Source organism: Beta vulgaris, chromosome 6 (genome assembly GCF_026745355.1).
Source record: "Beta vulgaris subsp. vulgaris cultivar EL10 chromosome 6, EL10.2, whole genome shotgun sequence".
Lineage (NCBI taxonomy): Eukaryota > Viridiplantae > Streptophyta > Magnoliopsida > Caryophyllales > Amaranthaceae > Beta > Beta vulgaris.
Genome location: NC_079207.1, coordinates 44,438,854 through 44,510,942, shown reverse-complemented (window position 1 = coordinate 44,510,942; position 72,089 = coordinate 44,438,854). Strand labels below are relative to the sequence as shown.

The following is a 72,089-nucleotide window of genomic DNA, read 5'->3' as shown; positions in this document are numbered from 1 at the left end:
TTTGTTCCTGAAGTAAGTTCATTTGACATTAAGTCAGTTCCCTTGCAAAGTTTCAAATCTGAAATAAACGAATTGAAAAATCATGTTTCATTTTTGGAAATTGAAAATAAGAACTTTAGAGGGAACTGCACCAAATGAGAAATGAAAAGAAAATGCTACCTATTCCAAACTGGATTAAGAACCCTCAAACAAAACGAACTGAAGGTCTTGGTTTTAATCACAAAAAGAAATTTGAAAAACCTAAAAAGAGAGTTGATTTACCAAGTGATAAAGTTTGTATGTTTTGTGGGAACACTGGTCATTTTAGGAACTCTTGTCCTAAAAGACTTGGTCGCATAATGAGAACTTGGAAACAAGTAAGTAATTTGGAAAAAGAAATCTATTGTTCCTGAAGGAAAGGAACCCAAGAAAGATTGGGTTCCTAACTCTAACAATTAGTTTTCTTGCAGGTTGGAGTGAGGGGGAACAACACATGGTACCTAGACAGTGGTTGTTCTAAGCATATGACTGGAGATAAATCAAGATTTCTCTCACTCTCAGCCTATAATGGTGGAAGTGTGACTTTTGGTGACAACAAGAAAGGTAACATAGTTGCCATGGGCAAAGTTGGTAAGTCATCGTCACATTCCATAGAAAATGTGTTTCTAGTTGATGGATTAAAGCATAACTTGTTAAGTATTTCCCAATTCTGTGATAGAGGGAACTGTGTGAAGTTTAATAGTGAAAAATGTTTAATGTCAACAATAGCACAAAGGATATCATTTTGGAAGGAACAAGGAAAGGGAACACATATGTTGTGGATCTCAACCTTGTTCCCAAAAACAAATTCACATGCCTTAGTGTTATTGATGATGATTCATTTTAATGGCACAAGCGTCTAGGTCATGCTAGCTTTTCCTTGCTTGACAAACTGCGTTCTAAAGAACTAGTTTTAGGTTTACCCTCTACTAAGTTTCATTTAGATCATGTGGTGATGCATGCGCAAAAGGAAGCATGTTAGGTCCTCTTTCAAGTCCAAGAATGTGGTAAGTACCACAAGACCTTTAGAGTTAATCATATGGATTTATGTGGACCTATGAGGATACAAAGTAGGAGTGGAAAGAAATATGTGTGTAATTGTAGATGACTTCTCTAGATTTACTTGGGTTATTTTTCTTTCTAGCAAGGACGAGACTTATGATGAGTTCCTTGTCTTTGCAAAGAAAGTACAAAATTTGAGTGGTCATAAGTTACTTCACCTTAGATCCGACCATGGTAAAGAGTTTGAAAATTTAAGTTCGATGACTTTAGCAGAGACAAGGATTAGATCACAATTTCTCAGCCCCTAGAACACCTCAACAAAATGGTGTTGTTGAAAGGAAGAATAGAACACTAGAAGAGATGGCTAGGACTATGTTGATAGCTAGTGGTCTTCCTAAAAACTTTTGGGCAGAAGCTGTGAATACTGCTTGTCATATTATAAATCGAGCCATGGTAAGACCTTTATTAAATAAAACGCCCTATGAGCTGTATTTTGGTAAAAAGCCCAATATTACATATTTCAGAACATTTGGATGTAAATGTTTTGTTCATAATAATGGGAAACAAAATATTGGAAAATTTGATGCTAGAAGTGAAGAAGCTGTATTCTTAGGATATTCTTCTAGTAGCAAGGCTTATAGAGTGTATAATAAAAGGTCTATGTGTGTAGAAGAAAGTGTGCATGTTATTTTTGATGAAACAGATAAATTTGATGCAAGCACACAGGTTGAAGATGACTTCGAAATAGGATTGACAAAAGATCTAAGTCTTATTGATGAGACTTTGGAAGACGAAGTCATGGGAACAAAGCCAAGGGAACAACATCCTGTTCCTGTTCCCAATGAGGAAGAAGAAGAACTAAGTGATGATGCACTAGTGAATGAATCCACTATTGTTGAACCTGGTTCCCAAGTACAGGAAATGAAGATGATCAAGGAAACCAAGTTTCCATCCAGGATTTCCAACCAAAACCTTGGAAAACTCATCGTTCCCATCCTGTGGAACTAATAATCAGTGACATAAATAAGGGAACTCAAACGAGATCTCAATTGAAAAATTTTGTGCTTTTCATGCTTTTCTTTCTATGTTGGAACCTAGGAATCATGAAGAAGCTCTCACTGATGCTGATTGGATCGTAGCAATGCAGGATGAACTTCATCAATTTGAAAGAAACAAAGTTTGGCACCTTGAACCTAAGCCTAAACATAACAAGGTTATTGGTTTAAAGTGGGTGTTTCGAAACAAATTAGATGAGCATAAGAAACAAGGCCAGGTTAGTTGTGAAAGGATACAATCAACAGGAAGGCATTGATTATGAAGAAACTTTTGCTCCAGTTGCAAGATTGGAAGCAATTAGAATCTTCATAGCTTTTGCTGCCTTCATGGGTTTAAATTGTATCAAATGGATGTAAAATGTGCTTTTCTAAATGGTTATCTTAATGAGGAGGTATTTGTAGAACAACCTCCAGGTTTTGAAAATAAAGAATTTCCTAATCATGTCTTTAAGCTTGACAAAGCTCTTTATGGGTTAAAGCAAGCTCCAAGAGCATGGTATGAAAGACTTTCTAAGTTCCTTCTTGAAAATGAGTTTAAAAGAGGAAAATTGGATCGAACCTTGTTTTTAAAATCAAAAGGAAAACATTTATTAGTTGTTCAAATATATGTTGATGATATTATATTTGGTGCACTAATGAATCTTTGTGCAAGGACTTTGCTAATCTCATGAGTAAAGAATTTGAAATGAGTATGATGGGTGAGCTCAACTTCTTCTTGGGGTTGCAAATCAAGCAAACAGAAGAAGGAATCTACATCCATCAACAAAAGTACATAAAGGAACTATTGAAAAAGTATGGTTTGGAAGCATCCAAAGTAATCATACACCTATGGGAATCTCAACCAGATTGGATGAAGATTCTATAGGAACAAGTGTGGATCAAACCAATATCGAGGTATGATTGGCTCATTACTATATCTAACTGCAAGTCGTCCTGATATTGCTTTCAGTGTAAGGTTATGTGCAAGGTTTCAAGCCAATCCAAAGGAATCTCATCTCACAGCTGTGAAGAGAATCCTAAGATACCTCAAGGGAACAGATGATTTAAGCCTATTCTATTCGAGAAGTGATACCTTTGAATTGAAAGGATTTGCGGATGCTGACTATGCAGGAGATCTGGTCAATAGAAAGAGTACATCAGGTATGGTTCAGTTCCTTAGTCATAGTTTAGTTTCTTGGAGCACCAAGAAGCAAAACACAGTTGCTTTATCTACAGCTGAGTGAATATGTTGCGCAGCGCATGTTGTTCCCAAATGCTATGGATAAAACAACAACTACGTGACTATGGAATCTACTTTGAATGTGTTCCCATCTATTGTGATAATACTAGTGCTATTAGTATTTCTAAAGATCCCGTCATCATTCAAGAGTCAAACACATCCATATTAGGCATCACTTTCTGAAAGATAATGTTGAAAAGGGTCTTATTAAAATGGAATTCTGTGAGACTGAACGTCAAATTGCAGACATTTGACAAACCCTTAAATAGAGATAGGTTTGAGAAATTGAGACTTGAACTTGGCTTAATCAAATTGAAATGATTGCTACATATATTCCCCTTTGTGTTAATTCTTTGGCATTATGTCTGGTGTGCATTTTGATGTTTTTATTTGCTTAAATACATCACAATCTTATATGATTATTTCATATGTATAAGTAAAAATGTCTGAAAACTGCTCACCAATGTCCAATAATATTCCCCTTATTGTTCATAGACAATTCTATGCCTTAAGTGATACAAAGGATTAAAAGAATTAATGGAGTTCCAAAGTAGCAAAATTTCTTGTTCCATTCATTGTTCCCAAACTGTTGTTCCCAGCGTATTGATTAGATTTTTTTCTTTTCAAAATTCGAAAAACCAAAAATATTTTCAGATTTTATTTCCTAAAAATCTGATTTTTCCTTATATCTCTCAAGTTAGTTGAAGATATTTTTTTAGATAGATTTTTTTCTAAAACGTGTTAATACGGTTTTATATTTATTTTCTTCCTTAAACAAAACAAATTTTTTCCTTCCTTCTCATAAAACCGAAAATACTCCACAAAATATGATACCAAAAACACTTCTCACTCTCTCTCCTCCACAAAGCCGAAAAACCCTCTCCTTCTCTCTAAAATTGAATCACCACACCCATGGATATTTCTCCAATTCTTCATCAAGAATTCTAAGGAAAAGGAAGAAAAGAAGAATCGGTTGAAATGGAGGTTGAAGAAGCATGCAACAAGTGAGGGGGAATCAGATGTTCCCGAGAGAGGAACAACTCGGTTGTTCGAAAAAATTCCACGGAACTAGGTATGTGCATGGACTTTTTATTGATGTTTCTTGGTGCAAAAGAGTAAATTTCGTCAATTAATATGATTAAGTTTCAAGGTTGGGAAAATCTTTTGTGAAATGTTATGGAAATAGTTTATTCCTAAATTGATGCAATTTTGTGAAAACTTTTCCATGGATGAAGAAGGAAATTGTTCCACTTGGTGAAAGGAACTCAAATTGATTTTAATGCTAAAATTTGGGTAAATGCTTGGTGTTCCCGTGAGAGGAACGATGTTTATTTCAAGAAACAACGTGGTCTATCCATTTTCGGACATTTCTTTGATCAATTGATTGTTAAGTATGGTGGTCAAAAGGGAAAAACATTTCTTGATCATAATCTTCTTTCCCCTTATCACAAAATTTTTTCACATCCTCAAGAAAGCTTTATTGCCTCGTCTTTCCAAACGTGCTCAAGTTAGCATGTTGGATTTAATTTACATTCATTGTTTACTCTCACAAACACATAAACTTTCCTCTTTAATGATTCAACATTTGAGTCATTGCATTGAAAATGGATTTGTTGTTGGTATGGAGCTTAGTAACCGAAATTCTACTTAAGTTTAAAGTGAAAATTTCGGGAACTCAGTCCATTGGTTCCACGGGAAATATGTTGAATGTGCGTGCCTTGAATAACTTAAATGTTTGTGTTATGAATGGAGAAGTAATCAAGGGAAGGGCTAACCTTGATGATGAAGTGGAAGAAGAAGAAGAAAGAAGTGAAGAGAAAGAAAATGAAAAGGCGAAAAAGAAAAAAAAATAAAAAGAAAAGAAAATTGAAAAAGAAAAGAAGAACTAAGAAGAAAGGGAAGAAGGTGGTTGATGAGGTGGTGAAACCGGTTAAAAGCACTAGAGCTAGTCAAAGGTTCAAAATAAAGTGCTTAATTTTCCTTTCTTGATGCCGAAGAAAGTTTGAGGAAGATGAAGTAAAGGTGATTGATAGGGAAGATTATGAATCTAACCTACCTCCTTCTAGGGAACCGACTCCTGTTCCCATGGAAACCAATCCTCCTTTTCCTCCATCTCCACAAAAATCTGCCTCACCTCTACCCTAGCACCACAAATGATCCTATCCCTCCCTCTACCTCAAAACCCTCCTGTTCTGTTCCTAAAGCTAAGGAAACAGGTTGTTCCCATTCTAGAGGAACAACCTGCTGTTCCCAAACCTAAGGAACAAACGCAACCCCAACCTTCTCAAGCTCCCTCGTCTTCTCAAAATCCTACCATTGGTTCTACATATACTCTAGCTCATGCTAGAAGGTTGGATTCTTTGTTTTCCTTGGTTATGGGTCATTCGGAAGCAATGATGGAGTTTGCTACGGAAGCTAAGGATTTAAATGGGTTGGTAAAAGGGGTTATGAGCAAAGTTGACAAAGCCTTGGAGGACAACAAGAAATTATGGCTCGGCTTGGTGAACTTTCTTCCTCCTTCAAGCTATGAACTCAGATTGTTGAAGTTGGAAGACATTGTGCTCAAGGGAAATGATACATTGGCCGAAAATCATCAAGAAGTGATGGCAAAGCTTCATGATGTGGTGGAAGAAGTAGAACAACCTCCCTCTCCTAAATCATAAACTTTTCTTTTAGTTTTTTATTTATTTGTGTGGGAACATGAACTTTGTTTAATATTTGTCTTTTCTATCCTTCTCCTTTAATCATGCTACAATGGAACTTTTTTTTGCTTAATTCTAAGTTTGATCTTTTTGCATGTGTGCGTCTAAATGAATGGCTAATATTCTTGGATTGCGGTTTTTGAGAGTTGAATGCTTTATTTGCTTATACTAACCAACTTATTTCTTACAAGTTTGGTGGTGTGATGTGTTTAGTGAATAATATTCATCTTTTTGAAATCGTGGACTATGTTTTTGAAGATGCCAAAGGGGGAAAGATAAGGCAAATCAGAGTAAATTTTTTTGTCATGAATTATGTTCTCATATTTCAATTTACAAAATAAAATAACGAGTCTATAACTTAATTTAACTTGGTTACATACTTTGTTAAAATTATTTTATATGACTTATGTATATTATTTTTAGTATATGCCTTTTGTTGCATCTTCAAAAAGGGGGAAATTGTTGACCCTTGAGTTTTGAAGATGACCTAACCACAAAAGACATAGTATATTTTATTTATGTTGTTGCAAGGTAATTCATGCTCGAGCTAAGAGAATACTTGATTGAAGATTAAAGCGGAGAATTAATCAAGATCGAAGTAAAGATGTTCGAGAAAGAAGAATCAAGCATGGAATGAAGATTAGAATACATTAGGGTATTTATTAATCTTCTTGTTAAGGTTGAGTAAAGCTTTATTAAGTTCGTGGTGAATTCTCAAAGGAACTTGGTTCTGTTCCCATGAAAGGAACAGACCTGGCACTATAGGAACAAGGCTTAGGAACAAGACTTAAAATTAGGGAACAAGACTTTAAAACTAATTTAGGAACTCTAAGTGACTAATATTGTGCGCCTAAGTAATTGTGTCCCAATATAGTTGTTAGAGTTTTTAGGGATATTTGACTAAGATCCATAATTTTAGGAAGTTAGTTTAAGTTTGTTAGGAAAAGATTTTAAAAGATTTTCTGATTTTAAATTAACTGATTTTCAAATTTATCTTTTTAAAATATATTTTTATCTTTTATATTTTATTTAAAAGATTTAGTTTTCGAAAATATATATATTTCCGGTTTTTAAATGTTTCGGATTTTTAAATAAAAAACTGTTTTCCGGTTTTTATAAAAGATTTTGAAAAAGATATTTTTCCTAAAAACTAGCTAAAGATTTTATTTATTTATTTCCTAAATTCTAGACACGCCTAAATCTAGCTCAGTTTATGAGTTAGTGGATTTAGTGGCTAAGTTAATTATCCTCCAAGTATTTAATTAAATTAAATAAGTTAATTATTCTCCAAGTTTGCAAAACCACGTATTTGTTACTGCTTCTATGAAGTGAAAGTGGTTAGTGGATGTCTACATGACTAGAATAATAATTTAATTTAATTAATTAAAATCATGGAGAACATGTGATAATGGTCTAATTAGTGGAAACATGTCTTGTCTTAATGTCTATAAATAGGCGCCTAATTCATTTGAGAAAATTGTGTCTGACTTAGTTAATTTGTCTTAAGTTATCTAAAGTGTCAGTGCCTTTCCTTAAGAGAATTCATACTTACATTAATCGAGTTTATTACTCTTCCATTGTTTTATAAAGTGTATTTTTGAGAAAAAGGGTTTGAGTGAACTCTTGTAAGTGTGAGAAAGCTTTGAGTGAAGCAAGAGAAAGAGAAAGAGAAAGAGAAAGGAACTTCGAGTGAAGTTTGAGAGAAAACGTCAGTTGTTGGGAACTGTCGTTGGGAACTTGAGTTGAGTGACTTAAGTTGAGAATCGAGAGAAAAGTAATAGGTTGTAATCAGAGTTGTTTTGGCCTATTATAGTAAAGTTGTTTAAAATCCCTTGTGGTCGAGGTTGTTTCTTCCTACTAGGCCTAGGAAGTTTTTCCTCGTAAAATCTCTCGTGTTCCCATTGTTTGTTCCCAAGTTTACTTTTAATTCCGCAAAAAGTATAGCTTATTCTCTCACTATAATTCACCCCCCCTCTTATAGTGCTCATATTATACAACAATTTGTTGATGCTTGGACGAAAGGACGGGGGCCTGACGAGGGTCTCTCGCCACATCGTTGACCACCTCGAGGGGCGTTGTGCCTCCCTTATGTGATGAGCTCGGTGGTCTTCGACTTCTTCGAGTTCTCCGAGTGTTGGCCATGACATTTTGTTCAATCTTCCCCATAGACGGTGCCAGCCTATTTCGGGTAAAATCTTGTAAGATGGGGGATGGATCGAGATTAACAGTTGATGGTTAATGATGGTGACCGATCACTCAGGAATGAAGTGAGACCTGGAAAAACGAGAGTTAGACTACCCCAAGGGTGTATCCGGGATCGCCCCTCCGACGATTAAGTCATTTGATTGCTTTAATCGGTAAGTGTGAAGTAGTTTGTCTAGAATTCATTACCTCAATAAATGGGGATCTAATCCCTATTTATAGCCGTTGAAATATGTGAAATAATACCCTGTCAGGCTGGCGCAAGATCCGAGAAGGTTGGGACCCACTGGGGGTTTGCCACGTTGGCGTAGGGTCTGAGAATAAGTGGGGCCCACTAAGAGCTTATTAGGCCCAAACATTTTTCGTACTATGTTGTTCCTCTATCTCGATGGGAAATGGCTTTTCCTTTGTTCTTCACGGCATTCATCAGTTTGTTATGCTTTTGGATCCTTTTTCGGCAAATTATCATTGGCTTATGGTTTCATCCTATTAAAGTTTGCAGGCAATTTGTGTTGTTGCCTTACTGGAAGAATGAGGGGCTGAAATACTATTACTCGTCTTCGATATGTTCTTATTGTTATGATTTACTTATGGTTGCTCGGATTGTTAATTTTTATTATCTTATGTATCTAATGAATGGGTTGTTTCAGCCCCCTTCGAATCGAATATCCATCATCCGCTGTGAATACTGGGTGGTGCCCTGTGCACACCTCTTCTTGGCAAAATTAGTTATCATATAAAGACAATTAATTGGAATATACAAGGCGGCAAGAAACCTGAAGCCCTTGCCAAACTTGTGTTTTTACGAAATAAAATAAAACATGATAGTATGTTCATTCTTGAAATGATTACTTCACACCAAAATAGCCTCAAAATTATAAAAGCACTTCATTTCATAACAAAACAATCATTGACCCCATTAACCATTGTAGTGGTATTTGGGTCATTTGGAATAATAGTAACATTCGTATTTCAAGCCACTCCACTATTAATCGCTTTGCGCATTTGAATGTTAATTTCCAACCAACTAATCATAACTTCATTATTACTGGCCTATATGGTCCCACTCAAGAAGAAGATAAGCATGCATTTTGTAATATTTGGAATCTTGTACACTACCACGGCTTACCCTTGGATATTTTAACGAAATGCTTTCCTATAACGATAAAATTGGTGGAAGACCTCTGTCTCCCTTCCAATTAATACCACAACTGCTATCGGCTTCCAATGCACAAGATATCCCTTCTATCCAAGCCTCTTTTTCTTGGAAAAAAGTCATCCACAATTATTCTAATTATGAACGCCTAGAGCGAGCTATAGTCGGGATGACCTTAATTCCTGAATACTTTTCCGCACTATCAATCAACTTATGGGGCGTTTACAGTATCAGATAAGGCCCCACTTATTTTTTGGCTCCAAATACAATGTGGTGGCAAAAGCACCACCTTTTCCTATCCAAAATGCTTGGACACTAGATCAGCAATCGCATCAGATTGTTAAAACAAATTAGAAACACTCCATACGAGGCTCACAATTTTTTAAAAACCAAACAGAAATTCTCCCACATTAAGAGTAAGCTAAAGGATTGGGCCAAACAAATCTTTTCGAAAATTGTGAAAATATCGTCTTGCTAGAAAAAAAGACTATGGGTTGAGCCTTTAACCCTTTCTTAGTACAGCGTATAAACTGTCTAATTTCGCAAGGAGAAAAGTTGCTCCTCTTTGGCCAATCCACTTGGGGTAAATTTAGTCGTAAATAGTCACGCAAGGAGATCATAACACAAGGTTATTCCATAGCAAAATGAAAAAAAGAACTGTTAACACCTCCATTTTCGCCTGAAGAATGATCTTAATCAATGGGTCGTTTCTTCTTATTAATTCTTTTACAGAACGCTTCTCATCTGACACCTCTCCATCTCAAGTTATCGACTTGTCTTTTATCCACCCAATTGTTAATGACTCGGATTCTACAACCTTAATCATACTTTTCTCAGATGGTGATATCAAATTAGTCTTCTTTGACATGAACCCTCACAAAGCGCTGGATTCAAATGGTTTCGGACCCAAAATTTTCAAGCTTACTGGCCAATTGTGGACCCCGAAATATGGCTAGCTATTCATGGGTTTTTTCACCATGGCCACCTCCCCCCCCCCCCTTAAATCATACCATCATCATATTGATCCTGAAAATATCAACTCCAGATATGCTCAATCATTTGAGGTCAATTAGCTCAATCAATTATATTTATAAAGCCATGTCCAAATTACTTGTCCAAAGACTATGCTCCAGCCTTAAGCAACATATTAGCCCGCTGAAAAATTATTTCACCCAAATAGATCCATCCATGATAATATTCTGATTGTCCAGGAGATACTTAACTTCTTTCAAAAATCCTCGAGTAAAATCAACAGGCAAGCTTTAAAATTTAACGTGGAGAAGGCTTATACCGAATCGTATGGGACTTCTTATGGAAAAGTATTACAAAAATGGGTTTCCCAAAAAAATGGATTGATTAGTTAAAGCAGTGTGTTATCATTGTTTCTTACTCCCTTAAAGTTGATGAAAATACTATTGAATGGTTTAGACCATCAAGAGACCTTCACTAAGAGGACCATGTATCCCTGTACTTCTTCTTCACTTGCATGGATGTTCTTATTCAAAAAGTTACAATTGAAAATGCCTATCCTAATTCGGGATCAGGATTCAAAAATTGCCCAAAAGGATCAATCATTCATTGTTTAATATTTGCCGATGACACTCTTTTATTTTTTTATTTTTTTGTAAAGCTACATCCTCGGCTTGCACTAACCTAAAAAGTATCCTTGCTAATTTTGTGATATGTCTGGCCGGCTTCTTCATTTTCATAAGTCACCCATGTCCTTTCAAAGAGAATTCCTAATTCTATCAAATCTTCCCTAGCTAGCCACTTCAATATGACTCCCAAGGCATGTCTTGGTAGTTGGTAGGTACTTAGGAGTCTTTTTCAACCTTTAATATCCTAGTAAAAAATACATTATCACATTTTGGCTAAAACCATGGATCTTATCCAACACTAGGAATCTGGTTCAAACTCTAAAGTCGATCGTCATACGCTCATTGAATCAAAGGTGGAAGCTCTTTTAGCTTACACCTCCTCCTCAACCCTCATCCCCACCTATATCTGTAAGTCTATAGATACATTGCATCGCCAATTTTTTTTAGGCAAGCTAAAAACAAAAAACCACTCCTCTTATATCTTGGCATACCATGTGTGCCCCTATATCTCAAGAGAGTTTGGGTCTTAGACAAACTTTGTCGCTAAACCACGCTTTCCTCGATAAACTCAATTGGAATATGATTTCCAAACAGCCAAATTTTTGGTCTACTCTAATTAAAGAAAAATATCTTACTAATAAAAAAAAATTTGATTATACACCAAAGTCTAATGACTTCTTTATTTTGAAAAAAAAAAAAATTGGCTCAAAGCAATCTTTTTCATGAAGGTATTCGCTGGAAAATAGGTAATGGCCAGTTAATCCTATTTTAGCTAGATACTTGATTGTGTCAAGACAATTTATGTACATTTCATTACTCAAGATCGTACTTGGGATCTTCATAAGCTAAAACAATTCCTTCCACCTCACCTGCTTATTAAAGTGCAGGGCATTCCCCTCCCTACTTGTGACTTGCTTGATAGTCCGATTCGGGCGCCCAAAGCGAGTGGTACTTTTGTTGTTAAATCAGCAACTTGTCTAGCTCACAACTTGCCTGACAAGCCCCTAGGCCTTTTAAGTGGATCTGGAACTGGATATTCCTCCTAAACTGCAAATTTTCCTTTGGCAAATTGTCATAATAGTATGGATCTCCGAGATACGATGTTGAAACGAAAAATCATTCCATCTAATATTGTCCTCGTTGTAATAATACTCCTAAAACTATAGACCATTTGTTTATTAACTATACGCAATCTCTTAGCCTTTGGCAGCTTGCAGAAATAAATGGGTGGTGTTGTACATAGGGTAAAAGTTATTCGGATAAGATCCAAAATCCAAACTGATCCAATCCGAATTACAAATTCGGATAGAACTGAACTGTGTTTGGATTGGATTCGGATTGAGATTTTTTTTGAAAAAATGAATTTTCGAATCAGATTGGATTGAGGGTAATTTTGGATCCAAAAATCCAATACAAGTGATAGTAATATGCATTGTATTATGTATCTTAATTGGGTTTAAGTGCTTAAATGATTTTTTTAATATTAAAAAAGCCTAGTACATAACCTAGTAGGCGTAGCTTTTCAAACCTTCCCCTAAAACCCTAACAACAGTTAATTCCTCATTCCTAAATCTACTAGGCCGCTATTGTGATTAATTTATTTCATCGAAAAACTAGAGTTTTACAAAATCGAATTTTAGGATCGGATCCAATTTAGAGTATGAAAATTCGGATCAGATTGGATTGGATTCGAACTCTAATTTGTTTGGATCCTGATTGGAAAACTGAAATCCAAATTTCGTTCGGATCGAATTAGATTAGGTCCTAATCCAAACCATACACTAAACTTTTACCCCTGGTTGTACACATGCACGTTGCCCCACCATATTGCATTTTTTTAAAAGGCATCAAGAGGAAATGTTTGTTTGACGGAATGCGTCATTCTCTCCTAGAGCATCTGGACGGAGAGAAATGTGATTATCTTCAATAATAAAGATTGGTGTCCGAATCATATCGTTCATTAGGCCCGTTATGCAATTCGACTATGGGAGTCCATAGTGCAAATTGATAAGTGTCATGATATCCGAAATCATGAAGGTAATCTTCTCCATGCAAAAGCTTTCAATCTCAGCCTCACTCTAGTCCTTATTATTGAGGCCACAACTCTTCAACGTGTGCTAAAGCTTGCTTTACACATGGGTATCAAAGATATTATAAATTTATAATAGAAGAGCACAACCTCCTAATATTCAACTCAATCAACATCTCTGGTCAGTTCCGTGAAAAGTAGCAAACATCCTTGCAAATTCTAAGCTTGTGCTCAACCGCTTTGCCTCTTTTCAAGTCAGACAATTTTTTAAGGAAGCTAGTTGAACTACTGATTGTATTGCCAATTCTTTGCTTCCTTCTATCCTTGTATCAGATGCATTAGGTATTCTCCTCAAGAAGATGATTGCCTAATGTTTTTATCTTATCTTATAGAAAAAATTAAAGTTTAAAATAACAATTTTTGAATCAAAATTGTTAAATGGTTGTTTTGTCTTATAAGTAGACATTTTATTTGTTATAAAATTCTATTTAAGCATGAATATACCTAGGCTATGTTTTCATCGGCTGAACTGAACTAAAATGAAATTGTAAGAAAATACTAGTTCAACTAAACCAAACTAACTTCAATTATGGCTTAAAGAGCAAGGCCAATTTAAGGTAATTTGTAGTTGAAGATCATAAATCAAATGACTTAAATATATAAGGTGTTGTAACAAATGATACACAAGTCGCATATTACACAAGCTCGTATTCTATTTTTTTGTGTCCCGAAATAGAATGCATATTTGAAAACATTCTATTTTGATAATTTACTTTATTGTAATCCTACTGTTTGTTTTTGTTATTAAAGATCATTTTATTGGTTTAAACATTAGACACAATTTACCTCAAGTTTCTATTAATGATGTTTGGTATATATGTTAAAAAGAAAAAGGGTGAAACAATCAACTACCCAATACAAGTTCAACATTAAATGCAAATTACAAAAATGTCCCCCTTCTTTTATTTTCACAAAAACTTAAAAACAAACACTATATTATGAAATGGAACAAATCCATATAGCCAAAACCTAAAACACAACCCACTCCATTGAGAAATCTAGTGCATACACATACTTTTTTAACCTACACTGACTTCCGTACATCTCACCACACTGTCTTGGTAATAGTCTTCAAATTGCAAAACAAGGGCATCAGATGAATAAAATATTGTACCCACCCTAGCTATTGAGTTATTACAGTTGACTATTTTCTCTAGGAAAATTGAACATATATCACTTGGCGATCATGAAAAGATTTAACTCTGTTACACTAAAGGTTCAAGGAACTATGTTGCAACTTCATCAGCCATCAGCCATCAGCAAATTCAGATGTAAAATGGCAGATGCATCGTTCACAAAAAAAAATCACAGAACATACAACGGATAAAAAAAATTAATTCATCAAATGCTCATTCCACAACTTGGAGCCAGCAGATAAGACATTTGTGACTCACAAAATGGGAGTCGTTGCATAACTTTGAATACATAAGACATTTGTGACTCACAAAATGGGAGTCGTTGCATAACTTTGAATACATAAGATCAGGAATGCTACAATCTCAAATCCTGCCATAGGCGGCGTATATACACAAATCAGACGCCTGCTTATTTAAATGCAAAAGATGAACGACCAGTGCCCCTCAGTCGCACATGGTTTTCAATAAAACAACAGGAACCACGTACGCTAAGGAACCATTTTTAAACCCCACAACCCCTCCCCCGTCCCAGCTTGACAAATAATAAAAATAAAAAATAAAAAAAATAAACACAAGACAAAGAGACCAAGAATTGAGCTTTTGAATGACCCCAGATTCTCTCAATGTAAACTACCCACCACAAAACCTCCCCTAATCAAAATAACAAAAACCTAAAAGAAATCTACAATTTTACAAATAATATCAGACCCCATCACGACTGCAGTGAATGAGATCCAAGTAGAGAGAGTGAGCAGCCCACGCGAAAAACAAATGAGATTTACCTAATTACAATTGCAACTGCCCTCAACTTTTTCTTAACGATTTTGCAGGCTGGTTCGTATCTGACATGGACGATTGCTCCCTGTTTTCTTCAGGTCTCTGAACGTCCTGCGTATATCAATTATCAAGAGCAATAAAACAGAACATTAGAGTATGTGGGACTTTCTCACATCAGTTTTATAAGGTGCTGCATGTTAGTTATCAGGTGATTTTAGTCCCAAGAATGGAAACAATGCAACAATGACTACCAGCAAGTTCAAGAAGATAGATCATGAAAACTAGGAAAAAACCAACATACAAATTCAAGATGTGCACATCGAATATCAGATCAGATGTTACACACCTACTACTGGCAGCTAACTATAAGCTCCAATTAGAATGTGCATGTCTTGTCAAGAACAACACATATCAGAAGCAGCAAAAGCACGTTCAGTCCGAGACACAATAAATAAGCGTGGATCCACACAGCATTAAGCATGCACACCTTTCACACGATTGCTGCACGTTCATGATACCACCCCAAACGGAAAAATAAAAGAAAGCAATTGAACAAAACATATATAAAGACTCGAGATAATGGAACAAACGAAATAACAAATAAGCAGGCGTCTGATTTGTGTATATATATATATTTTTTCTATAATTATTCATCATACATAACTAGATATTAATGGTCAAAAGTGAACATTAGAGATTTGCATAAAGACAGTTGGTAAATGGTAGAAGTGGAAAAACAAAATATTTATAATAAATGATAATGTGAAAGATATCTACATATTTGCACAGACCCTTGGCACAATATTCCCAATTCACCCGTAATTACATAAAAATAAACATATAAAACTTGAGATATCTACATGGTAACGTTCAATGAATCTCTCATCACCGAAGAATCTGCACAACATATCATCCCTATTACTCTATTGATTAACAATATAAACACAACATATATATATATTATATATATATATATATTATATATATATATATATATACACGCACACACTATGTGTATATATACACACTATGTATATATATATATATCAATTCAAGAACAGTTTGTTTGCTACCTTCGTCAAAGTGACTGAAGTTATCCTCAACTGCGCTTGGGATTTAGCATTGGCACGATGTACCTGCTGCATTTTCTGAAACTGCTGCAATCTCGAAGCAAAATTAATACCATTGCACATTTTTTCTACATTCTGTGTGACAAGACCATCTTGAGTAGAGTGTGATCCACTATCCGCGTGATTTAGGCCACTTGAGTTTGAGGTTTCTGGAGATGTATTCCTATGCTCCTCACCAGTGAAGGAGTATGAGGGTACAGTCTTTAATCGTGTACGCAATATCTTGAATGCTGCGCTTTGCTGCATAAAAAGATTGTTGAATATGAATAAAAGAAATGAAGAAATCCCTAACAAGACTCGTTAAGCCATTTAAGTCTCACACTTATGTAGAACTGAACACTAACAGGACAGTGATCTAGTCAAGGACCAAATTAGTTCTGTGGCTGTAGTGATGATAACTGGTTGGACCACAACACAGTATGATTTAAAAGTCTGATATGTTAAACGAAGCTATTTATTCCAAGAAAAGCTGTCAGGAAACATGAATTTACTCAACACCCATCATAAGACATAAGACAATACCTTACATTGTTAACCATTAAACCATCCTTAAAACTGTTACGACATGTACATTATTAAAGAGCTCTAAGAGCTTCTAGACTCTCTCTGTGTTCTACTGACGATCCCTCAAAACCCCACCAAAAAATTTTTAAAGCTATGTACTTTGCTCTCCAAATGACTCCCCGTAGTGTTTTTCACCTTATGTGCTTCCGCTGGAGAAATAATGTAGACATCTGTCAGTCTGTCACAATCCACAAAGACTGAAGGCTCTCAAAAATTCTGCATTGTATCTTGGGGGAGATGTGTTGCAAAGTGTGATCCAAAGAGAGAAGAGAACATGGGCAGTTCCAAAAGATCCTACTTTGAGGTTGAGCAAACTCTCCAATATATGTCTCCAACAAGAGACCCTTAAAGAACCCTTAAAGAACACAAGAACATTTATAATAATGAAAATTTACACACATCCAAAGAACACATAGACCATTCCGGCAGACATTTCGAAAGTTATGAGGTGCACAAGTAGGGAAAAAGATTGTAGACTGTTGATAGAACCCCACAAACAACTTTACATTGTATTACTGCCAAAAAAACATCACTTTTATATTAGCCAAGGCTTGGAGTAGTGGTAAAGGTTTGGCCTTATGACTCCAAGGTCATGGGATCAAACCCCGCTAGGGTCTCTTTTGGGTGAGGTTTCCTTTACCACGCCCCTCCCTCCAAGGAGTCTGACGTACAAACCTGGCTAGTTATACTTGTGCGAGGTGCCATTTCATTTCAGTAGGATCCTTCATCTTACCAACTTTAAACAAAAAAAAAAAAAGTCAATCCCCTAGGTGCAGCAGTAAATACAACTTCAAAAGTTAACAATAAGGAATTACTTGAGTTGACCTTTCATTTGTGATGCCCCGTTTAAACTAGATCTTACCAGATCCTAAGATTTTATTATTCTGTTAGCAGCAAATGAGCTTCAAAGCAATCCAATTCAAGGAGATCAACAAGCTAACTTGATTAAAGCTAATTTCAATGCCTGTTGATAATTCATGGCATTGAAATTCATAATGTGTTGTGATAAACTAAGGATTTGGGCAATAAAATAAAGAAGAAGATGATAATATATGATTAATTGAGATGGAAAATTACATAAAGTAAAAGATAAATTGCCAAGTTTTCAAGTGACTTGACGCACTTCCAAACTAACCACTAAAATCAACTCTCCTATATATTCTTCATACGTTCTTGTCTCCCTAATATCCTCAATGTATTGTGTATTTGCCTTACTCCCCAAGCTAACATATTAACTAGTGTATATTACTAGAAAACCTCTAGCCCCAAGGCTAGTCCATTACAATACCGGCCCGCCAAACATCCATTTTGTCACAAGGTGGGTAGAAATCGGCTTCATCTTCTCGATGTTGACAACAATGAGTAAGATCCCACTTCACCTTACCAACAAAAGATCGACCTGGTTGTTGTTTGGTGGTGAATTTCAGTTATTGCTACTCAATGGTCAAGGTCAGGATGAGTACCTATGGCTGGTTGCTGGCAACCAAATGTGGTGGATTACCGAGGAGTGATGACGAGCGTTGGTTGTAGCGGGTGATATTTGGATTAAGGTAGTAGGCTTGAGGGTTGGAGGTAGGAAAGGGTTGTTATTGTAAAAATGATGTGTATGCGCCTAGCAAATTTAGGAATTAACACTCTAACTACTCTAATCTCAAGTTTGCAATGCTAAAGATTATTTTATGTGATTTAAGGTGTAAACATTGGATCTTTAGGTAGGATAGACTATATTGTTCCCTCAAAACTAGAGGATCTCTCACTAACCTCGATTAGCATATGCACAAAAACCTCGATTTGTATGTCGTGGGTCCACAACCAATACTCAATGCAAAGCATTCGAATAATTCTCAAAACAAAGTCATTCACTACTGTTTTATTGATGATGAGCGTGCATATATAGTACACGCCTAAGCAACTCCTAAACAAACTCAACTAGCTAATAAGATAAATATTAAGACTCCTAAATAAGTTAAACAACCACCCAACCACACACGCCTAGGATAAACATAAGCAATCCTATCTAACCTAGGAAACCAATGCAAATCACATGGCATTCCTACTCCTAATCCAAGTAGGAAACTAACAAGACCCTATGATTAAGGGAATTAGACTCCTATACATTATAGGATCCCTTTCATCATTTTACAAGCCTAAAACAATGAAAATGCTTAAAGAAACTAAAGTTCAAACCATGGAAGCGGATTTAATAAAAGAAATCATAAAACTTCTCACAACTATCAAGAACTATCAATTGTCAAGAAACATCCAAGAAAGTTAAAGAACTTCCAAGAACCTTTCAAGAACCTTTAAAGAAAGGAGTTATGACACATTTGTGATTCACATATGCATCAGAAAAATAGTGGGTTTAATGGATAATGGGGTGACGTGGTTTGTGGGCTGAGTACAAAAATTGGGCACAGGAAACTGGGTTGGAAATATGGGTCCATAATTAGGATTATCAAACACAGTTGGTTTATAAGAAAATGTTGTGGGATGGTTTTAAAAGTAGTTGAGGTAATTGAGTTCGTTGGAATGGATGTGATAGTTAGCGGGATAAAATGAACTTACAAATAATAATGAACCTACATGCCTTTTCTTATTAATAGGGTAATTGGGCTCAGAAACATCTTATTAATGAAGTCAACAAATTGTAGATTGGCTTGCATACCTCCCCACTTTTAATTGTACTATGTTTACCCTGCTCCATAAAATTGTGGACCCAGCGGCATGACTCAAAGTTGATGTTAACTTTTGGGACTTTCACCAATTCACCCTTACTAATCCCTTCAAGAAACAAGATCTTCTTATCCATGGCAATACAGCTGAACAGCTTCCATCCAACGCCATTTCTGGAAATTTCGCGAGACCACCATTTTCTCTTCATCTTAACAATGCTTTGCCACCACATTTACAGGAAGGAAGAAGTTCACACTGCCTTAGGTCAAGAAACCTGGGCCACACCTGGACTCGTATCTTTCACTTCCCATGGAACCACCATGATCACCGCCCGATCCACAACAAAAAAAAGCTTTGTTTAAGTTCTCTCCCTCTTTTTCTAGATTTTGCTGCAAAAAACACCTCGACCACAGCTACTATAACAATCAGGAATATATTTTCCAATGAAGCCACTATATGGTCTAATGCACTCCTCGCCGGCGACGCAGTTCCGATCTGATTGCTCTTCTTCCACTACAACCATTGCCTGATTTTCTTCTTCTTTAAGCTCCTTTCTAAGTAACTTTAACTCTCGTTGGATTGGAGAAAATGCTTCATCGATTATCTTCTCTAAATCCTTTTTGAGTTTCTCACAACTTCTTCTCATTATCGCATCTATCTTTTTAGCTAACTCTTTTCCGAACTCCTTTATGTCCAGACCAGATTTCCATCAACTTCCACAGCAGATTCTTTTTTTAAAAAAAAATTGATAGTAAAATAAAGAAGAAGATGATATTTGATTGATTGAAATGGAAAATTGCAGAAAATAAAAGATAGATTGCGTAGTTTTCTAGTGACTTGAATAGTGTATTTGTCTTACTCCCCAAGCTAACATATAACTAGTGCATATTACTAAAATACCCCTGCTCCCGTAGTCTATTACATGTGTTTGGATGGAAAGGAAGGGATTCTTTTTGTTTGTTTGGATACAATTTTGGGGAAGGGAACAGAAGGCAATCGGGACAATTCAATTACCTTCCCTTCTCTATGAACCAAAATTGCATTGTTGGAAAGATTTGGAAGGACATTGCAAGCCCTGTCTTCCTTCATTTGCTTTCCTTTCTCTTCCCTCTCCATCACTCCATCATTGTTATCCATCTAAAGAGTACAAGTGCAATAGAAGCAACAGCTTACTGGAAACGATATGGGAAGCTATTTTCGAAATTTGATTGAATAAACTCGCCAAATTCCATGGACTTTTGAGCTCCATATTATTTTGGAAAATTTTTCACCGTCATCTACAGCACTTTTAAGCTGGTTGCATTAAATGTGGTTTAAGTAAATCCAATTCCAAATTAATAGCATGATGCCATGATCAGCTAACCTAGCATCTATTTATAAAATTATATATTTATAAGGAGTAGCTTTTCCCAAGACTCCGTCATATGGTATAACCACTTGAGGCGACATGAAGCCCCGTAAGACATGATTTGGCAATATCGTTCAAAAATAAAGAGTGAAAGAGGTGTCACTAATGCTTGATCTCGAGACATTCTACTTCCTACTGCATGCTTCAAGCATTGATGCAATTAAGGGAATTATGCCCCTCTTTGCAGCAAATAATTACAAATATGTTTATTACCCTACATAAGAAAACAGACTCACATAGTAAAACAAATATAATGACATTAATTCTTGCACAACCAGGTTGATACAACCATATCTTTAAACATCCCTGCAAATTTGTAACCACAACTGCTACTCGAATTCTATCTAATCACCGTATTCATATATTAATCTATCTTTCATTCTATCGTGAATCCCTCAACCACCCTTTCTGCCACAAACCCAATACATGATGTTAAAATAAGTATTTTATATATAACAGGTAAACGTGCACTATATGAGATCAAAGAGTATTTTATATTCAAATCATATGAAGCATAATTCTGGCATAATAAAAGATATGAAATAGATAGACAAAATCATAAAGTACCCTATTGGTTTTCAGCAGTTGATTGTTCACAGAAGCTTGTGTACGACAGGGGAACTGTATACATCAAGATTTCATCACCCCATATCACTTACATGTCACCCCATTACGATGATGACTTTTATGCAATTCAGCATAAGTCAAGCCTACTGTTTAAGCTTGTCTTTATCACTTGATCCCTCCGTCCCTAATAGACTTCCCATTTCTCCTTTTCAATGCACATTTTGTATCATTAATATCTTTAATTACATAATTGTAAAAATTATAGAAGTTTGATTTTCTTAATGCATATAATGAGACGAATCAAATAAGACCCTACATGACTGTTTTTTCTTATATGTTGGAAAAACATTGGGTACTTTAGGATGGAGGGAGTAGAAGGCGCCTATTGAACGCTTTCTTGGATTTCAAGTACAACTTCTAGTTTGTCCCTTTCATTTGGGGGATGACCGGAATTTGCGGCGCTTAATTTAAGTCGGTAACGAAATCCTAAAAAGGATTCTTAGGGATTTAAGCCCGAATCTTGTTCTAAATGAGGATGCTCACTTTGAATCTCCTCAAAAACCCGAAAGCAATTATTTTTACACTCGCGGATCAGGAGATCCGATTCTCGAACTCGAGTTTTCGGTTATACTCAGTTTGATTCATATCTTTATATAAGCTCATCTTCATCAAAGTTATCATAGTGCCACTATTATATCAATTATCTGATTCATTTCTTGTCCTTCGCTCAGCACATGAGGATAGCTTCTTCTACAATTACAGAAAGAAGAAGCAAGTTTATTGCTGATTATGTATTTAGTTTCTCAAAGTAACCTCCTCGAGCGCATAGGCTCCAAACATATGGAATGACTTGAGATTGATAAAAACATAAGGACAATATTTCTACTTTGATAAAAAACAATTTGAACGAAATTATACTCCCATACGATGTGTGTGCTATAATATGGGACATCCAAGTTAGAGATTGTACCATCTTTTTGAGGCCAAGGGAATCAAACAAAAAATGGATATTGAAGAAACTTGAGTATTGGGCTCTTTAGATCACTTCCCAGCGACAATGAAGGACATTCATTAATGAGTAATTTGGATTTAGGATACAGATTCTAATAAGAGAGATAATAGAGAAGCTGAAACATAAACTAGAATTTTAGTGCGGCCACTCCGGGACAAAGACTTGGGAGGAGAGGGAATAAGAAACAAAAGTTGTAAATATCCAAGAATAGGCCAAAATTGGAGCAAAGAATAATATTCCCCCTAAGAAAGATACTCTAGCAAATAGCAATATTAAAAAGAACATTTCCTGCGTTCTTTTTTTATTGCAATGTTTTTCCTTATCTGGAAGTTTCATATTAATTGCAAATTTTCATATTTGGTAATATCTTCTCTTTACCTCCCTCCTATCACATGGGTCCTACTTTTTATCTATCTCTATCTCTCTCCTCTTCACATGGGTTTCTTGAAAATGTGTCCATGGGGTATGTTGCAATTATCATAGAACGGAGGAAGTATTTCAGAACTTATAGGTCAAATCCAATAAGCTCAAAATGCCCAAGTATACAAGACTGCTGTTTTAGATAGATATGCTTTGGTTGGGCAATGTGGAAGAAGGGTATACCTTGTAAATATATTGCTTTAGTTAAGGACATGTATTGGGATTTGGGACATGAAAACAAATGTCAAGACATGTGGAGAGGTAATAGTAGATATCTCTATACAATAGGAGCACAAGGATCTGCATTGAGTTTTTCCACTTCGTGATGATGAAATAACATAGCTTATCCAGGATGAGAATTGTGGACTTATGGTGTATGTTATTTGCAGATGATATTTACGGGTGGAAGATACTACTGTTGCTGCTAAATTGGAACGAAAGAGGAAAATGCCAGAATCTCGAAGGTTTAGGCTATGTCGGAGCAAAACAGAGTACATGGAGCGTACTTTAAGTAATAAAAGGGAGACAATTGAGGATGTTTTAACATTGGATGTAAAGGACTTTCCAGTTAGTGAGTGTATTAAATACCTTGGGTAGATATTACACAGGAATAGAGATATTGACCTAAGACATGAGTCACATGACTCATAGGCTTAAACATTGTACCTCTTAAAGTTAAAAAGTAAAATTTATAGGATAACTATTAGGCAAGTGTTAGCATTATATGTTTTCATATGGGTATAAGTGTTTGGCTTCTAAAGATATCATATCAAGAAGATGGGGTAGCAGAGATTTGCATGTTGGATGGATGTGTTTCCCACATTAAAGAGAGAATTAAAAAAAACTAAGAATTGGAGTTGTGCTCTTTGAGGGTAAGGTAAGAAAGAAGCAGAGATTTGGGCATGTGTGACGTTGTCTAGCAAACTAGGGCAGTGGAAAGTTGGGATACAATGTTAGAAGAAGTCGGGGGAGGCCGGATATGACTTGAATGGAGGGCGTTTTTAATATGATATTCTGCAGGAGTGTAACACTCGATAGAAGAAAATGGAAGCAGGGGATCCATATAAACAACACCAGAGATAAATCTTGACTCATGCAGCCGACCCCATTCTAATGTAAGACTTTGATAATGATAATGTTGTTGCAACTTCATAATATTTTCTGTTTGCAGTAATAGTAATCCTAAATTTTTCTTACCAGAGTTTAATTCAAAATATTATACAAAAAATAACAGAACACATACTGAAGAAGGGTATAAAGGCAGTAAAAAGAATTCAATGAAAACGACACCCAAAAATTTTGACGTTTTATTCTTAAGCATCATACAGGAGGAGAAAAAATACCTGCGGAAGTAACATAAGCAGGCCATAAAGGGCTTTCAGCAACCATGTATATCTTCCAGGCTCCAGAAGCTGCACGGACCACAAATACCAGATTAGAGACCAGTTACTCATCACAAACCTTATTAATAATCAAAATGCACCAGAGTAGACTTCGGAATTTATGGATCATTATTGCAAGTCATTGTTACAGTAATTCTCTAAAAGGAACATTTGTGAATTATAGAGAGAAACTGTCAAAGCATCTGCCAACTAGAACCATTTTGACAGAACAAGTAATAACAGAGATGTTAGAGATATAAAGATCAAAAGCCAAAGAAAGATACAAGTTATGAAGCACGGAAACCTCTGGAACATGAGGTTTCCTGGTTCCGTCTATATGTTTCGTGCTATGGGGATAAGTTTTTGAATCGTTAAAATGTATTTTTTTCTAATTGGATTCATATGGATAATTTGGTGACTTCGTCTTACATAGGCTATGGGAGAAGTTTTTGGAAAAGTTCACATTTGGATACTGCAGATAAAGGTATGCGTTGACGAGCTTAAACCAAGGATCTTTTGGTACTTGGGGTCTTGAGAGTAGACTATGACAAATATGTTTATACAGGCTTCAAATGTCTCATATTATATCAGTTTCATCCATGATTGAAGCATTATAGGAGATAAGAAACAAAACCATATTATCCTGACATTAGCATGAAACAACACCAAAAAGGGAAGTCGCCCCACTAACAGAGCGGAATTTTTTTTTAAAATGCAATTGACTAAAACGGGTGGCAGAAACATGTTAGATTATTGAACAAAAAGAATCCACATCACTTTTAAGTGTTAAGAAGGAGAGACAAGGAACACAAACAAGACTAGTCTGACTCATCCTGCTAAATCAGTAATGTGTTCTACTAAGTGAATGAGGGTGGTGAGATTGTCATGCAAGACTGGTTAACAGCAATTCGTTGTACATACCCAAAAATAACCCTGTACATAACCCCACATCTGCTCCCAGCTAAAGCTTTCAACATTAAAATAGTATTGATCAATTTGATCACAGCACTTGACAATTGACTCTTATTATCCTCCAATTTCAACTTTTTGCGAAAAGTTTTTTGGAAAGAGAAACAAGATAGAGAAACGGGAAAAATTACCCAAAGGAAACAGGATTGCATAACTTGAAAATACAGCATCAAATTCACGAAACGGAGGCTTCATTGTTGTGTCACTCCCAGATACTACTGACAAGAAGAGACTATGAAGTATGACATTCTAGGAAAATTCTCAAGACATTAGTGACAGTCTCTGAAAATTTCATTATCTAATATCTCCCCCCCCCCCTATTGTGTAAAATAGCTGAAAAAAAAATTCTGATTTAATGTTTGAGAGAGAATCTACAAACATGGAAGTGCAGAAGCAAGTTGCACAAAGTAGGAGGACGAGATTTCCTTCACCAGAAGCAAAATCACAAGAAACAACTCCTTTGAATCTCTAAAATTAAATTACTCTTTGAATTTCCAGCTCAAAGTAGCTATAAGAAAACACACTCTTGAGTAGAGTCGTGTGATATATGAGAAGAGACTGGATCCCCATTCTAAGCCCTCAATTCTAAAATCCTCATCTACCTGCTCCATATAAACTGCAGTAGAACTGCGTAATTCCACAATTATGTCTTCAACACCAATAAAAATCTTCTCCTACCCCATAAATAAAGTGCTGCATTACTGGTCGTTTGGTTTACATGGGAAGTCAAAATTCCCAAGAAATTGCAATTCATAGGAAATAAATTACTTAACCAAATTCATGGGAAATTAGTTAAATTGTTTGGTTGACAATGGGGGAATAAAATTCCCATGGGAATTTCTACTTACCTAGGGGGACCTAGGTAAGTAACTTCCTCAATTTTGTAGGGACTCAAAATTCCTAGGAATTTCTATTTCCTTCATTTTGCTATTTTGTTGTCAACCAAAGAACTCACCAAATTTTCAATTCCTAGGAATTTATATTTCCCATATTTTCTCAAATCAACCAAACAACCACTTATTAACTAATGTCCTCAATACTAGTAAAAGCATCCCCCGCTTTACCCTTCAAATCCTTAATGGAGTTCAAATATAATGCTGTAACTTCCAGCAGTATATGAATTCTACTAATAATGTCATTCCTAATTAGCTGAACGTGTCAAAAAAATCTTATGGACACAACTATATAAGGGGTATTTCACCAAATATGGGTAAGCATGAAGGATTATCGATTTTCATTCCAAAGATCCATTACTTGACATGTATTTTATAAACACACCACAATGCTGTCATAAACATCTGTCCCTGTCTCCGCCTCAGTGCTACAAAAGCCATCACAATTCACCTAAAGCATTAGACATTCATACAATTGAAATTCACACAACAGAAAATTTTGACACATACTTTAATTAATACAGATGCCTAGAACTTCATATTCCTTAATAAAATATCAAGATAAATGTTGGAAGTACAATTTCAAGTACTTAGTCTGTGTTATAAACATATCTCAAAAGCTGGAATTGTAACAACTCATGCCTTGATGGACACATAACACCTGTTAGATGTTGCTTCCAGAACCACGGACTGTTACTGCGACAGGGACCTAAAGTACAATATTTTCCTATGGTAACTGTCCACCATGGTGTCAAAACAAGGCCGCATCGCCGTGTCGTAAAGGTTTTCAAATACCGAACTGATATTACCCGCATCGTAAAGGTGTTAAAAAAAACATATTTTAGGTCGCTTTAGGGATATTTCATGGTTTAAGCCGATATTCAGCGGCACGACAACCGCATCATGCCCGTTCCTGTATCACCGTGACCGAAACAGTATTTTCGAACTATGCTGTCCACATCCCATTTAAGATGTTTCACAGAAGCATGTACATCTCAGACGATCATATTTTGTAAATTATGTTGGTTAGAGGTTGTTGCAACAAAAGATTTCTGCAATCCAGAGATATTTTATAGCTAAGAACTGTATATTTGAGCTATAGGGAGCCACAAGGTTTACATTTTTAGAAGGTAGAGAGATAAATGGCTATACAAAAGGGGCAAGGCCTGCCTAAAAAGCAATGTGGCTTTGAAGCAGATACGACAACACTTTTTATATTATCTTACAGACCCCAACTGGACTACCAAATAACTGGAAGTCACTGACACTGATAGTATTGAGGAAGTTCTTGTACAAAATAAAATTTGACTGGCAAGGGGAGACTACAGGAAATTATGTATCTGGCTACCTGCAATCTCAGATATGCAAAAGTTGGAGTCTCGAGTAACCGAATCAACTTGTCAAGCTGGACCAAGAATTTAATGTTGATATCTTCTTCCACCAAAGACTGTATGACAGTGCTTGCATGCTGGTACGTCTATTGGAAGAAGAATATGAGATTATAATCATGACAATAAAATTCACATATCTAATGGCCATATCAAACAATTACCTGAGCTAATAAGCACAAACTAATGATTGCCATTGGAGAATGGCACCAGGAAGCATACAGAGCATGAAACAAATCTTTCCCAGAACTGTTGACAAGAGATTTCTTCAATAGCTCGCGAAGTTCCGATAATTCAGATGATGTGAGTAAAATTAAATTCAACGCCTGAATATGAGTAAAATTCTCAGTTAAAACACAGGTTTATACTCAGCAGATTCAGGTCAATCATAAACTAGGGTGTGACAGTCAAAATAATCTTCTTGTACACAAATATATTTATAACCTCCATCCGTCCCAATTAGATAGCACTATTTGCACGAAAAATTCTGAATTCAGTCATTAAAAGCACTACCACGATCCTTTAATTGTGGATTAGATTTTTAGATAGGAAAAAGAAAGTCATTAACCAATAAAAGAAATTCATTAACAAATTACCGCCTAGAGACAATCTAACACAATTCCAGCATCCTATGTCAAAAGCGAGGACAATAAAGTCACTTTATCCAAGAAAACTTTATGAGGAAGCTTATTTGGAAAAAAAATTATCCTGACCTTGCTAAACAATATACGCACCATCTTAACACACTACCGCAGTGTTTATCATGTCCTAATAACAATTATTTATTTTAAAACAAAGCAAACTATCCACTCAAATTTTCACTGAATTCTATATATGGCCTTAGAAATGGATACCACCATACAGCTATCATGAAGGCATAAAGGAAAGGAAAAATAATACACTGGTGATTTTATAAACTATGCAAGCAGACAAAATCAGACGAAGGTAATTCAGGGAAGCTTCGAGAAAGGAACTTCCTATTTGTAAATTCAGCCAACAAGGAAATCAAAGTTTTTTTTTTGACGAGAACAAGGAAATCAAAGTTTTTTTTTTTTTGACGAGAACAAGGAAATCAAAGTTACTACAGCAAGCCTACAATAACTGTTTATCAATCATCCTATAGTAACTTATGATGCATTACATAAGCCTCGCACATTGTTGTCTCTTAAGCCCATAACAAGCGTTTATAAATCATACTGTAGTAATTTATGATGCATCACATAAGCCTCAGACATTACTCTCTCTCTCTCTCTCCCCCTCCCCCTCCCCCTCCCCCTCCCCCTCCCCCTTTCTCTCTCTCTCTCTCTTTCTCCCTCCCTCCCTCCCTCTCCTGCTCCCTCTCCCCCTCTCCCTCTCTCTCTCTCTCTCTCTCTCACACACACACACAATGTCTGGTTGGCTTTAGTAGCTGAAAGTCTTTCGACTACACATGTCAGCTGGTATAGATTCTGGCCTTGACCTCACACGCACATTCCTGCAACCACTCCCTTGCCAACTCTTTTCCCACTCGTACACCCCTCTCTTGCTCTTCCTGACGGCCTGACCACACCCATAAAATTTGAGTCATGTCTTCATGTAATGAAATTATGAAAGACAGGAAAACCTCAAAATCATACCACGAAACAACAGGTCAACAGTATTTCTCTCCTCTCTCTCCTCTTTCATCCTCTCTACTCCAAGCAAGTCTCTCCCAAAGCATGAATATGCACACAGTCCCCAAGTATACGTCACTGAAGCATTATGAAACAGAAAAACATTGAAACACAATCGCAAAAAACATCCGACTATGAAAATGCTTGAAATTCTTTTTCCTTTTTTTTGGGAGGGGGGAGAGAAGAAACATCTCATTAGTAATAATACTTGAGATATCATTTAGAAATCAGCATTCATTCTCACCTGCACGATACCAAAGCTAAAAAAAATGCCCTTTCAAAGATTCAGAAACTCTTCATTCTCTCTACAGCTCTTCACTCTCTACCTCCTTGCCCTCCCAATAAATGAACATTCTTTTTCAGCAGTATCAACTGCAGAACCATTTCCATGTCCTTGGAAGTCAGATGGAAAAACTAGAGGAAGAATACACATTAAGTGGGAAGTTCAATTAGACAGAAAGGAAGTTAAATGTTTCTGAAATATGGACCACATTCGATGAATGCTGGTCAATATTTTAACGACAGTTTGTGCCCATAAGGGTTTTTGTTTTGGTAGTCTGGAGTCCCCCACAAAGTCAACCATTATTGTCGGTCTCACAAAAGAAATTTAGCTATGCTTCATTGCAACCACAACCAGGGAAAAAAAACGCGAAAGCGTACGCGGGAACGGCCTGTAACGAGAAATAGAACGTTTCGCGGCCGACGCGGCGTGAATTTTCAAAAAAATTCACATTAATATGTTCTAACCTTATTTGCTTTGTTTTAGTTTATGAAGCATTATTACAACATAATATAATCAAATCTATCATAATGTCATGTTTCATTAGCTATATAATTAAATCGTAAAATATTTTTGGCCAATATTTAAAAACGGATGTAACAGGGATAAAAGCATTCTAACGTGGCGACTTCGCGCTACAGAACGGCAAATCCAAAATCTGTTACAAAATTGTTGTTCTGTAACAGAACGAGAGAGTTTTAATTCCATGACCACACCTCTATATGATGAATACACATAATTTTGAGCACATAGAGTAACTCCAATAGCCAAATGGACAGTCTATAGGCTTTTGGAAGAAAGAAAGAATTCGATCAAGGTGCCTTTGGGACATTTTGCTGATTGTTAATTGCGTTTATGATTGACGAGTCAAACTTCCATATTTGAGATAAAAAAGGCTAATACCTCTAACAAAATGCTGCTTTGATTGCTGACAAAAGGGGCTCTTAAGCTATCTCCTCTAGCACGAGACAAACAGAGGAAGGCGAAGAGAAGGGACCAGGGACGCACCAAGTACAAAAGTGATTAGTGGAAAATAATTATGTAACGAATCAGCACAAGATATTATATAAATATCTTGAAGAGAGAGGACCATGTAATCGGTGCCCTCTCTCATAAAGCTGAAATGTCACCTTTGATAAAAGTACCACCCTCCATTTTCTTCTATAGCTACAAATAAAAAGCTACCAGGAACAAGGTGATTTGGAGATGGGGCCTAAGAGTGTGACAAGCAAGAATAATAGAAAGTTGGGTGCTTAAGGATTTGGACACTTAACAGGTTGAAAATCAGTTTGCAGATCCAACTAAGGCTGAAACGATTATGAATATATAATATCTATCCTGCTCAAAGAACTAGCGGAAAAGTACATATAAACAAATAAAAGCAAGTTTTTATTACTTAGCTTGTTTTATATTATATTTGATCCTTCAGTAACAGTCAACAGCAGAAGCCAGAAGACTCAGTCCTCACCTGCATCCACTCGTTGAAAGCTTTTGGGAGGTTTTTTTCTTTTTTCTGATAATTAGAAACAGCACAAGACCATGCACAATCGTGTTCCATAATGCATATTTGGAAAAATTGCAAAAAATATAGTACATCTTTAACATTATTATTTTTAGGCTCTAATTAATATGACTCCTAAGTAAAACTTTTCGTTCTTTCTCGTGGCGGTGCTTCTTTGTCTTTTCTTTTTTTAGGCACGCGAGAAGAGATCTAGGTAAGCATTCAGTACCTTCTTACCAAGTATTGAAAGGTAAATGGTACAACAAAGTCAGCTCAACCATCCATTTCTCAAGCCATTGACTAATATATACAGATGTTAATCATGTTATGGGCAGAGAAGATTCTTAGTTACAAGAGTTTGCAATATGCTACACAAGTAAATGGTTTGCCCTAAGAAAGGGCAGGCCTAGATGCTACATGGTATAGATTATTACCTTAAGTAAATAATTCAACATATCCATCCGGAAGAATTAGAAGGAAAAAATAATAATATTAGTTGTTTATCATCGTAAATTCACATTAACAATAAAAGAAAATGTAAAACACAAGGAATGACGAAAATATTACTTTTATGAATGAAAAAAATACTTGACATTGTTTCAGCAATCTTGATCATTAAGTACACATTCATTTAAAATGTTTACATTTTACCCATAAATTTAAAGTGATATCTATCTACTCTTTATTACTTTTTAATGTTTATGGTGGTCTGGTAAGGTATGGCGTTTCTTTTCAAAAACCCTCAATTTATCAGACTAATATGAGATTATTAGACCTAATATAAGCTTATCTAAAACTAATTAGCCCCTTAGCTACACTTACTTCTGTTGTCAATTAAACCTTCCAGCCCTACACTGAAGTTATCTCAACTTATAAGCCCTACTATTTTCAAACTGAAACTAGTTAAACCCGAAACTTAATCCCAAAATCTCATGCTATTTTCCCATTCCGATTTATGCTGCATCTCATTTTGGTTACCCCAATCCATTTTATAAGGGATATTACACCCATTTTTTACAATTATTATCCCATTAAACCCCACACATCTACCTTATTTTCTCTCACCCGATCAAAAACTGACCCCACACCCATAATTACCACCCCCTCAACAGGTAAACCTTTTCAGGTTAACCCCTCGCCTCTTCCCATTGTTGCTACCTTCTCTCTTTCCTCTGACCTGGAAATTCCTTCCCTCCCCACCCAAATCCTTCCCTGCTTGTTGTCTTATACGAATCTTGATGCCAAAATCCCTAAAAGTGTTATCCAGAACCTCTATTTCAAAATAAGAAACAAACCAAAATTGTTTCTAGAGAAAGATGGTTCAAAGGTCCATAATACATGAGGTTTAAACAAAGGTTCGTATTAAATTGGTGTATTGATATATATAAACGTGAAGGATAATGCTCGTATCTCGGGTGAAAGTGGACCTCCTGTAAATCGCAATGAACAAGATGAAACAAAAATCTCAATAAGTGTTTAGTTGGTACGGCTTGGATTCAACAAAAATAGAAATTCTTTTTACAAAAAAAATATATGTAACTATAGTTTTTTTGTGTCATTGTATCTATATGCCCTTCCCCTTTTCTTCGCTACTGTTGCCCCTCCCCCTCTGCTTTCCTTCTCCAGTAGATTGAGCTTTAATGAGAACTTATGGGAAATACAACAGTGGGTGGTGCTTGAAAAGCAGAGATTTCTCTTGGGAGTGGACAAGTATGGTGGTGATGGCAGTTGATAGGGTTCCGGTGAGGTTGGAATGAGGGGACAAAAGGAAGACAGATTACAGGGGTGGTGATGGTTAGGGGTGGACAGTAAATGAAGAGTTCATGAACCATTTGGAATCTATTCTATCAAATATTGATTCGATATAATTAGAATACCTAACAAGCCAAATTCAAACTCAATAGTGCTTAGCTTGTTGGCTAGTGAGGTTGTTAGTTTGAGAAATAATAAATCTTCCAAATTTTATAAGAAAATTATACTCCTTACACCCAACCTCAAGGCATATAATTCCAATACAATTAAAAAAAGAACATCATCCTAAACACAAATTGCCCAAGTTAAAACCAGTATGGGGCCCAGTTGTTACATCATCAGTATTTTAGTTTGCCCATTGGAAAACTCTTATCAAACCAAGCTCGAACAAGAACTTTATTTTGAGACGACTTCAAGCTCGGACTTAATGAAAATTAATCAAACTCAGCCAGGCCATATTCTAGTTCCACTCCACTTGTGACTAACCCAATGGTATTGGTGATGATGATGTTGGTGGTTGTGGTGGTGGACTAGTGGTTGTAGTCTGGTAGGGTGACGGGGAGCATAGTTCAAAAATGCGGTCTCCGTCACGATCGCAGTAACGATTACGGTGATGAGGGAACGAGAATGATGCGGCTATGGTACCGCCAAATATCGGCTCAGACCATGAGATATCCCTTGAACCCACCTGAAACGCGTTCTTTTTGCACCTTTACGATGCGGGTAGTATCGGTTCAGTAGATTTGAAAACCTCTACGATATGGGTGAAACAATACGATGGGCCTTGTTTTGACACCATTTAGGGGAGGGCAAAGGGAAGTGTTGGAGGCTGTATAAATGAGAAGTGACCTCAGTAACGATAATCTCTTTCCTAACTTGCATATACTTCCTCCGTTTCTAAATACATGCAACATTACCTGCCTACACACTATCTATGCACTACTTTGTTCCTTAATATCTTTAATTATGTAAAAACAAAAAATGTAGAAAGTTGATATTATGAAGTATGCATTAAGATCACACTTGACTATCTTTTTCCTTATACATGTGTGAGAGAATATGGGATAAGTTGGTAGATGAATAGTGGTTACTATGCAAATACTGCATATATTTAGAAACGGAGGAAGTATTAAAACGTGTGCATGCCCCAATGGGACAATTAAAAAGATTGGAGGAGTATTTATTTTTAAGGTGAAAAGAACATAAAATTAGTCTCAAAGACATGCATTGACCTCGCACTAACGCTAACAAAAAGAGAGAGTGCTAACCAAGAGCATGCTCTAGCAACCTCGGAAATATTGTCCAGATTAGCTAAAATGCAATCTAAGCAGAGTTACTTTTGTCCATGTGGCTGATAACATAGAACTATCATAGCATGCAGCTAATTTTTAATGAAAAAGGACATGAAGTGTATGTAACCGTCATGTGGTCAAGGTAGCATATACAGATCAAATTACCATGTCGATTAACATTTTGGCAATTCATTTCGAGATGCATTAAGAAACATAGACAGCTATATGCATTTAAAGTACACGACAAGACGTAGATGATATTTGTAAATTCAAAAAACACATACAATGCGATGCAACTGGATGGCGGCCAGCATCATGTGTTATTGCACAAAAATACAGACCTGAACCATGATAGATGCAAAATCAAGATCGGTTTCCTTTTGAAGAATAGTGGAAAGCTCGCGATATACTGTTTGAGCACCAAGGAGTACACAGAGCCGCCGAATTATTAAAGCGCCCCGTCTGAGTAACAAAGAAAATCATACAAGCCTGAGGATGTTAGATAGGTTAACATAATCATGTAGAAAGAATGTAGCATGTTGGCACATTTCACAACCAGGCACAAAGATACATAGAAAAAATACAGGGTTAAAAACTCACTTTTCTAGAAGAGAATTGTCTTTCTGAAAGTTCTGAAGCAAGAAAACCAGAAGATTGCGGAAGTGTACTGTGTCTTTAGCTATGCATGCATGCACCTCAAGCACCAAGAGCACTACCTAAGATACATGCAAAAGCACAGACTTCTGTCACTATACATAACCTCACAAGACAGTATCGCAAGCAATTCGAGGTAACACCCACAATGACATTACTTCAATGCCTCTATAGAAGTTCCCACCCTAGGTGGGGGTGAGATGGGGTCAAATGTATGCAACCTTGCCCTTAATCCAATACACATTACTGCCTCCTAATTCACAATGAATAAGACATGCAGGTAATTTCATACAAGTACAGTAAGTTAGATACTCCCTCCATTTGTTATTAGTTGTTTCACATTGATTTTCACATTTGCTAACACACAATTTTGATGTATGATATCTATAACTATGGATTACTAACAATTATAAAAAGGTAATATATTAAAATATACATAAAGACAAATCCAATAACATTTTAAATAATAACATTTTAAATAATAACATTTGTTTTTAGATATTTAAAAGCACTGAAGTCAAAGTGGATAACATTGGAGGTCAAAAGGAGTATCTAGTCATTGTGCATAAGCCAAGAAGTGCAACTAGTAGTAAAAAAAGGACCAGTCCAGCATTACTCCATTGGTCTACTCAGCCAAGATATTTATTATTAGCTTCTAAGACTCGATAATATTTTAGTTATAAGACAGGTAAAAGAAAACATGAAGCTGAAATAAATTGCTCAACTCCAAAAAAGGCTGCAAATAGGGCCCTAAACTGTATCTATATAAACTTTAATAATCAATATGAAAATTTATAGTTTCCATGATCAAAACTGACTTTAGGTCTACACAATCTCACACAAAGCTGAAAACCTACAAACAAGAGAAAAAGAGATCAATGCATATCTTCCAACCAAGAATACCCTTGCCATTACAACAAAGAAAACAAAATTTTGAAAGGTCTAAAACAACTAAAACCCATAACATCCAAAACCAACGATATAAATATTCACACTTTATTCATCACATCAGCTTATAAAGTTTTTGCAGACAAAAAGTTCATTTTTGTTTTAGTAAAATGAATAAAAAGGACCATAATTTATAGGATTTTTTTACTGGAATAATACAAACTTTTGGCCATTCGCTCGCAATAATATAAACTTTTGATTATTATGTAATATAACAAACTTTACATAAAAATTCCTAGTGTAGGTCAAATGTGACTTGTAACCTGCAAAACACGTAAAAGAAAATTACATAATCATCTTTCTTTTTTTCCTCCTCCCCCAACACCCCCACCCACCTGTACCATCTCAACCCCTTCCCACCCCACAGCCACCACCGAAACCACACCCCCACAAGCCCACCGAACATGGCCACCTCCCCACACCACTCATCCGCCATCTTCCTCCTTATCTCGCTGCTCTCTCTCGCCTCTTACCTCTATCTCTTTCTCTCGGTCTCTTTCTTCCTCCTCTATTCGAAGCCACCACGGGGCTGCCCCCCACCTTGATGACTTGCTGCCGTCACGAATTAACACCCCCTCCCAGCCCTTCCTCCGCTGCACAGCCACCAGCAGCATCGCACGAATCCCACCACCAGCTGCAACTCGTTCCCCCTTTTTCTCTGTCCGACTGTACCTCTCTCCTTCCACCCTCAAACCATCACCACCACCGATCTATTGGTGCCTTGGGTATCCGCTCACGCCTACTGAACCATTTCTCTCTCCTCATAAACGCACCAAAAAAATGGTGGGACACACCTCTAAAACCTTGCCTAAATCACTCAATTCTTCCCTAGCTCTCCTCAGAGCTCTAAATCTGGGTTGAGTTTAGTAGGTCGAATCGACCGTCGTCAGATTCTCTCGGCGAGTTTCACCCATTGATTCTAACATGATCCATCCTAGAATTATAAGGTCATTTAACTCGAAAGGTTGATTTGGAGGAAGAAACAAAAATTAGGGGTCAGAATGAGGTTGATGATGGGGTTAGTGAGGAGGGCTTGTTTGAAGTTGATGTGAGGTTGAGTTTGAAGAGAAAATATGGAGGTGAAAAGTTGATTAAAGTACATGACATGGATATATGGGGAGGAGGAGAAGAAAGAAAAAAAAAAGTAGAAATGTTTCTTTTTTTCTTTTTCAAAATCTAAATAAAATTTAAAAAATTAGCCAATAAAATAATGACATGTGTCCTAGTGAATGCCACATCAGTTTGTTTACCTCCTACAACAAGTTAACAACCAGTATCGACCTACCGAAAGAAATTTTTAAAAAAGTTTGATATATTACATAATAATCAAAAGTTTGTATTATTGCGAGAGAAACGTCAAAAGTTTGTATTATTCTAGTTAAACCCTAGATTATATGTCTAAAGGCAAATGTTTTGGGGAGTATAAAGCATGTCACCTAAGCATACCATGTCACAGTTCAAAAATAAAGTTTAGAAAGAAATTGATATTTAGAGAGATAAAATACATAGAGTTTATAATAAGAGAATAAAAAAGTGATAAAGAATAGAATGATAGAGATCATCAAGTAAATTCCTACCAATTTAATTTGTCCCCGTCTCTCTTTAATATTCTCTTGTTCTCTCTCTTCAACATCCTATTATATCACTTTTTCATTCTTGGATTTTAATCTTTTCCCCGAAAGCTTCATAATTTATTTCACTTCCCGATTTGTACACACTTCTAGTTCACCCCTTCCTTTTTCTTCATTGTAAGTTCGGAGCCTAATCCTGTTTGACTTAGTAATCACGTGAAGTTAAAACCCCTTCCTTGTATTTTTCCTTTTCTGCAGGTATTTTTTATTAGTTTCTTTATCATTATTTTGAACAAGAATAAGTACTTAATTTAGGTTTGGGGTTTATTCTTGTTTATTTATTGATTTTGATTGAGACATAATTTGTGCTCTTCAACAAGAAACTGATAACACAAAGCAAAAAACACTATGTAAGTACGTAAAGAGCCTACAGGATGCGTAGTTCAAAAATACGGTATCGGTTACGATCGCGATAACGATAATGCAAGAAAGGGGATGATGTGGTTGTCTTACAACCAAATATCTCCCATATCCTGCGATATCCCTTCAACTCACCTAAAATGTGGTTTTTATAGACCATTACAATGGGGGTAGTATCGGCCGATAGATTCGAAAACCTTTACGACACGGGGATACGATACGATGCGGCCTTGTTTTGACACCATGACAGTTGCATGTGCCTTCGCCTCACCCCTTGGCTCTTGCGGCGCTTTGCACCTTAGTGAGCCTCGTGCCTTTTAAGACTAACAAACAAGTATAATTGGATTAAAGTAACCTAAACTATTCAACCCAAACACAACAAGCTACTTCAATTCTTTAAATTTATATATTACTCCCTTCGTCCTAGATTAATCGCAACACGTTTCTGCAAAAAGGCTTAAGAAGCAAATGAAGTGGGACATGATATTTTAGTGATAAAGTTGATTTGATAAAAGATATTGGGTATTTGATGAGTAAATTGTGTGGGTAATTGAAGGTGGGTGTGAGTAAGGGGTTATTATTTTGTTATTGTTTCATCAATTTCAATAAAGGTGGGGTTATAGTTGTTATGAGAAATAATAGTAAATAATGGGTCCATGTCTAAAATGGAAGTGTTGCAATTAATATAGGATTATCCGACATGGAAAATGTTGCGATTTAATACGGGACGCACGGAGTACATACTTTATATTATGAATCTTCTAAAAACAATTAACCTTTCCTATATTATTTTATACCATACATGTTTCTCTATGTTCAACAAGTAAATAAAATATTATGATACTCGGACACGGTAATGGCCTAATCTACATATTGAAGTCCAGATTGAATCACAAATGAAGCATAATTATGAGACTTTTATTAGTCAGCATAAGGCGAGCCCAACTCCATAATCAATTTCCCGATGACAGCGATGGAAACACAGTCGCCATGGTTGTTGTTGAAGAGGCGATGAAAGGAAGAAAGAAGACCTGTATTCTAATTGGGAGGGAGAGCAGAGAGAGAAATAAAAAGAAAAAATAACCACGTGATTTCTACAAAATAAAGCCACGTGATTGGGAGTAGAGAGAAATAAATGTTGCTGCCAACTGGTCATCTTTTTTTTTTTGTCGTTTTCCTTCTCACCTTTAAATGAAGGGTAACATTTTCATTGACAGGGAATTGCCAGTCTTGACTTCTGAACTTCCTGATCATTTTCCTAATAGACCACAGATTTATTCTAAACACTTCAAAGGAGAAAGTATTGGTTTTTCAGATTTTAAAATGAGATTATATAAAAAAATTAAGATAAAGTGAGTATTATATTTTTTATTAGCCGTATCCCTGTAAGAGTGTCCATCTTTGGGACGGTGTCCCCATATCCAAAATTTTTGAAAATGACGTACCGGACACTCGAATCCGTACCCGTATCACATACTTGTACGGGTGTCCATGTAACATAGATAACGGATATATATCATATTAGTAGAAATACAAGGGGTAGAGTCATATTATATAAAACCAACACTAGCCAAAGTTAAGCTTATGTTGTGTCATAAATTTCTAACCATCATATTTGTTCTCAACAATTTTCAAGCATAGCACAAATAAGAGCATTAGTCCCTGGAAGCTACTCCCTCCCCCCCCCCCCCCATATAGCTTTTTTCGCTTTTCAAAATTAAGAATTTGTGACCCAAACAAAGGTCACAAATACCAAAGTTGCAAAGAAAGAGGATAAATTATGATTTATGACATTTCGAGAGAAAAAAACCAGCAAAATACATGATATGTGCAAAAGAACAAGCAGAACAGGAAGTTACCTCATCTGACGAATCGGAGAGTGCTTTGAGAAGTGTGTCAACTATATCACTTAGAAATAATAAAACCTGTCCAAAGTTTAAACATTATTAGATCAACAAGACAACAAGATTTATATTTTAGTATAAGTGGAAACATGAATATGTAGAGAGACAACTATCACGCATCACCTAACCTTTCGATCGTACTAAGGCCTTGTTCTTTTCACCTTAAAAAACAAGTTTCTGGGGGAAAATTCAGGTAACTTCATATAAAGGCCAACAAATTCTGATAAGGGATACCGAATTTATTTTACAACTCAATGAGTTCAGGTAACTTCACACAAGTTCAACAAAAGAGAATAAGGTGAAAGGAGCAAAACCTAAGCGGGCTTAAATGATACCACATATTGGAAATAAGTTATCAAAAAAAAAAACTTCTTTGGATAAATCTTGGCAAGGAATCATGTGACAAGATCACAAGAACATACTCCCTCTATTTAAAATACTTGGTAGTTGCTACGCTTCCCTAAAATGAAATGTCACAATACTTGCTATATAACATGAATGGACTTCTTTTACCCCATAAACTTTCTAAATACCATCAAAAATAATGACTGACAAAATAATTTACCTCACAGATTGCCTAGAAATTCATAAAAAGGAGATAATGTCTGACACTCCTATATGCTTAGGTACAACTATGAAATCAAAAAAGAGCAGACAGATTTCTGTATATAGTTCCAGATAGAGTATTTCCAGAGGTACCTCACCACGATGCTTTTCTAAAAGAGCTGAAATCCAGTGCAGTGCTTCAATACGAGTGGCCTCCCATTCACTGGATAAATGTCTGCATAGAAACAGCACATAATCCCCAACTACTTCACATGAAATACTAACTTTTAAAAGAATATATGTGACATAAAGAAACAAGCAACACGATTTTCATGTTTTCATAGCTGAAAATTCCTGGAATAAAAAAACACCAGAAAGAAGATAGATATACTCAATTCAAGATCTAAAGATTATTCTGAATAAAAAGAAACATACCTCTTTGCAACAGCAAGGATTGCTCCTACATCAAATCCTTCACCTGGAGCCGCCTTGAAGGAACGAAGTTCTTCATTGGTTTCCCGAGCAACCTGGCAAATATTACTCAGAAGGTAATGATTTCTCATCAGGGTCATGAATTGAGAGCATGTAATACGTGCAGAATAAATGAAAAAAGCAGCTTACAACTATAATTTTCTCCTCTTTGTCAGAAATACAGGGCAATATGGCTCCAAGAATATCAGCATAATACGGAACAAGCTGATCACCACCTAATTTAACAAATTCATTAATCTGCAAAGTTAAAAACCACGTCAAATTCATCAATCTGCAATAATTTAAAAACCACATCAAATTTGTGTAGTAACAAATAATAATATAAAAAGGCAACATATGGGTGATACAGAAGTACAAAGAAGACTAACTATATAAGACTCGTAAAGAAATATTGCTGATGAACATTAGTTTAGACTTTTAAAAATTCCATACCCAGGTAATGGACGTCTGACGAGTAAATTCATCAGGAGCACCCGCCCTTTGCACCAATATTTCCGCCATGCGACCATAATCTACAGACTTTAGCAGAGCAACTCCATAATCAGAGATACAAAAATATGAAAAGGAAAAAACAAGTTCATTCACAAGAAAAAGACATTGGTTCTGAGCAAAACATTAGATCATATCACGACTTCCAGAGATTACAGAGCATATTAAAGAAGGATATATTATCATCGGAAGTAGAAAGCTAACTGGGGAGTTCTTGATTTCTTGGAGAAACTCTGTCAGTGCTGAGTCAGCTTGTTGTCGTATTTCATGGCTAGAATCGCTCAACATATTAAACAAACCTGAAATTGAACACAATATGAACAAGCTATAAAAAGGGACCGGATAATGAAGATAACAAAGTATCAAAATCATATAGGAAAAATTACCATCAAGGAAATCAGGAAGAAATCCAAGCATATCGATATCAGGAACACTGTCCAAGACAGTAATCCATCCAACCAGAAATTGGCGAACATAGGGATTCAGGACATTCATGCGCTCTCTCAGCAATGGTATAAATTCTTCAATACTATGTAAACGCATAAAAACCACTTCAAGATATTCTCAAAGAAATGATAACAGGATAGAACATTTTCAACAACGTTGAACATAAAGTGAGGCTTGAGAAAATATCAGATGAATTACCTGAATTGATCACTTTCTGTCACAATATCCTGTCCCAAAAATTGAAGCTTGAGATTAATTATGATATAAATTTTATGGACATAAAACTTGAGAAAATTGAGAACAGAGTGATCACCTTTACAAGCCGATCTAAGAGATGAGCAGCACTCTGCACATTAGCATCAGAATCTGCAGATAGCTTGCACAAGGCATCAAAGATCTGGTTGAAAAACACAATGAAATCCCCTCTTACAACCTATAGAAAAGAAGAAATGCGTGAGATCCAGACCATGAATAAGCCAAAAAAAAAAAAAAAATACTAGTCGAAACTCTCACCTTTGCAATGTTATATAAAGCTTCACAAGCATAATACCGGACTCTACTATCTTGATCGGAAAAGGAATGGAGCACAGGCGGTACAATTTGCTGTGATTCGGGAACACACCAGCAGTGAACAATAAATAAAGGAAACCAGTGCTATAAAACTGCTAGTAAATTAGCCACAATGTATATTAGACAATCTGATATTTCCACATGCCTCTAATAAAATTTCAAGTAAGAAAATTTTCAGCGCCTGGAGACCAATGGGCATCTCTGTTCCAGTAGACCATCAACAACTATATTAGTTTGCTGCCAGAAATGTCACCACCATTTTCATAAGATGAGCGTCTCAAAAATTGATTCAAGTAAATGGAGAATATGATCCTCCTACACGTTAATTTAAAAAAAAAAAAAAAAACCGCTCACTATCCACCACCAACCCCTCGCTTCCCACCTCCTCTCCTATCCTAGTTTTGTTACCTCAGTCCCTTTCTAACCTTATCCCAAAGCATAAGCATCTTTATTTCCTCATAATCAATTGTACCAATAAGCAACGGCGATCATGGAGTGTTTACAGGTTACATAAGTGTCTTCATAATGAAATAGGATCGCCAAGCTCCTCTGTATGATATGCTTAGTATTAGATATATCAATGCATTTGATTTGTGAAATCCATACTTACTGATTCTCCTCATTTGCTCCGTCATCATCTTCAATTCCCAAAAATCTCACGAAACATAAATTTGACAGTTCTATTCAAAACAATTCATTTATCAGTCAAGCCAATTGGTCTATTTGAGATGCAATGATTTAATGATAAAAACTGCCTCACTAAACATACAGATCTAGTTGAAGAACAAGCCAGCATAAAAAAAAAAGACGAAACAAAGAGAAAGCTAGAGAAGAAGGAGCCACTTGCAGACGCCAACTTCGACTACAGCAATCGGCACTTTAGGACCTGTGTTCTTGGGAGAGACTGAGAAACCAAGAGCCAAGAGAGTTGATAGAGCACACAGAAGAGTAGAAGCAATAGAAGAAACCTAAGTCAGCCCAAGCCAACAACGCTCCTCAGTAGGTAAATATTCCTTTTTTTCTATATAAAGTCTAAGCCAGATGGTACCTGGCAAGGGACGCACATGAGATTCAATAACCGTCCCCAACAAACAGCTAATCGTCCATAATAAGCCTAAACTGTCCCTTAGGGATATTCTTCCCTGGTAGGCAGGACGCCAGCTAGACGTTCCATTCTATGTAGCTTCCAAATGCTCCTTTCTCTCTTTCTATGTTTAGTATCAGCACTAAACAGAGCACCCCACGAAGGAGATAAAATACAAGCTTCTTCGATGCTTAAAACTAAGTTGCCAAAGTTATTCGAGTTGGAGTTATTCATCAAAAACCTTCTCACGCAGATCTCTTTAGTATTTTTTCTAATCTAGCCTAATCACTAACCCTTTTCTGATTGCCAATTTCATGTGGAAGGCTAAGGTTTTCCTCAAGGTAAGAACTTCCATGTACAAATGCTATAATACTCTATGATAGGCTCCAATGCAAAGACCATTTTGGCTATCACTAAGAGGAGCCAGTATGTCTTTCTTCAGTGTCACGTAGATACGAAAGAGGTTTATTTTATGGTGCATGAGTTTATAGGTTTGCTCCTTTAATGTTTAAGGTTTCCTCCAAATGCGATTAGTGGATTCAGTGGCATATTGCCTTCATGGAAATATTGCACGTGTAGTCCAGCAACTCGCACATCTTTTCCTTAATTCTGTTTGACATCTAAATCGTTTTTGGATAAATCATAAAAGAATATATTAGAGAAACACCAAGGGTATGTCACTTATATAATATAATCGACAAAAAAACTTACATCCTCAAGCTAACAAAAAAAAATCATCATTTTGAGAAAAAAAATTAATTGATAATGTAATGGATTATTAAGCTTCACAAAAGTCGAAGTTGTTAAAGTGGCCAATTTATAAGGCTTGTATTCACCTTGTATATATTTTATGTACTCATTTACTAACCCAAGATAGAGTAATGTACTCATTGGTGGTAACATTTTCCTCCAGTAAAGTAATAAAATCATATAAGCCTCGTCATGGCAACTAAAACTTTCCTCAACTATTTAAGATTCAGTAAAAACTATGTATGCGAACATTGATGCAATTAACATGGCGTATCATGCATGCGAACTTCATTCTCCACTATGCACAATTACACTTTGTTTAGATAGCAACACAGAAAGGAAAGGAAGGGGAGGGAGAAGATGGAGCTCCAATTTCCCTCCAAATCTCTCCAAATTTGGGAGGGATGAATATGATGTGTATTAAATAGGAAGGGAAAAGATATCCTTCCCTCTCCCTTCCCTTCCTTCCCCCAATCCCTTATCCAAACAAGGGAACTTGTTCCCCTCCGTTTCCTTACTTCTCTTTCCCTCCATTTCCTCCTATCCACACAAAAGTGTTAAAGTCATTGCTGGAATTTACTCCACATTTCCACCATTGAATGGCATACGATAATACAATAGCCTTTATGAGTTGCCAAATTAGGAAATACAAAATAATTAGGATAATTTGTATAGCTACTTAATTAACCCATAATATTTGCATCTCCCCTGTATAAATTTTAGACCCAAATTCATGACAAAGTAGCAATGGATTATAAAGTAGCAGCGAAGATCACACAACCTGCTATTATATTCGTACATATGAATTCCCTAAAACAATATATAATCATTAATGTGCGAGGAAAGAATGAATCCTGACCTCAAGATGTTGGGCTGCTTCACTGGTCAAACCAACAGTTGCTGCGGCTAATCCAATCAATCCGCCCTGACGAAATGAAAGCAAACAAAACTCAGCTCGACTCAACATCACTACAATTCCACAGAAGACTCAAAGTACTCAACACATTATCAAGAAGGAAACCTCATACCTTTCGATGATTCGCCTGCGGCGAATAGGTGAATTCTTCAGTCAACAAATTGATCACAGCCGTTATCTTCTCATGATCTCCAGCTACAGCCAATTGCTTCACAATTCCTTCAACCTATTATACAATCCAAAACCCCAATCAATTCCCAAAAAAAAATTAATCATCGATAATATGATTTTCGAAACCGCAATTCAATCATTTAAACAACCTCAAGAGCAGCATTCTTCCTCTTCTCATACAGCTTATCGGCGAGGTTACGAAGCACAGATGCCGGAATTATTGAGAGTGCATCGGCCATAACAAGATCACAAATTTCACAGAGCAAAGATTGATTGTTGTGTTTTTGTTTCGCTTGACGATGAACAAACGTCAATCAAGTTGAAGCAGTAGCATGGTTGAAGTCGAGGTTGATGTTGATGAGTTGTGTTTTTAGGGTTTTTCTCGTCTGGATCGAAGAATTCATTTATAGCAAAATTCACACATACACAAGTTTTTCGACTTACCAAAATTCAACCACAGATCTAGGAAATTTAAACACACCCACCCCTCCTTATTGCAAAATTGCAATTTTACTTTTTTGGGTAGTTTCTCCACTCGTTGGCATAATAAAGACTTATAGCATTTGGACATATAGTTATATAGGTTTTCCAAAAAAAATATAAATTGAAATAAATAATCTTAACTTTCACCACCTTTCTTAAAATAATTTCAATTTAGATTATATTAAATTAATTTCAATTTGGATTATTTTAAAATGGAAAATGCTTGATTATAAGCAATAATCTCAACTTTTGAGTAGATCTAAAGAAAATTATAAGCAATTGAAACCTCCATTCCATTTCTCTCTCTTACTCACGATCCTTTTCCTCCTTCCTCTACTTCTCTCAGCGAGAGCAACCGGGGTTGTCGCTCCGTTCTTTTTCCTCCAAATGTTGTGTGGGTTTTATCCTCCCCGTGTTTCGTCTTTAATTTGATTTTGGGTTGCTACCCTTTGTTCTTCCTTAAAGGTTGATCTATTAAATAGGAGATTAGAAAATTGGATTTTAATGTAACCTTTATGTTCAACAAAATATTTTTAAATGTTCATGCATGTGTGACATGGTATATTTGATATCATATACTCCCTCCGTTTCCTAAAGATCTTCCCTCTTTCCGTTTAAGGGTGTTTCCAAAAGATCTTCCCTCTTTTGCTTTATTCCTTATTTGGCAAAACAAATTTCCCTATTTACCCTCTCATGTCACTATCATATGGTCCACCATTACATTATTAATTCAATTTTACTCCCTTTCTCTCTCCTACTTTAACCCCTTTTTATTTGTTTATTTATCTTAACCCCTTTCTCTCTCCTACTTTACTCACACCATGCCCCACACAACTTGATTTTCCTTTGGTATCTGTAGGAACAGTAAGTGGGAAGATCTTTAGGATTCGGAGGGAGTATCGTTTATAATCATAACCATAGTTATAGATGCATTTACATGTGGTGTGTTGTGGAAATTATTATTAAACGATCCAGGATCAGACCGAAACCGGCTGGACCAATGGACCGAAATCCTAGTTTTTCTTGGACCGATACCAGATCGGAAAATTTCTGGTCTGGTCCGGTTCTGGATCTCTTTGACCGGAATTTATTTTCCAAACAAAAATCTTTTTTTGTTTTATTTAAATATATTTAAAAATTATAAACATTAAAAATTAATAATTTTAATAACAATAATCCTAAAAGAATAAATAGTAGGTTTTTCAGTTTCTAACTTGCTACCTATAATTTTTTAATATAACATATAAACTTTTATTTTACTAAAATAATAGAAATTCTGGTCCGGATGGGAATTTTCCGGGTTTGGATCGGACCGAAATTTTGATATTTGGCGGACCGGGGACTGAATCGGAATCTTCGCTCCGGTCCAAATTTCGATCTGATCCGGTCCGAATTTCGATCCGGACCGGTTTGTGCACACCCTAATTGTTTAGTTATTGAAATTGTTCGGAAATGTTTATATTTCTTGAAATATGATTTGAGTATGATAATTAAATTATTTGTTTTAGTTGGCTTAGCTTATGAATTGAGATAAAAAGTGAGCAAGGTACAGGTGGAGGAAAAATTATTCATATATATTTTAAGATAGAGGTTAAGACCATAAAAGGGTCGAATATTCTATTATGTTTATGTTATGTTCTGTTCTGCCAAAATTGCCAGTTGTAGGCATGTTTTCTTTTGCTACGCAAAATGAGCGCATATTTGACTACCTCATGGTTGGTAGGACAATAACTACAAGAAATCTAATTACCTGCAAGGATTAGAGTTATGCAGATTTAAGGAAGATGACACATCATGCACGATCAGGGTTATGCAAGACTAGGATGTATGTAATACAATGCAAGGTTAGAATTTTGCAAGGCTAGAATAGCTGGATATGTAGAAAGATAAAATGATAAAAACAAAATGGATAGAATGATTTTCGAAAACTGTTTCTAGTAAATAATCGGGGTCCGTAAACGAGGCCTGCATATTACAACTTTTTAGGAGTTTGATTTGATTTCGAGGAACCACCACATACATAGGAAGCCCTCAATTTGGGTAAGCTTGTATTGAATTAGGCTTGAGCCTTGATTGAAATGTAGTTGATTTGTCTTGAGCGTTCAGAGTTTTCACTAGGGATTCTTCATTGGGGAGTTCATTAAAGCAAAGTCAGATATCGCTAGAAACCATAAAATTGTCGGGGAGTCCTTTAGGGACAAGGAGAGCTTGGATTGAAAAATAAAAAGTTTAAATTTATGACTTAAGTAAATGTAGGTGGGAAAAATCTTTAACGATGTTGGGTTCAGACTCGAACCTATGTCGGGATCTAAATACAGTATGCTCCTGAATTCTAGAAAGTCAAATCATTATACTTTGATTAATTTGTATTTTTATTGAAGCGGTCAGACCTCGAGATGAGGATTTCTACGTATCCTTGCGTAATGAGACCATGCGTAGTTTTGGATCGTTTTTGTTTTTGCCCTAACTTTTGTCTAGACTGCCTTTTCGGGTTCTCAACCTAGCAGGCTTGGACATACCTTGGAAAAGGAGTTAGGATAATTGAAAGGTTTGAAATTTTAGGTTTTGATGACGGTTTAATTGTTTGGTATCATGTAAAGATCATGAATTTGGATTACATGGTTAAGATTTTGATGGATTAAATGATTTGAGTGAGGGGTAGAACTTGTGTGAAAGCCCCTTAACTTAACTTTTTAATTATCTTTGCCTTTGGATTTTTCTTTTTGTCCTGTGCGTTTTCTTGCTTTGGCTTTTTCCGCATTTTGATTTCTTTCACTTTTGTTTCTTAGTATTGCATGGTATTGAAAGACTTAAAGGATAATATCTTATTAAGTTTTGTTTATGGGAGGGAGTATTTGGCTAATGAAAATGATGATTTAGGGGATATTTGTTTATTAAATTGCATGAGATGATTTATAGATGATGGGATATGGAAGGTGATGGAGGGGAGAGGAGAATAACTCCTAATTCAAACTATATAATTTTTTTTTTATCTTCGGATTTTTTTTTAATTAGTCAAGATCATTAGGTGAATTAAGTTTCATCATTGAATTAGAAGCATCAATAAAATGACAGAAGGCCAATGAAAATGAAAATGCACTTTTTATTAATTAGAAATAAACAGATGAAGGCTTATTAAAAACAAAGTCCTAAATGACATAAGCTCGACATGAAAGGAATGAAGAAGCTAGGGGAGGGACTCTTCGACCCAACCTAGAAGACTAGCGCTAAATGACTACGCCCTGACATGTTTTAGGCACTGCCCAAGGGGTTGCCATTGTTGCTGACTTTTGCTATAGACGGAACAGGCAATCTACCATCTTCAACCATATCATGTAGAGCGTGCTTCAAATTCCAACATTGTGATGTCATATGTCTATTTCCTTCATGGTACTTGCGGTAGGCATTAGGATTCCATTTCTTGACTAACAATTAGCAATATGGACAATAAGGGGAATATTACAAAGACATCAGTGAGTCATCTTATCAATTTAACTCATAACTATGCATAAATCATAGAAGCAATTGTGGTGACACACTTTCATATGGAAGATATTTCAAAAAAACTCTACATAAAAGCGCTAGATGAATTTTACATTTAGGAAAAGACAAGACAACTTAACTCATTTAACAAAATCACCTTTACTATTTTCATAAACCTTTTTAAGTGAGCGAAAAAAAATCAATCAAAGAAGCGCAAGGAACAACGAGTGCCATATGTTGTTCCCCCTAACTAAAGCATCCATAAAGTCTAGCAATTAGAATTAGGAACCCAACTTTGTTTAAGTTCCATAGTATGACACATATTATACTTTTTAACATGTAACTCAGTTTTAGACTTAACATCAAATTTGGCCATTAAACATAACTGAGAAGTTCCTTCATCTGAAAGTTCCTCTTCGGATTCAGACTCTTGTTCCCATGAGGGACACTCTTTAATATAGTGATCTAATCTACCACATTTGAAACAACCAGATTCATATTTTGAAGTAGAAGACTTTTTACCTTTGGTTTTGCTCGATTTGAGATGTCTGTACATCTTCTTGAATTTTCGAACAAGTTTCATAGTTTCTTCGGCATCAAAATCTTCGTCCTCTTCTTCCTCTTCATAGGCCTTTAGAGCAAGTGCCCGATTTGTAGAAATTTCACCATATTGAGTTCCTAACTGAAGTTCATGGGTCAACAATGAACCTGCTAGCTGCTCTAGATTGAACTTGGTGAAATCTTTCGTTTCTTGGAGAGCAGTTACTTTGGCCATCCACTTCTCCTTTGGTAAGCTCCTTAAAATTTTGCGAACCTGTTCCTCAGACGAAATATACTTTCCAAGAGAATCCAATCGTTAATAATGTTAGAAAATCGATTAAACATATTACGAATTGTCTCATATGGTTTCATTGAAAAGAGCTCATATTTACTCATTAGAAGATCAATCTTAGACCTTTTTACCTCATTTGTTCCTTCGTGAGTGACTACAAGTAAATCCCATATTTGTTTAGCAGTTTTGCACCTCATGATACGATTGTATTCATGAGGTCCAATACCACAATACAACAGTTGAATAGCTTGAGCATTCATTTCTAACTTGTTATAGTCAAAAGCATCAAAATCACATATAGGTTTAGGAACTACCTCGTTTTTCTCTGTTTTTGGTTGTGACTTTGAAATCGCCAACCTCTATGACTTTCCATACCTGATAGTTTTGTGCTTTGATGAAGATCTCCATTCTGTTCTTCCAGTAGGTGAAGAATTTCCCGTTGAACATTGGAGGTCGTAAGGTTGAATAACCTTCTTCGAGCTTTTCAGTAAGTAGTGTTCCCATCAGGATCTTTTCTCAATAGGGTTTCCTATGTTTTTGTGAGTTCCCGCTCTGATACCAATTGTTGACTTCTAAGGGAACACTATAAGAGGGGGGATGAATTATAGTGTGACAAATATACATTATTTTTTGCGGAATTATAAAACAGCGAAAGGAACAAGAGAAATACACAAGAGATTTTAGCGAGGAAAAACTTCCTAGGCCTAATAGGAAGAAACAACCTCGACCACAAGGGATTTTGACTCAATACTTTCCACTATAATAGCCAAACATCTGTTTACAATCCTATTACTTTTCTCTTGAGCCACAACTTAAGTTACTAAACTCGAGTTCCCAACGACAGTTTCACAACTGACGTTCCTCTCAAATTCATCGAAGTTCCTTTCTCTTTCTCTTTCTCTTTCTGTTTCTTTTGCTTCACTCAAAGCTTCTCACACTTACAATGAAACTCACTCAAGTTTCTTCCCTTTCTCTTGCTTTACTCAAAGCTTTTCTCAATACAGGATTTCACTCAAAATCCCCTTACCCCAAAAACCAAGATTACAAACGATAAAAACAATAAGGGAATAAGTAGGAAATACGTAAGGAAATACAAGAGTATATTGAAGGAATGACGGTACTGACTTTATCTTAGTTAAACCCATTAAAATCGAAGTCAGACACACTATGGAAGGACTACTAAAGTTTGACACTTTATGTAAAATAACTTAAAGTCCGACACATTAAACTTTAGATTAAGCGCCTATTTATAACATAAGTAGTCATGAAATAACTTACCACTAATTAATCCACTATCCCATGATCTCCATGACTTTAATTAATTTATTAGTTTTTATTTAACTTTACTTGAGAATTAAATAACCACTAACCCACTACTTAACTTAATAAGAGAAGCAGTAAAGTATAACGTGGTTTATAAAACTTGAAGCCTAATTAAACTAATTAAAATAAATTAAGGCTTTAATAAAATAATATAGCCCATTACTCCACAAACTGTAAACGTGCTTAAGCTTAAACGTGATATTAGTTTGCTTGGGGAGTAATTAAACCATATAAATTAATTAATACTTGGGAAATAATAAGCAAGCCCACTAAACCCACTAAAACGTTTAACAGTAAACATTACGTGGTTTTAGATACTTGGGGAATAATTAACTTATTTAAAAATAAATGATTTAAGAAAAAATATCTTTTTAAAATATTTAAATAAAAACCGAAAATCAGATTTTATTTAAAAAGAAAATCTTTTCAAAAGATAAGATTTTACTTAGAATAAAAAGATAAGATTTTAAAATAAGATATTATCCTTTTCAAAACAGAAAATCATTTTAAAATCTTTTCCTAACAAACTCCTAACTAATCCCTAAATTAGTGGATCTAGTCAAACTAAGCTAGGATCCTAATAAATCAGTTAAACACTTCATATATGTTAGGCGCACAACATAGGACGCTTTTAGGTCTGTTCCCAACCTGTGTTCCCAAACTGTACCAACGTCTGTTCCCAACATAGGAACAGAACATCTAGATTAAACCGACACAACCTTGTTACCATTTAGACTCATTAAACCTAGGAACTTAACTAGAGACTCTAAACCATCATTCCAACTTTATAACTCAAGTTTCCTTACCTTTCCGGATCTTGTTCCCTTTTTACATTTAGAAACTTAAATACAAACTCATGCATTCTAAGCTTCCTTCATGTTAGGATAGTTGTTCCTTTGAATATCTTCACTTCAATCTTCAAGTCAAGCCTCTTCACTTCAACCTTGATTGTAGTATTCTCTTTATCCATAGGAACAATGCACCTCGCACATCTTTCATAACAAGCATTCTCAATGCTATAGGCACAACCTTTTACAATGATTCTTGCACACATAAAACTCATAAACTTTGTTAGTTAAATTACTTTAGTTTGTCATCATCAAAACCATATTGGGTCAACAATTATTATTATTATTATTATTATTATTATTTATTATTATTATTATTATTATTATTATTATTATTATTATTATTAATTATTATTATTATTATTATTATTATTATTATTATTATTATTATTATTATTATTATTATTATTATTATTATTATTATTATTATATTTACTTTTTAAGGATCGTGGGTCTTGTTTGGTAAAGTTGGATATTCACCTATTGATAGGTTGGTTGATTGTTGATCTAAGTCAACAAATAAATATTGGTTGGTTATTAAACTAAGTATGAGATTATTCTTGGATTATTTGAGTTGTTGATCACCTTATTTAATCCTAAGATAAAAATGAGAATTTTGTTTATCCATGAAATTTATGTTGTTTGTCATACTTTGTGAGTCACAACAAATAAGTAAATTTATTAATAACTTAAAATGGAAAGTGAATAACAATAAGCTTCAAACTTGTGCACGTCTATGGTGTTGGACTAGTATGAGTTGGAGTACATGGTGGTAGCCTATGGCTTTTCTTAGCACCAAATTGATCACAATGTTCTATTTTATTTAATTAGTACCTCGGTATCGTTGGTCGTGGGAGTACAAAGTCGCGCCCATACTTCGTCTTCTAAATTGACGACATGGTTTGGTTTGGACAACTCTATCCATTGCCTATTCAATCTAATTATAATTAGCCTATTGGTTGTGCAGTCAAGTTCGGTATTGTGAGTCTGCTAGACTGTTATATTATTAATTATCTTTGAGTTAATGTTTATTAGCATCATGTTAGATTTTGTATTTTATTTATTATGCGGTACTAAGTTTTGCTGATTACATGTTTTTCTATATGTCGATCATGATTGTGCGTTATTGATCCTGTGATGACCCATTTAGTGTGATGACCCATTTAGTGAGCAGTCTTTCAGGATCAATAAAGTATCCACCATTCTAGATCTGAAGATGATGCATCATTGGGTTCAGGATTTCGTTTGTAGAGCTTGTGTTTTAGTTCTTTAATACTTTCATAATTTTGTTTTGGTTATGGCTCTAATAGTTTGACTTTTAAGTTGGTTTGACTTTTGGTTTGGTTTTATAGTTGACTTTTTTGGTTGACCAAGTTATTTATATTTTCAAAGTTATTTATTATTTTCGCTGCAAAATTCTGAATAAGCCGATACGTTATCACACGGGGGATAACACTTTGATAATTATTCTCTATGTTTTATATAAAAAAAGGTATTTTGGAATATAGAGAATTGTCGGGGTGTTACAAAATGGTATCAGAGCTTAGGTTTTTATTGGTCTTTCATGTCAATCTTTCTTTTTTCAGGCGCCTAGTTACTTAAAACGAATTTCAAAGAAAACAAGTTTTTACTATTCGTTGTGCTTAAATCATTTTACAAAATTGAAACGTGTTTTCAAAAGGGGTTCGAATTTTGGGTTCGAATTTTCTTAAGTCGATTTTTTTTATAATCGATTTTTTTTTTATTTTCTACTTTTTCCAGAAATTATTAATTTGTTTTGGTTGTTTATTTTTGGTACTCTTAGTTTATATTTTATTTTATTTCATTAATTTTGTGGGAGATGGGTAAAATAGGAAGGGCATATAGGATAAAAATATCATATGTCTACGTTTAAATGTTTTGTTCAGCATGTTCATGTTTTTCTTTACTACTTAAGTGTTTAGTGTTAGTCATGACTTTAAATTATCTATTTATTCTTTCTTATTGTTTTTTTTCAAAATTATAATCCCCCGTAAATTTTTGGATTTTATAAATATATTTTAAGTATAAATATATTTATATTTAAATATAATTAGTTTAAAATAATTTATTTTGAAAGTCAAATGAATTATTTTAAGAATTTAAAGAGGTTAAAATATTTTGCTAAGGCATGCTTTGAAGAACATTTAAAATACTTTTTAGATTTGGAAAAGGAGTTTAAATGGGATTGAGGAACCGAAATACTAATTGGACTAGGAAAAGGGACTTCTAGTGATGTTAGAAGTTTTATTCATCTTCAACTTTACTTAAAACCCAATGGCCTTTTTCCTAGCCCAAAAGAAAAACGTATCTATAAATACCTTGAACCCAAATATGTACACAAAAACTTTCTCTCTCCTCCCTCCTACATAGAAGCGGTGACCCTAGTTTTCTTTCTCCTCCTTCACGTTTTTCATTCTTTCTTCTTTTCTTTTTTCCAAGAAATAATTTATTCCTCAACAAGAAACCCACTTCACACCACCATCATCGCGAAACACCACTGGGTTGCTGCCGCCACTGCTATCCTCTTGCCACGCCTTTTTGTCTTCTTTTCTTCTTTGTGTTGGTTAGATTACTTTTCTTCCTCCTCGATTAAAGATTATGTTTTATGATTTATTTTAGTACTAATTATGTTTAGAAGCTTTAATTTACTGTTTTAATGATGAATCTATGATTATATAAATTATATATTGAAAGAATGAAAATTCAGATATGCTTAAATTGGATTTTTAATTATCAAAGCATGAATTTTTAGGGTGTTAAAGATTGAAAAATCATAGTAGTATGTGTATAAACTATGAAATTGATTAAACTTATGAATTTAAGCATGTTTAAGTATGTTTAAAGGGAGTTTTAATAAATTATATGTTTTAGAAAGGTTGTTATTAATGGAATTTTATGGATTTTAATAACTAGTGTAGTAGTACTATGCTAGGGAGTATAAGTAATTGAAGTTTTAATGATGAAAACAACTTTTAAATATTTTTAAAGGAGATTTAAAGTATTTTAACGTTGCTGGAATTTATTTGGGGTACTGATTATAAATTTTATTGGTTGTTTTAGGCGGAGAATTTTCTGTAGGTGACTTCTAAAGTTGTTAAAGTGGCCTATCAATTTGACTACACAAATGTATGTACATACCTATGTTTTGTTTGATTTAGTATCATGATTTTAGGAATGAAAGTTATGTAGTATCATGTATAGGAACTTTGTCAGTTCATATATGATAGGATTATTTCACATGTTTTATGCCTGTGTGCGAACATGTTAAGTATGAGATTTATATTATGTTTGTATGGAATATTGATGCAAGCATGTTGGTTGGGAACTTTATTTATTAATTCACATGGGGGAATTAATATATTTATTGGTTTGAATCATGATTGAATCATATGTTCCCTTTTATTATTATTTTCACTCCTCTGTGAGGACTGTGGGACTTATTTGGTAAGTTGATAATTTATACCTTTGAAAGGTAAGTTGGTTGTTGGCTAGGTTCAACTAATAAGAAGGATTGGATTAAAGAAAGAACTAATCTTGGGTTGTAAGATAAAAGAAATAAAGTTGTGGATGTTTGATTATATTTTATCTGTTTTACTTGTGTGTCATAACAAGTAATAATTGGTAAATCATGTAAAGTGAAACTTGGATAGTAATAAACTTTGGACTGGTGCATGTCTGAAGTTGGACAATCAGGAGTTGGGGTAATTGCTGAGCTGGCCATGGCTTTTTCAGGGTTCGGATTGATCACCGTTCCTATTTTTATTTAGAAGGTTCCTTGATATCGTAGGTCATGGGAATACGGAGTCGCGCCCGTATTAATTTCGTCTTCTACAGGGAAGGCCGGTTTTTAGTTAGACAACTCAGTTCCATGACTATTCCATTAAAATAATAAAAGGTTGTTAAAGTTAGTTCAGTAAAAGTTATCTGTAGATTGTTATGTTGTTACTTATCGCTGCTTAATATTTATTAGTATCATGTCAAGAATGTTTATTTAATATTATGTAGTACTCATCTTTGCTGAATACATGATTTGTTTGTATGTGTTGATCATGGCTTTGCCTTATTAATCCTGTGATAATCCATTCTTGGTGAGCAGTTTTTCTAGTGCATTGACATGTACAGGTGTGTAGATGATGCATCACGAGGTTTCGCGAATGGATAGCTTGTGTAGCATGTTGATTTATTTATTGTTTTATTTTTTTAAAAATAACATTAATTCATTGATTCAAAGTCATACGACATCTACAATAGAAGTAGAAACTAAACAAATACATATCAAAATGAAATAAATACAATTCTAATATGATAAAACCACGATCATTGAGTAGATCTAACACTTCTGAACACCCTCGTCTTTTACATCGCTGTCTGATGCAGCCTTCTGCAAGGGGGTTTGTTGATCTTTTGTAGTTTTGAAGTAGAACTGGATTTAAGTCAATTGATTGTAAATGAAGTATTGACATTTGTTGCAACTCCGCACAAATTTCGATCAACAAATTAACATCTAGAATTACACAAAAACCCAAAAACGTCTCCAAACTCTCACATGGAGAGAGATAAAACCCAATATATGGGTAGATATAACCCAATATATGGGTACAAAAACTCTCCATTAGAGAGAGACTAAAATTTATTAGAAACATGAACATAAAAAACTAGTAACAAAAGGAGAAAAAGGAGGCTTACCATCGCCCAAAAGGGTGGTGGTAGCCCCTAGGTTGAAAATTAGGGTTTTGTGGGAAAGGAGAGAGAAGAGAGAAAAAAAGGTGAGGGGAGGCGGCTATTGTTATATAAGGTTTTTGTTATTTATTGTTTTATAATAGATACATCTATAGTTAAGTTGGTTTGGAGTTAACGTTAACGTTGTTGTTTGGTTTTAAAGTTGACTTTGTTATTTATTATATTTCAATTCTAAATTTAGTTATATGTTTTCCACTGTAAAAGTCTGAATAAGCCAATACGTTATCACACGGGGGATAATGCTTTGATGATTATCTGGATCTATATTTAAAAAGGATTTTTTGAAAAGAGAGAATTATTGGGGTGTTACAGGAATATACGCTAAGTGACAGGTATTATTTATTATAGATGTCGTGTTCATCTGTTAACGGACCCATAGGCATGATGTATAGTGAAGTTGCACGGGCAGGAAGCTACAAATCCTATCGTGCTTACTGATGATGAGTATGATGTGGAGTCTGATAGTGATAGCTACACCAACCTAGATGTTGTTATGCGTCGTGTTTTCGAAGTAGGCATCCCTAATAGCGACTATGAGGTAAATCACGAGCTTGATCGTGCTAGAGTACAGACCCAAAAGGACATATACAATGCTACTTGGAGATCTTATATGAGTGATTTGAGTGATTTATAGTTAGACGAGGATACCTTAACCCAAAAGGATATGAAGATCTAGAAATCCAGGTTATTATTATTATTATGATAGTGAACAATGAAGACTTTGAAGATGAAATGTTTACACTAGAGAAGTACAAAGATTACAAGGATATGAATGATAATGTAACTAAAAAATATTTATTCATGTTCTAAGATTAGTTGTTGAATAGGTAGCTAAGGTACAATGGTTTAAATTTCTTTTCTTTAGTATCTTTAATTAGGAACAAGTTTGGTTATTGTAGATTGGAAATATATTATTATCATCGTTTTGAGGAAGAAAAGTAATTATTTAGTTATTTGAGTTGAGTAAGAATTTATTTTAGTATAAGAATGATAAATATTTTATTTAATTGTTGTGGTTGATTCCATTTGATCCTTATATATTATTGATTTGAATGTTTATTCATGAGTAAGTATATGTCTGTGCATTATAATTGTAACATCCCGTCCAATGCAAAGAATAGTAGAGACTAAAATAAAAGAAATAGTGCAAATAGCGGCAGCGGAAATACTAATAAGACGGAGATGCTACTCTAAGGAATAGAATATGAATCTATAATAAGTAAAATCCTTCAAAGATAATATTCAATCTCCCAAGTCATATATATAAAAAGGGAAAATGAGGTCCCATACCCTCATTCCAACAAGTCTCAAAACATCATATGATTTCCAAAAGAAACCTCAAAATAGAGAATATCCAAACCAAAAGACAACTAAAATACGTAGTTCGAAACATGTGACAAAACGAAAGGGATAACTACTTAAGACCAACTAAGTAACTAGTCCTAATTTCTTGCCTCAAAGTGCTCGTCCACTATGACTAGCACCACTTTCTTGCTCACATGGTTATAACGCACAACCCCGGTCCAAACCGTGACGATCAACATCACCATCTGCATAATAAATCAACAACTTCCACAATCAGTGGGGAGTAACTAGCAGTTCTCCTAGCTCAAGTAGAAACAGATAATGAACTTAAAAGTAATTAGAAGCAACATCAAAGAACACATTAACAAGTTACCAATCTCACCAAGGGGTATAAATAATCACAAGTAACCAATAAGGAAAATCCAATATCACACCACGTCCCGATCAACCATGCAACAAATGCGGTCAACAAGCTCAAACCTAACAGACCATACCGTCTGTGAGTAGACTCATTGGACCATGCCGCCCAAGGCCTCAATTGCATATTCGAGGAACCATACCTCCCTTTTTGAATAGCTATAATCTACGGATCATACCACCCGTAAGTGAACCAATTGACCATACCGCCCAAGGTTAAGTCACCAAGTTCCTAGGACCATACCGCCCTTAGGATAATCAAACTCAAGTTCCTAGGACCATGCTACCCTTAGGATCATCAAACCCAAATTCCTAGAACCATACCGTTCTTAGAATCATCTAACACAAATTCCTAGAACATACCGTTCTTAGGATCAATCAAACTCAACCAACACAAGGTATACACGACAAGGTATACTCAAATCCATCTAATCCATCTTTCCAAGGTATACACCACAAAGTAAACTCAACCAAATTTTGGAAAAAGGTCCAATTAAATCTTGGGACAACATCAAAGATGAGTACAACCTTTCATCCTTCGACTAATGGTCAGACTGAGAGGACTAACCAAACCATGAAGGATATGTTGAGAGCGTGCGCTATTGATTTCCAAGGTAGTTGGGAGGACCAATTAGACCTAATCGAATTTTCTTATAATAATAGCTATCATGCGAGCATTAAGATGACACCTTTTGAGGCACTATATGGACGGAAGTGTAGAAGTCCTATTTTTCGGAATGACTTTAGTGAGAATATAGTCTTGGGGACATAGTTTATTGAGGAAACGTCAAGAATGTCAAACTGATTCAGGCTAGAATTCAAGTTGCTCAAGATAGGTAAAAGAGTTATGCTGACTTAAAACAACGGGAAGATGAGTTCACAATAGGTGATAAAGTGTTTTTGAAAGTATCAATAACTAAGGGCATCATGAGATTTGGGGAAAAAGGCAAGTTAAGTGCCAAATATGTAGGCCCATATGAGATTTTTGAGCGAATTGGGAAAGTAGCCTATAGGTTGGCATTGCCAATGGAGTTAGAGGGAGTGAGAAGATGCACGATGTGTTCTACATTTCCCAACTCAAGTGATATATCCCTGATGAGCGTCATGTTTTGGAGCTTGAGAGGACACATATTGATAGTAGCCTCACATATGAGGAAAGCCCAGTGAACATTCTTGACAGAAAGGTGCGTAGTACACGTAATAAGGATGCCCATATCGTGAAAGTACTTTGGTTTAACCACGAGTCTGAAGAGGCAATGTGGGAAGCCGAAGATGACATGAAGAAGAAATATCCAGAGTTGTTCCTTGAGGTGAGATTTTCTTTAAGGGGGGTAGAATGTGATAGAATTTCGCGCTTTTTACCTATTTTTATGACATTTTTATACTTATTTTGGCGATTTGCACTTGTTGGTGCAAAATAAATAAATAATCTGCATAGCAAAATGTATTCAAGAGTAACATAAGTGAGTTTTAAAGTTGTTAAAGTGTGCACAGGAGTAGCACAAATATTCTTCAAATGAAACTTTAGATTGAATTTTTCGAAATATGGGAGTTTTGTGTCAAGTTTCAGGACGAACCTTCTTTTAAGAGGGGTAGACTGTAATCCCCCGTAAATTTATGGATTTTATAAATATATTTTAACTAGGATTTTTTAACTAGAATAATACAAACTTCTGCCCGTTCTCTCGCAATAATACAAACTTTTGATTATTTTTAAATAATACAAACTTTTGCCCAAAATTCCTCCAGTAGGGCAATGTGACCTTTAACTTGTAAAACAGGTAAAAAAAAAATTATCTAACCCAAAATCTATTTCTCTTTCCTCCCCTCCCCCTACCAACTGAAACGCCACCCCTCCCCCACCGTCACCCCCTCCCCCCACCGATGAAACCACCAGTCCACCCTCACCCACCACGAAACCACCAATCCCGGCCTCAAAAACCACCCCCTCCACTCCCTCACCCCCGAAATTCACCAAACCCAGCCACCCCACCACCGAAATATGCCAAACCCAGCTACCCCACCCCCGAAAATCGGCGAGTCCCTCTCTCCCATGTCGCCATGTCACGGGAGCTTAAAGACCTTAAAGTATCTCTCTCTCGTGTCGCTTACTTCGGCGCCATTGATACTTCTATTGACCTCTTTTCTCTCTCCTCTGACTCTTCTTCTTCTCCTAACTGCGATGTTGCCGCACTTGTTGCTTTCCCATTCTTGATTTTGCCGAGGATTTCAGCGGGTGGGTGTTGTTGGATTTGTTGGTTAGGGTTTTACGTGGTGGTAATTGTTTATCGTCTGACTGTGTTGTGGTGGGGTTGAATTGTGTTTCGAGTTTGTTGTGGAATTAAAGTCGATGAAAATGAATCGACGAGTCCGGTTGAACCATCCAGCGAACAGCTCGTCGTCGACGAATGAAACCGACGAGTCCGCTTATTTCTGACATCGCTGAAACTACTCGTCTGAAGCATCATAAAGGTGAAGATCAAAAAGAGAGAGACGATCAATTGCAGCTGGGTTTCGGGGTGGGGGAAGGCTGAAGTGGTGGGGTTCGTCGTCGGAGGAGCTGAAGTGGTAGGGGTGGTCGTCGGAGGAGCTAAAGTGGTGGGGGTGGTCGTCGGAGGGGTGGTGGTCATGTGGTGGATACTGGTTTAGTGAAGGTGAAGGAGACAAGGAGAAAGTTTTTTTTTTTTTTAGTTATTTGAATAAAAATGTAAAAACCAATCAATGAAATAATGACACATGTCCAAGTTTACCGGTTTTTCAGGTTGCATCAGGTTTTGACCTACTCCAGGAATTTTATTACAAAGTTTATATTATTAAATAATAATCAAAAGTTTGTATTATTGTTGGAGAAACGGCCAAAGTTTGTATTATTCTAGTTAAAAAATCCTTTTAACTATATATATTTATATTTAAATATAATTTAGTTTAAAATAATTTATGTCTTTAAAGGTTGACTATTTTCAAAGTCAAATGAATTATTTTCAGGATTTAAGGAAGTTAAAATATTTTTTTAAGGCATGATTTGAAAAACATCTAAAATACTTTTTGGATTTGAAAAAGGAGTTTAAATAGGCTTGAGGAATCGAAATGACTAGGAAAAGGGACTTCTAGTGATATTAGGAGTTTTATTCATCAATCTTGTTCATCATTCAACTCTACTAAAAATCCAATTGCGTTTTTCTTTAGCCCAATACCTATAAATACTTTGAACCCAAATATTTTACCCACACAAAAACTTTCTCTCTCCGCCCTCCCACATAGAACCGGCAGTGCTAGTTTTCTTTCTCCTACTTCACGTTTTTCCTTCTTTCTTCTTTTCTTCTCTTCCAAGAAACACTTTCTTCCTCAACAAGAAATCCACTTCACACCACCATCACCATCGACCACCACTGGATTGCTGCCGCCGCTGCTGTCTTCAAGTCGACGCCTTTTTGTCTTCTTTCCTTCTTTATGTTGGTTTGATTACTTTTATTCCTCCTCAAGTTTTGATTAAAGATGATGTTCTATGATTTGTTTCAGTACTAATTATGTTTAGAATTTTTAATTTACTGTTTTAATGATGAATCTATGATTATATAAATTATGTATTAAAAGCATAAAATTCAGATTCGATTATTGTGTTTAAATTGGATTTTTAATTATCAAAGCATAGATTTTTAGGTTGTTAAAGATTGGAAATCATAGTAGTATGTTATAAGCTATGAAATTGATTAAACTTATAAATTTAAGCATCTTTAAGTATGTTTAAAGGGAGTTTTAATAAATTATATGTTTTATAAAGGTTGTTATTAATGGAATTTTATAGATTTTCATAACTAGTATAGTAGTACTATGCTAGGGAGTATAAGTAATTGAAGTTTTAATGATGAAAACAACTTTTAAATATTTTTAAAGGAGATTTAAATTATTTTAAAGTTGCTGGAATTTATTTGGAGTATTGATTATAAATTTTATTGGTTGTTTTAGGCGGAGAATTCTTTGTAGGCGACTTCTAAAGTTGTTAAAGTGGCCTATCAATTTGTCTACACAAGGTACGTACATACCTATGTGTTGTTTGATGTAGTATCATGATTTTAGGAGGGAAAGTTATGTAGTATCATGTATAGAAACTTTGTGAGTTCATAAATGATTGGTATTATGTTAGATTTCACATGTTTTATGTTTGTGTGCGAACATGTTAAGTATGAGATTTATATCATGTTTGTAAGGAATCACTAGTAGAATAAATGCTTATTGCTGCGGTGATATTGCTGCGGTTTTACCCATACGCAACAATATATCACGTAAAAAGAAAAGGAAAAATAAAATAAACATATTGCTGCGGTTTCGGCAGAAAACCGCAGCAATATAGTTTCAACGAAAATTTCTTGAAATTTTTTTACTAAATATATTGTTGCGGTAATCTTCCTAAACCGCAGCAATATATTAAAATATTTAAAAAAATTATTATTTTAATATATTGCTGCGGTTTTTAATGAAAACCGCAACAATATATTTTTAAAAGGTATTTAAAGATCTAGGGTTAGAACCCCTCTCTCTAACCCTCAATTTCATGCCTCACCATCAACCCTCACACCTCTCTCTGCTCTCTCCTCTCTCATGTTCTCACCCTCAACTGCTCGCCTTTCTCCGGCCTTGTTCGTTTCTCATCCTCATCTGCTCACCTATCTCCGGCGCTTGTTCGTCTCTCAGTCTTGTCCGTCGCCTCTCTCCTCTCTCATGTTCTCACCCTCAACTCCGGCGCCTCGTTAGTTTGTCATCCTTGCCTGCTCGTCTCACACGGTGGCGAAATCTCGTCTCGAGATTATTTGCTCGTTCGTTCGCTCGTCAATTCATTCGGCCGTTCGCACCAACAACTTGATTCGTTTGTTCCTCATTCGTTTTCGCACCAGATTGTATATAAATTTTCGTTGTTTATGTAATTTTTGTTTCAATAGTTTTTTTTTGAATTTTTTTTATCTTTTCTTTTTCGTTTTTGTAGATCGATCGATTTGTAAGCTTTCATGGTTTTAGGTTAGCAATTTTTTGTGTTTTTTTTTGTTTCTGCATTATACATCTCATTTTTTTTTTTTGATGAATGGAGATGTAGATATCTGTTTTTCGTTTCATCATTCTATATCTGTTAGTTAATTTTTTTATGTTAGTGTTCTATATAATATGTTTGTTTTTTTGGTGAAGGCAGATTTCATCTTGTTTGTGTTTTAATTAAGTGTTTTTTTTACACTCTAATTTTGTACTCCCTCCGTTTCCTAAAGATCTTCCCTCTTTCCGTTTAAGGGTGTTTCCAAAATATCTTCCCTCTTTTGCTTTATTCCTTATTTGGAAAACAAATTTCCCTATTTACCCTCTCATGTCACTATCATATGGTCCACCATTACATTATTAATTCAATTTTACTCCCTTTCTCTCTCCTACTTTAACTCTTTTTATTTGTTTATTTATCTTAACCCCTTTCTCTCTCCTACTTTACTCACACCATGCCCCACACAACTTGATTTTCCTTGGTATCTGTAGGAACAGTAAGTGGGAAGATCTTTAGGAAACGGAGGGAGTATATGAACATCGAAATTTTTTTTTTTTGAATTGTGGTATATATTGCTGCGGTTTTTGGGCTCTAAATTTTTTTAATTAAAAAATACATATTGCTGCGGTTTTGCCTAGAAACCGCAGCAATATATTAATTACCTATTGCTGCCCCCTTAATTGTTGCGCGGCCAAAATCGCTGCAATAGGTCGTTTATTGACCGCAACAATAAGCATTTATTCTACTAGTGAATATTGATGCAAGCATGTTGGTTGGGAGCTTTATTTATTAATTCACATGTGGGAATTAATATATTTATTGGTTTGGATCATGATTGAATCATGTGTTCTCTTTTATTATTATTGTCACTACTTTATGAGGACCGTAGGCCTTATTTGACAAGTTGATAATTTAAACCTTTGAAAGGTAAGTTGGTTGTTGGCTACGTTCAACAAATAAGAAGGATTGAATTAAAGAAGGAATTAATCTTGGGTTGTAAGTTGTATGATCACTTATATACTCCTAAGATAAAAAAAAATAAAGTTGTGGATATTTGATTATATTTTATCTGTGTTGCTTGTGTGTCATAACAAGTAAAAATAAAATTTGGACTGGTGCACGTCTGAAGTTGGACAATCAGGAGTTGGGGTACATGGTGAGCGGGCCATGGCTTTTTCAGGGTTCAGATTAATCACCGTTCCTATTCCTATTTAGAAGGTTCCTCGATATCGTAGGTCATGGGAATACGGAGTCGTGTCCGTATTTCTTCTTCTAAAGGGAAGACTGGTTTTTAGTTAGACAACTCGGTTCCATGACAATTCCATTAAAATAATAAAAAGGTTATTAAAGTTTAGTTCAGTAAAAGTTATCTATAGATTATTATGTTGTTATTTATCCCTACTTAATATTTATTAGTATCATGTTATAAATGTTTATTTTTATTAATATGTAGTACTCATCTTTGCTGACTACGTGATTTGTTTGTATGTGTTGATCATGACTTTGCCTTATTGATCCTGTGATGATTATTTCTTGATGAGCAGTTTCTCTAGTGCATTGACATCTACATGTGTGCAAATGATGTATCACGGGGTTTTGCAAATGGATAGCTTGTGTAGCATGTTGATTTATTTATTGTTTTATAATAGATACATTTATAGTTAAGTTGGTTTGGAGTTAACATTGTTGTTTGGTTCTAAAGTTGACTTTGTCATTTATTATATTTGAATTCTAAGTTAGTTATATGTTTTCCACTGCAAAATTCTGAATAAGCTGATACGTTATCACACGGCGATAATGCTTTGATGATTCGCTGGATTTATATTTAAAAAGGATTTTGGAAAAGAGAGAATTATCGGGGTGTTACGGGAGTATATGCTAAGTGAGGGTATTATTTATTATAGATGTCGTGTTCATCTGTTAACGGACCCATAGGCGTGATGTTTAGTGAAGCTGCACGGGCAGGAAGCTACCAATCCTATCATGCGTAGTGATGATGAGTATGATGCGGAGTCTGATAGTGATAGCTACACCAGCCTAGAGGCCGTCTTTTGAAAGTAGACATCCCTGATAGCGACGATGAGGTAAATCATGAGCTTGATCGTGCTAGAGGACAGACCCAAAAGGACATCTATAATGCTACTTGGAGATCTTATCTGAGTGATGTGAGTGATTTATAGTCAGACGAGGATGTACCTTAACCCAAAAGGATACAATGATCTACTAGATCTAGAAATCCAGGTTATCATTATTATTATGATAGTGAACAATGAAGACTTTGAAGATGAATTGTTTACACTAGAGAAGTACAAAGAAAATAAGGATATGAATGATAATGTAACTAAAAAATATTTATTCATGTTCTAAGATTAGTTGTTGAATAGGTAGCTAAGGTACAATGGTTTAAATTTCTTTTCTTTAGTATCTTTACTTCGTTTAGGAACAAGTTTGGTTATTGTAGATTGGAAAAATATTAGAGTTTTTCTACATAGTACCCCTGTGTTTTATAAAATTCTATGTTGTACCCGACATTTTTGAAATTTCCACGTTGTACCCTTAAGATTTCTTAACGTTACCCGTAATACCCTTATACATGATATCAAAGAATAGATTTTGGGACTCTCTTACCCTGTGGGGATAGAGTAGGATTTTTGAGCCTTGTTAGTTGACTGAGGTTTGAGATATGATCTGATAAATTGAAATTTCTTAATGTTGTAGTCTTTGTTGTTGCTGTTATCCTCGCCAATGAGGGGTTGTCTCTAGTTGGTGATGCAACCGACTTTTGCTTGCGTTTCGCTCTCTCCTCTCATTCACCGCTTCTCTCGTTGCCGTTGTTGGTGTTATGTGGGACATGGGTGCTCTACTCTCTTTCCTTGTCGTGCTACTGTTGTTGAATTGTAAAGGTACAAAGATGATTGATGATGAGGGGGTTGTTGTGAATTTGGGGAAGGGTGGTGGTGTATTTTGGGAAGGGAGGGGTAATGGTGGATTTGGACTGTGGACAACTAGTGAAATGGGACAGTTGGTGATAATGAGAAACGAAGAGAAAGAAATTTAAATAAAATAAGAAAACCACCTTACGTAAATAGGTTATAACAAGTAATGGATCAATTTGGGAAGATAACTCATATTATTTAAATTATACTGAAATAACATATAGTTAACATTAATATGGAAAGAGTAATCATAATTGAAACTATTGTTGTGAATTTTTCCTTTTAAATATGGAGTTTCAGCAGCCAAATTTTTATATTTCATCACAAATGAGTGCAAATTTTCAATATTGCTCATTTCTGAACAATAGAAAGCAGCTGCAACATGACGCAGCCAAATTCTTAACCTATGTACATTAACTTTTTTTTAAAAAAATAAAAAGAACCTCAAAAAATCAATAGAGGCGAGCAAACACGCAAACACCACAGAACACTTTCTTTACTCTTTTTTTTGGTCCCCGAACGAATGAACTACGCTAGAAAATAAAGTGTGACAGCGCTCCAACATACTTTGTACAGAAACTGTAACATTTACAATTTAAAAAGAATTGACAAAATTGGGGAAAAAAGGAATCGCAATTTTCTCTTGCAGCTTGTTAGATACAGCAGCTGCAACCATGTGTGTTGTAGTCAATACCAGAGCAACTCCTTCAATGGAAAGATAATGTGGTGCCACTTCCAAATCATGTACAAAAGACGCAACGCCCTGCTCTGGTCAAATAATCCATCCAACCAAATTGTTGGGAGTTCCAAAATGAACTCGTGTTACCCTTTCTCACAAAAAGGAAAAAGGAAAAGAATCAAAGAATCGATGTATTAGCCCATGTTTGTAGTATCATTAAGATATGAATGTATAACCCATATGATTTTGATGTCGGGAGATCACGTTGCTGATGCTGATCGTGAATCTTCTGCTTTACCGACACGACACATACAGTCTGGACATGGGAAGCTGTAAATAGAGTCATTTGGTCTTTTGAGCTCAAAACCCTTGGAATCACTATGTGATCGCATGTTTAGCATATGCCTTTTAAATGTTTTCCATCTGCCAATCAGCCAGTGAAAATGCACTTTAGCTGATATTTAAATGAAAACCATGCAACTAGAATTAATCAAACACTTAAGAAAAAACAAAAAAGGAAGATGCTTAACAGACGATAAACTGCAACTATGTTCAAATTTTCTACAATGTGTTGCTGAAGCACGGTGTTCATCTCTCAAAGTGACTCAAACATGTACTTGGTGTACATAGTGGAAAATCCTACATGAGCTGAAAAGAGAAACTATTCCTCCTTTTGGACAATATGCGATTACTTAACCAGGGATAGAATAAAACAACATGCAGGCCATATAAACTTCAAAGCAATCTCTTTCAAGACCAAGAGACACGACTAAATTTTCATAGAGACTGCACTCTGCCAGGTTAACTTTGATTCGACATGCACTTGCATCCATATTACATTTAGATCAAAGTTTTTGACAAAAAAAAAAACAAACAATCATACCAATAAAACTTTTGGCTTGTTTTTGAAATCTCTCTTTAAATCAAAATAATCATATCTATTTGATGGCTTGTTTTGCATTGACTATAAACAAAAGTGAAGGACGGTCTTCGTCTCATGTAGGTTTCTATCTCCTAAGACCCTTTTTCAGCCATGGTAAATTCTATGTTGTCGGTTCCCGAGTGACAAGCAGAAAAGGTATGAAAAATCCTTCTGTTTGATACAGAAGACGGTGTGCGTACAACTAAAACGAATGTAGTTTACAAGGAAGAGTTCGAAAACATATAAAATGATTTGGAAATTACATGTGTAATTATTGTTCTTAAACCATTCTTACTTCATGATTTTATGATTTTGTGTAATACGGGAAAGTAATCATTGTTATTCTACAACTTCTAAAATACATAATAAAGCCAAAAATACACTCGTGCATCAGAAAACTAGTATCTAATTAATCGAAAAACTAGAATCTAACAATCAACCACAAAGCCAATAATTTCCACAGGAATTTCTATTTGAATTTATAGAACAAATATAGCCCACCAAAGTTCAAGCATATTGGATCCTTTTAATGACTTCTTTGAGGGAAACACAAAAAAAAATGTCAGTACAATACCCTACACGTCAAACCAAAGGGGTGAATAAGAGACCTACATCCTAGCTTGCACACTTCCATGAGCATCTAGCTGCTTCACATTCTCCACATTCTCAATTTTCACATAATTAATTGGAATGTCAAAAAAGGGGAAACAGGAATAGCTTTCACTTAGCTTTTTGAGTAAGTGTAATGTCTTTCTAGATCTACCATTGTACCAGTTAGTTTACAATCCCAGGAAAAACACTATTACACGAGAGCTCACAGCTCAGCACTCCTGAAGAATTATGTTTAATTAAATCGAAAATCTTGGTATTTGTGTCAAAACAAAAGTATGAGCTTATTATGGGATAAAAGAAAAAAAAAATATCCACATATTTCACCTTGACCACAGTTTGTGAGTTACACAAAGGGAAACATAGTCATATATTATGTGGGATCTTATTACATTCGTAATAACATATTGTTCCAAAATATTAAATTTTTAATCATACTGATAATTAAAGACATATTAATGGTGGCCGGTAACATGAAAGTCAAACTGAGTAGATTAAAGAAACACAAGTAGTATCTAGCAATGGAGATTTGTTTGTTCGCCATTCAAATGTTGATAAAAAATCATGACTAATAATGATTAAAGGAAGATTAAAGAAAGCAGTAGAAAGTAGACGGAAATTAGTAGCAGTAGCTGAAAGAGGAAGGCAGCCATGATTGTAGCGAAAGAGCGAAGTTGTGCATGAAAAAGTGGGGGAGGGAATATTATACCAACTTTTTGATACATTATACTTTTTATATTGAAAAACAATATCCATAGTACAATAATCAATGAGACCCTGTTCCCTTCACTTGATTAAACTGAATTATATTAACTGATTAAAGTGGTTTTAACTGTTTAAAACTGAATTTTACCAATCAAAACTGATTTAGGTTTATGAAAACTGATTTTTTCTAATTTAAGCTTATTTTGCTGACGCACTAGTTCTTTTTTTTATATTTAGCTACTGCTTTAAACTGATCAAAACTAAATTAAACCGATGATATCTATCTAATGTAAACAGAACTTCACTGTAGAGTAAACTTTTACTAGTAATTTCAGTGAGGATATTATTGGTAAAAATCAGTTTGCATTATCATTGGATATAGCCTATAACAATTAGAAATGTATGTGTCTGTCATTAGTCATATTCCTTTATAGATTTCAAAGATAGTATGATATTTGCTAGACAATCCATAATTAAAAGAGTGCCATAGAATTATCAAAGTACGAGATTGATACTTACCCAATGTTAGGATTATCAAAAATTTGGGCCAACTTCCGCTTGTCAGGCCTAATGGTCTTTGCATGACCACCGTACAAGTATCTCCGATGGCCCATCAAAAAATGAGGGAAATTACCACCTTGGGTGGTAACAAATACTTCACTATGTAGGCAAACAGTATAGTCTATAGCAGCCATCCTAGAAGAATAATTCTGGGGGAGAAGAAAGAAACGGAAACGAATAAGGGAGGACAAAGAGTAAGAACTTTCACCAAAGAAAAAGCATAGCAAATATACAAACCTGATATGATGCAAGCTCCTCTGGAGATGCAAGCATTTCCTTCGTTTGCAAAAGAGGGAACATTTCAAATAATGGGGCCATATTTCTTTCTGCGTCATAAATCTTTCCCGAGGCCAAATAAATAGATGTGTTTCTATCAAAGCCCATACCACGAAGCATCAAACCTACCTGTTTCAGAAAGGGAGCATTGAATTATAGACGTCAGCAATTATAATTGTTATACCTAATGTTTCGAAACACTCAGCTACCGGAAATTTTGGACAGACAAGGCAATACTATAAACACTTCAGGAGCAAATTTCCCGGAACTCATATGCCATGAAATTCCGAGTCAGTTTGTTCGGCCAAGAATTACAGAAGAATCGATGAGCTCCTAAAAATCCCCATGAGGATCGCAACAGTGAGGATGAAGTTCATATGAAATGCAAATGTCACTTTGCAAAGCCAAAGCAATACATATTTATTATCCGTAGCCAAACATATAATTGGGTTGTTTATACAAATGCTTGAAAGCTAATACAACAACAAGAAATCCTTCCAAGTTCATAATTTCAAAGGAAACTGTAAGGTAGAAATTCTCAACTTCTCAATGGAGGTTTGCCAACCAATACTCGCAGCCAAAGAGGCCTTACGATGGTTTATCTCCCAAGTTTCTGTGCTAGGTTTCATTAAGGCACATAGAAATATACATCGTTTTCTCCAATGCCTATCTGTTGCAATGCTCATCCGGGCTCTTTGAAGTTCTATATTAATTGAAAATCATATTTACCTTCAGAATTCGAGGTTTTCCTTATTGGAAGTGTACTGCAGTTTTTGCTTTAAAAATACAGGTTATCTAAAATGTTTTTTGTATACAATTACAGGATTTTCGAAGATTGAGGACATCTAGGATAATCTTCTTCCTTATTGGCATCAGCTTAGCTTATACTTAAGCAATACTTACCAGGACATGCCTTATTAGACAATCAATGGCATGGAAAGTTAATACTATATCAAGTTTTGAATTTGAGAAATTTCATGAGGAACTCCGTATTTCAAATTGCATAATGTACCCCTGAACTACAACTGAATTCACACAACACCCTTCAGATACTAACCATTGTTAAGTCTGTCGCAAAATACTTTTCACCATATACCCCTAAAACCTAACTCCTGTTTTCAATAAGTAGAATAAAGATAATACGTTCAGTGTAGCCAGTAAAAACTGCCCTGATTTTTGGTATATATATGTTATGGAAGGATACTGGGCAAGCAAGCATTGTGACCAACTATTAGAGACATGGCATAATTAAGTTTTGTAACACCTCTTAATCAATTTACAGCTTAAGAAAAGACGAATTTGATGGAAAGAAAACAATCATCAGCAGATATCTAGAATGATCCTGAAGTCCTTGTCCAACTTCTTTGAAGCACAATAAACTGGCAATTTTTGTGCAGTTTACCAGTTTTTTTTTTTGTAGACTCGAGATTTATGGTGCATTTTTATTTGAATACTCCTTTCCCCACCATATTATCATAATTCCACTGCTATTCTGTTTTGGAACTTTTCTCAGAGCAAAAGAGAGAGAGAAAATGATGGGTTAATACAGAACATATAGCACCTTAAACAAATAAAGCAGTAAGAAATCTCCAGTGACATTCAATTAAAATTATGAACTAATATCTGCCAGCTTCTGCAGTTCAGCACCATAAATGAAGCTATTCTTAAAATACAACCGGATCCTTTCCTATGGCACTCCATGGCCAGGAAAAACTATTTGTATGAAAGTGTGCAAGTACTGTCTCACTAGATTGGACCGAGAACAACGAAACATGAGATCAGACTCACACAAAGTTTTTGTCAAACAATGAAAAAATCTCATTGCTTATACACATTCCAAAATAAGTTCCTAAAATAATGGCCTAAGAATCCTGTTTAAACGCTGTCAAAGTCTCAATATGAAACGATCTTACCTCCAAAGGTGTAAGAGGGCATTTTCCATTGATTCTGATTGCACCAGGACGAATAATCCTACCAGGTTTGGTAAATTTGCCTCTCCAACCTCTTTCTCTTGCTGCCTCCATGTCTAGTTTCTCTTGCTTACCACCATCAAATATACAGCAAGAGAACGCAACCATATCCTGTATATAAACCAGGAAAAAGTAAGACAATGACCAACTCATTGAA

General features: G+C 35.3%; 2 protein-coding genes across 5 annotated transcripts in view; both read right to left on the bottom strand.

Moving 5' to 3' along the window:
- Positions 1–14,356: 14,356 nt before the first annotated feature.
- Positions 14,357–45,329, bottom strand: LOC104908382 (protein VAC14 homolog). Of its 3 annotated transcripts, none has more exons than XM_010697502.4 (20): positions 44,949–45,328; positions 44,741–44,854; positions 44,572–44,637; positions 41,822–41,911; positions 41,622–41,741; positions 41,507–41,535; positions 41,248–41,390; positions 41,066–41,160; positions 40,805–40,891; positions 40,502–40,609; positions 40,316–40,407; positions 40,034–40,115; positions 39,290–39,355; positions 34,438–34,553; positions 34,179–34,299; positions 27,525–27,686; positions 27,321–27,449; positions 24,072–24,140; positions 16,028–16,324; positions 14,357–15,065 (listed from the first exon to the last, which is right to left on the bottom strand). In XM_010697502.4, the coding sequence occupies exons 1-20, from the start codon at positions 45,036–45,038 to the stop codon at positions 14,982–14,984; spliced, it is 2,160 nt and encodes a 719-aa protein (XP_010695804.1). In that variant the 5' UTR covers positions 45,039–45,328; the 3' UTR covers positions 14,357–14,981. The 3 variants fall into 3 exon arrangements, with proteins under 3 accessions (XP_010695804.1, XP_048502612.1, XP_048502611.1); XM_048646654.2 differs by lacking the exon at positions 14,357–15,065 and adding an exon at positions 15,684–15,851 and having other exon boundaries at positions 44,949–45,329; XM_048646655.2 differs by lacking the exons at positions 27,321–27,449; positions 27,525–27,686 and having other exon boundaries at positions 44,949–45,329.
- A 21,311-nt stretch (positions 45,330–66,640) lies between these two features.
- Positions 66,641–72,089, bottom strand: part of LOC104908384 (protein ESMERALDA 1) — a 16,589-nt gene continuing 11,140 nt past the window's right edge. For both annotated transcript variants that reach the window (XM_010697503.4, XM_048646068.1), the window contains 4 exons: positions 71,876–72,043; positions 69,924–70,091; positions 69,645–69,835; positions 66,641–67,312 (listed from right to left, as the gene is read on the bottom strand). In XM_010697503.4, coding sequence (XP_010695805.1) covers positions 67,150–67,312; positions 69,645–69,835; positions 69,924–70,091; positions 71,876–72,043 — 690 coding nt within the window. In that variant the 3' untranslated portion in view covers positions 66,641–67,149. The remainder of the gene's footprint in view (positions 67,313–69,644; positions 69,836–69,923; positions 70,092–71,875; positions 72,044–72,089) is intronic.

Excerpts from the sequence above, each read along its gene's own strand:
- LOC104908382 (XM_010697502.4), bottom strand. The coding sequence starts at position 45,038 with ATGGCCGATGCACTCTCAATAATTCCGGCATCTGTGCTTCGTAACCTC. Across the intron at positions 41,391-41,506 it reads ACAGAAAGTGATCAATTCAG|TATTGAAGAATTTATACCAT; the intron begins GTAATTCATCTG and ends GCGTTTACATAG. Across the intron at positions 15,066-16,027 it reads CTTCAGTCACTTTGACGAAG|GACGTTCAGAGACCTGAAGA; the intron begins GTAGCAAACAAA and ends TGATATACGCAG.